The sequence below is a fragment of the Xyrauchen texanus genome, chromosome 14, assembly GCF_025860055.1.
Source record: "Xyrauchen texanus isolate HMW12.3.18 chromosome 14, RBS_HiC_50CHRs, whole genome shotgun sequence".
NCBI classification, from domain to species: Eukaryota; Metazoa; Chordata; class Actinopteri; order Cypriniformes; family Catostomidae; genus Xyrauchen; species Xyrauchen texanus.
In genome coordinates, this window is record NC_068289.1 from 19,708,957 (window position 1) to 19,781,045 (window position 72,089).

The window sequence follows — 72,089 nt, forward strand, 5'->3', positions numbered from 1 at the left end:
TATTTAATTGTAGATAAACTGATCCTGTGAGCATTTAAACTTAAAAACGCTACATATAGAAACCAAATAGTCTTAAAAGCTTCTGACATAGTTAAACTATTATGTATTATTATAAAGTCTTTTGTATTAAACAGAAATAAATGATATAATAACACTGACAATATATTTAATAATATTTACACTTAAAATGTGTATACATTTACATAAAAAAATAGTTAATTCTAAAATCAAACATACATTTATCTCAAAAATGTGTAGGTAAACATATCCTCTGAGGGTTTAAATGTATTTATACACTAAAAATGGAAATATTATAGTGTTTAGAGATTCTTTGATCTGCTATGTAAAATAAATATATTATTAAATAAATTAATTATAATTAAAACAATTACATTATAAAAAAATGTATTATAAAATAAAAAATACGATCCTTATTATATAATATTACAATAATATTTATACATAAAATATTTTATACATTCTGAAAATTAAATAAACTGTATTGATCTTACAAATATATAAACAGAACATGTAAGGGTTTAAAATATATACAGTATAATACAAAGATAATCATTTATTATACATGGAACGGTATACAGCGGCTTAGCATTACACAATAGTTTAATGTGTATTGGCTTCAATATTATAATTTTTTTAAACATTTCTGTAACCCCTCTTTCTTTTTCTAAATTTGTGTGTGCGTGGGAGTAATGCAAGGAGAAGCATGTAGATCTATCTGCATGTGCTGTGCCTGTCTGCATGTATTGATGTAGCACACGTGTTTGTGTGTGTGTGTGTGTGTGTGTGTGTGTGTGTGTGTGTGTGTGTGTGTGTGTGTGTGTGTGTGTGTGTGTGTGTGTGTGTGTGTGTGCGTGCATGTGGGGTGTTTCTGTCAGTGTGCTGAACGCCTCTCACAGCTTGTCAGAGGTGTTGACCAGAACCCACACAAGTCTTTTTCCTCTCTAACAACTACACAAAACAAACACACACATACACACACATTGCTCCATAGGTGCTCACTGACTTCTCTGACAGGATGTGCTGCTGGCACAAATTGTTATTCATAAAGGTTAAGGGGGTCAATGCCTTTTATCATCAGCCCGTGTGTGTGTGAGTGTGTGCCGTCTGATGAGGGCCGAATGCAAATACACCCACTCAAGATGTTCCACTCAATGAAGGGGGAAGGGAGGAGTAAAGAGACAGTGGAGCATGAGAATGAGCTGGAGGAGTGCTAAGAGGATCATAAAGAACTGAAAATAGAGACAAGAGAAGAAGAAAAAAGTGATAAAGAGGGTAAACAGAGGATAAACGTTATCTCACTGAGAGTGAAAGAGGGAGACGGACGGTGAATCAGACAATTAAACATCCATGTATTGTTCCCTGGTGAATAATCTGTTTGACGTCCTCATAAAGCACTTGTTCTTTGAATTTTGTGTCTTCATTTGTACAATAAATGAAATAATTACAAAATAAATACATGAAACATAATGAAAAGAAAATGAAAAGAAAAAACTGTTGATAATACTTTATGAATTTTCCTTTTGTTAGGGGTTTATAAAAGGGTTAATTAAGTCATTTACAAATACATTTTAAATCATCTATTTGCAGTTATAGCAACATACATAAAAAGACCTTTCATTCAATACTTGCCAAATATTGTGCATTGTAACTTGCATGCAGTAAATGCTTAATGAATATATTTATTCATTCTTATTTTAATCAAAACTTAAATCAAATCAAACTTAAAATGCCCCAACTCAGGTAGGGATTATGTCATTTTGTGCTTGAATTCATTACTGTAATGTCTTGATTCACTTATGTTATCACTTTCCTTGTCCCGTTGATGTTAAAAGAATGTTTTAAATGAAAGTTTTACCTAGTCCTACCTAAAGTCCTCTGCAAAAACACTCTCAGGTCTACATGATCATTTATGTAATAAAGCCTGATGACCATTAAACCATACTAAACTGTATGTATATCTATATAATGCTGGCAACTAATTAATACATTCTTCATATTTGTCCACTTTACATTAATTTACATTTTCATAGGTTACTAATGTTGAATAAGTCTTATTAAGCATTTATAACACGTAAGGTTAATTGCTCAATATTTGCCATTGTATGAAATTAACCCTTTTAATGCATGTTGTTATAAACACACATCAGTGATGAGAGGAACATCAATGTAAATAAATTGTCATTAAATAATTGAGCTATTTTGGGTGTGAAATACCAGCTTACTGCTTACTGAATGCTGTACAGTACATGTTTGTACAATACATTGTTGTATAGTAATATATACTACATTATACAGCCTACATGAAACAGTATTAAATGTATATGCAATGATAAATATATTTAAACAGTATACTATATTATCAAGTTTAATTCAGTGGGTGGCTTACAGATATCATCTCAGTACAAGTATGATTATTGTGCATTTTTAATGCAGTCTTATTTAAATATTATGTGAAATGATAGAGTTGAATGTTTGATATTTCTCTGGTTTACACTGACATTGGACAGTCAAGTCAAGCGGACTGCATTGTGGAATACAGTATTTTATAAAGTACATTTGGGCAAATATAGTTGGTCATCCTTTTATTCTGTAAATAAAACAATTAAAAATTAAAAAAAAGCATACTGTGCAAACATATACAGTATAAACAGCGGTATGCAGTTCCTTAGCCTTCACTTACTGGTGCGTTCACAAGGGAAACAGTGGACACTGGAGGCTCACTGACCCCCTCTGGTGGACAGGGGACACGGGGAGTGTCTTTAGGACTACCGTTCTCAAAGATAATTCTTCAGAGAGGAAAAAAAAGATAACATTCCAGCACTAATACAATAGCACTTTAATCAAATACATTAATGCTCTGCATCTAATACTGTGAAAATATATATAGGCTATTATATTTATACAACCACTTACCTGAAAAAACATTGTAAAATAGTGTTGTTGTTTTTTCATTGTAGCTTATTTTAGAGAGGGGGTAAAATATTTTTTCACATAGGTAATTTTACCTGCATACATAAAAGCAATTTTTTATATTTTATAGTTTTATCAACATGCAGAATATTTTTTTTTATGATTTTTTATGATGGTTGTGATTTTTTTAATAGGTAAAACATATTTATCATTAATTTGTCATAAAGAGTTTCATAATTTATAAAATATGAGTAAAACATATTTATCATTAATTTTTCATAAAAAGTTTCATAATTTATAAAATATGAATACATTGCAATGTTGCTTTTGAACATACCACATTTTTAAACCAACTTGATATAAAATACTGTATAGCATTTCATTGAACATAACAATGTTTTTAAATGTTTCAAAAATCACATTCAATATAAAATATATAAATGTTTAACAATACAAACTTTTCTAACATCTAAGAAGCTACACAAACATTAAAATACTGTAATTGTGTGTTGATGTGTGTGTATTACACTGCATACATTGCCTGCAAATATTGTTACTATGCATTAATAAGGGCCCTCGACAGTTACAATTCTGTGTGAGTGTGGTGAGATTGAGTGTCTCTCATCTGTGCTGAGACACCTGAGTGGATTACAGCAGTATTTCAGCTCATCAACACTCACTGCACTCATTATCTGAACCTCCACACACCCCACGGCAACTGTAAGCCATTCATCACCCTCAACTGGACAAATACTGCATCTAAAACTGTACAACTTTACCCAGATGCTTAGCGACAAGCCCTCCGAGAAAGCATCACTTACATCATACCTCTGAGACTGAGAACAGAGACAAAAGAGGGCGTAAAGGCAGAGGCAGAGGGATTTGTAATACAAAAGGCAAAGGTGCTTGCATGAACACATACATGTAGGTTTGGGCAGATTATAGAATTATTATCTTTATCAATTCCACAGCGATGCATATTCTGAATGATATTCTCTATGTCTTTAATAAAGGTCAATGAAATCGGATCAGTGTTACTTTAAGAGGTAGCTGACAGGAATCAAACAAAAACTAGAAAACGAGTAAAAAAAACTTCTGTTATTTCTGTTACACTTTGTTGCAGCTTTTATTGAAAAAAAAAAAAAACTTTGGTTTGTAAAACATTATAAGGTTATAACAATATACTCTATATTATTACAAATGTAAAAATGCAAATCTAAAAAACTAAATATATGTTTTTGCCTAAACAGCCAATAAATGCCCAACACAGATGGGAACTCCTTCAATACTGTTCAAAAAGCATCCCAGGGTGATACCTCAAGAAGTTGGCTGAGAAAATATCAAGAGTACATATATATATATATATATATATATATATATATATATATATATATATATATATATATATATATATATATATACATAATAAAGAATGAGTAAATGTTTCAAAACTTTTGACCGTGTGTGTGTGTGTGTGTGTGTGTGTGTGTGTGTGTGTGTGTGTGTGTGTGTGTGTGTGTGTGTGTGTGTGTGTGTGTGTGTATTGATATAGCTCTGAAAAAAATTAAGAGACCACTGAAAAATTGCATCCAGTTTCTCTGGATTTACTAGGTACAGTATGTGTTTGAGTAAAATCAAAAAATGTATGTTTTATTCTATAAACAATTGACAAAATTTCTCCCAAATTCCAAATAAAAATATTGTAATTTAGAGCATTTATTTGAAGAAAATGACAACTGATCAATATAAAAATTCAAAATATGCAGTGTTTTCAGTCAAAGAAAACAAGTTCAATATTAATTTCTAAACAACACAATACTAATATTTTAACTTAGGTAGAGTTCAGAAATCAATATTTGGTAGAATAACACTGATTTTCAATCACATTTTCAATCGTCTTGGCATGCTCACCACCAGTCATTCACATTACTGTTGGGTGATTTTATGCCACTCCTGGCGCAACAATTCAAGCAGCTTGGCTTTGTTTGATGGCTTGTGGCCATCCATCTTCCTCTTGATCACATTCCAGAGGTTTTCAATGGGGTTCAGGTGTGGAGAATGGGCTGGTCATGACAGGGTCTTGTTCTGCTGCTCCTCCATCAACACCTTGATTGACCTAGCTGTGTAGCATGGAGTATTGTCCAGCTGGAAAAACATGGAACAGTTTATGGAACATTGTCAGAGCAGAAGGAAGCAAGTTTTCTTCCAGGATAACCTTGTACGTGACTTGATTCATGTATCCTTCACAAAGAGGAATCTGCCCGATTCCAGCCTTGTTGAAACACCCCCAGATCATCACCGATCCTCCATCAAATTTCACAGTGGGTGCGAGACACTGTGTCTTGAAGGCCTCTCCAAAAAGGAGATGGAGGATCAGTGATGATCTGGAGGAGCTTCAGCAAAGCTTGAATCGGGCAGATTCATCTTTGTGAAGGACGCATGAAGCAGGACAATGTTCCATACCGCACAGACAGGTCAATCAAGGTGTTGATGGAACAAGACCCTATCATGGCCAGCCCATTCTCCAGACACCCTGATGAAAACCTCTGGAATGCGATCAAGAGGAAGATGGATGACCACAGGCCATCAAAGAAAGCTGAGTTGCTTGAATTGTTGCACCAGGGGTGGCATAAAATCACTCAACAGCAATGAGAAAGACTGGTAGAGAGCATACCAAGACGATTGAAAATGTGATTGAAAATCAGGGTTATTCCACCAAATATTGATTTCTGAACTCTTCCTAAATTAAAACATTAGTATTGTGTTGTTTAGAAATGAATAAGAACTTGTTTTCTTTGCATTATTCGAGGTCTGAAAACATATTTGCATATTTTATTTTTATTTTGACCAGTTGTCATTTTCTGCAAATAAATGCTCTAAATTACTATACATTTATTTGGAATTTGGGAGAAATTTTGTCAGTAGTTTATAGAATAAAACCAAAAAAAATATTTTTCTCAAACACATATCATATAAATAGTAAATCTAGAGATAATTAATTAAAATATTCAAGAGATAGAAACTGATAATTTTGCAGTGGTCTCTCTCTATATATACAGTATATATATATATGTCCTTTTGATGCATCTATTCATGTATGAAAATCACCACAAATAAAAAAGGAATGAAAACATTATTATCAAATTAGTCTTTAATATTTTTTTATTTTCGTAATGATCCTCCTTGTGAATTCTGTTGTTGGGATTAAAATAAATAAATAAAAATAATTTTTTAAAAGAAAAACTCAATATGGAAAGTTCTAAAATAATATCATAAAAATATTGTCTTTTTTATTTAAGTTCTTTTGATGTGTCTATTATCTTCATTCCTATATTCTCAAATATTACAGGAATGAGAAAATTTCAGAATATCAAATTGGTTTCAGATATTATTATTTTTTATATATATATTCTTAATGTAATATATATATATATATATATATATATATATATATATATATATATATATATATATATATATATATATATATATACAGTTATATTGAGTGTTCATTTATAACATTATTTGTGATACATTACCCTGGAATTAGTTTAAAATATTAATTATCACAGCTGTGAGGAGGTTTTTATAATACAGCTGCTGAGAGATTGACAGCAAATTTGGTATCTTCTCGAATCACACTATTGTAATACACCGCTCTATTTATTTATTTATTTTTCTTCTGGAAAGTCTCTTAAAAGCATTAGTGGATTTATTATTTTGGTCTTGGAGCAAATGGATAAGGGAAAATAATATTTGTTATTATCGAAGTTTACCCTGCAAACGTTCACTTTCGCGATCCTAAACCCATAGCGTGAAAAAGGTCTATTGTCTCTAAAGCGCTTTTGAATAAAGCTCGAACGAAGCGATATCGTTGACCTCACACTCACATCCGGGACTTTGCGGGGAGTCATTTGTGCGCAGGCGCAGTATCTCCGGTGGTTCGACCTCTGCTTTCGGTGAGTATAATATCGCTTACAGAATTCACTCTGAACACAAACATCTACATTCATCCGCTGTTTGTAACAACATAGAGCGGTGGCTGTGATGGGAATAGTGCTGTAAAGGGTTATTTCCGTCTGCGAGAGAGCCGTATTTTTTAAGATCTTCCTATAAATACTGTCTGACCTCACATTTTGTCTTTGCAGAAAGTCCCGGGCCCCTCAAAAGCACATAAAGCTCAAAATGTTCACCTGCGCAAAGTTCGTCTCCACACCCGCTCTGGTGAGTGACCGTATCTTCAATAAACTCTCATTTTACCGAACTGTCTTGTGTTTGTGAAAGCTGTTCTGTGTGGGCCTGCAGGTTGAACTTGACGTCAGTTATTCATTCATTTCTGGGAGGATTTCAGAGTTAACATAAAAAGACAGATGAAGATAAAGATTAACTTTGACCTGTTTCTTTAGTTTCAAAGTTGTGACTTTGGAAAACACTTTATACCTTCAGTGGTATGGAAATCTATGTAGGTGTTCATGCAGTTCATTTCAACAGTCATTGCATGCAGAATGTATTACTCCCTCCTAGACAGCGTTTTCTATTGCCATAAATACATGTTGCCATTTTTACATGACACTTTCACTAAAAGCAACTCACAGTAAACATGCGTTGAAATTCATGGATAGGCTATATGTTGACCTTGATAGTTTTGATCACATATACCATTATGGTGAAGAGTTTTACTGGAAAAATAGACCTAAGTACTTAAAAGAATGGTGTGCACATAATTTATCTTTGAGGTAAACCTTGAGCTATAACATTTTACCTACTTTTTTAACTTTCCCATTGCCTTTAAGTCAGAAGATATTTGATACTGTGCCGCCTCCCAAATTCAATACTTAGTTTTGGCAGATGTCCAGTTTATATTACTATGATTTAATCCATTGTGTTTTTGTGTGTATTTAGGTGCGTGCAAGCTCCCGTGCCCTATACAGACCAATTTCTGCTGCTATACTGTCCAGACCAGAGGTCAAACCAGAGGTGAGTGTCAGACCAGCTGTAAAGTGCCTTTTGGCTTTCAGTTTTATGTCTGTGCGCTATTCTGAAATGTTTAACACTGTTTGTATAAAAAGCCTTTTGGTTTAATCACATGCAGGATAAGAATTTATAAGCATTAATAATAAAATTTTAGCTAGTTAAAATGAGCTTTCAATCGATATATTGCCAAGGTGAATAAATCGACCAATAATGTGATATTTTTAATTATCGGCATCGGCCGATACATTTTCACGTTTAGATGATTTTTTTTTTTCTTTAGGGCGCTGAAAATCACCTGCTTGCATGTGAAGTGACTGAGACATGTAAATCACCAGTCATGCTTTTTTTTTTTTTTTTGTTACATGCCATCGAGTTGCTACAATAATAGACCGGTGTGCAACACAGTGTCATAAAAATGGTCTGCATATCATAGCCGCAGCAGACGCGTTTTATCTCAATGTTAAAGTGCTCGTCTGTTTCGTTTTCTCTCCTCAACAGTTCCCTGTAGCTTTAACTGTCTTTTCTAATTATGAAAAGGCAAATATCAATCAAACTTAATGTTGTCACAGTACCAAAATTTCAGTAGTTGGTACCAATACCAGAGAAATTTCACGGTTCTCGATACCACAGCAAAAATATGCTAATATTATATTGTGCTATTGAACACAACAGTTTAGTTATTTAAAATTATTTAATAATTATTTTAATGGGGGCCTTAGTATCTCAGCAAGTAAAGATGCTGACTATCACTCCTGGTAGGGCTGGAACGATTCAGAAATACAACCATTTGCATAACATGCATCGGTGAGTCGCAATGGAATAATTAAAATGGCAGCGCCCAGTTTAAGCATGGATTCCACTAAGAACAAACTGCAGTAAAAAACTTGCCCATGGTGATCTAAAGTGTGGGAGTATTTTAGCTGGAGACCCAACGATGTGGTGCTGTGTAAGATATGCAAATTGGAAATGGCTTATCACAGCCGTACAACCGGCATGAATGAACACTTGAAGCGAAAGCATCCCGCAGCGCTTGTCAAGACGGCAGCAACGTAAGTCCGGTTTACTTTTTGTCCCCACCCAAACATGATATAGTATTACAACACGTGTTTCTGTTAGTAGTAGTCACTTAAAATAGATTTTCTAAATGTTTCTTCATCGCCCCCATGTAAAAAGTAATTTCTGCACCGCTGCTAACGTAACTTTACACCATGCGTCATCTATTTTTGTTATTTGGCCGTTTTATATTTTCTGTTTACTTGAACGGCCGTGCAGCCCTCTACATTGCGAGTACATTTCGCACTATGCAACCAAAAACGTCTGTTATTAGCCACTGGCAAGTCAGTTTTAACATTTCACTTGCCAGTGAGTGTGGAGGAAAAAGCACGTGTCTCATTCACTTGAACTCCAAAAATCTCAGGGAACTGCACCACGAATGTCACAAGAGCAGCTCTCTTGAGAGTGTGTGTGTGAAGATAAACCACATCTCAAGTGCTCTGATGAGCATGCCGTCTACAGATGCATGCGCAAAACTATAAACGGATTTGTTTTGTAAACGCAAAGTGCTCCAGTTTCACTTTACGGCCATGTAATGTCAAATGTCCGTGGTCATTGTGGGTTTATTCAAGCAGTGTTAACACGCAGTGAGACAGAGGAGATGCTCTATTTCTGTGGAGATGATCAAATGCAAGAAACAGAAAAAGTCTACCTTCATGAGAAATAAGGGCTTGTGAGTTAATCAGAGAGCTTTAAAATAATGTGTGAAAGTGAAGAATTTAAGTCAGAAATATTTTACTATTGCTATTATTATATATATATATATATATATATATATATATATATATATATAATAGCTATACAGGTTAGCTGGGTTACAAAAGAAAGAAAACAAAACATTGAAAGTCCAATGGATCAAAAGTAAATCGGACAAAAAAAGAGAGATATATTTGAGTTATTTAGACATATTTTGATAATTAAAATATTATTTTATAATTTTATTTGACTGTCCTTCATATGTTTTTGAAGCCTGAAAAGGAAATCATATACCCTTATTTTATTATATGACCCAAGCTAAATTTGTATAAATGACTTTGTTGTGTGCATGAAGCACACATAGTGAGTTTGTATGGTAATTATTCATCATATTCGTGAAACACCTAAAACGGACAATTAATCATCATAGTCCTAAAACAGTAATCATAGTCATAATCACAATTATTTGTTTGACAATTAATTGTCAGCCAAATTTCACAATCGTGACCCCTAATTTTCATTATTGGGTTCCTACCTTGTGAATTGTTTTGTTACAAATGTTTATTTTACTGAGCGTTGATTAAGAATGCACAAGTTTGTTATTCCTGTTCGAAAAACATTTGTGTTACTAAAGTTGCACTAATTTTTCTGTAAAATAATTTTATGTTGGATTGCTAAACTTGAGATTGCACAATGTTTTGATATTTCTACTGAAAGTGACTTGAATTTTACATTTTGTTTAATTTATTTTATTGTTGGATTGCTAAATGTAGATTGCGCTTTCCTTTTACTCGAATTGAACAAGTTCCTAAAATCACTCCAAAATAAAATTAAAGTAATCTACATTTAGCTTAAATGTTGAAATGGCTTCAAAATATATTTTGAAGGGCATAGTGTGTGGATAAAGTTCATGTACAAGGCGTGGGAGCCAGAAGACAAAAATATAAACACAACTATGAGTAACAGGAAAGTCAATGTCAGTTTAATTAATTGGTGTAGAGTTCTTCAGGCCTATGCTGATTAAACTCCTTAAACTGTTCAGCATTGCAAGAATAAAGAATGTGTGGGTGAAATGTTTCTGTTCTTTTATAATATAATGTAAAGTACAGCACTTTGGTACCCAGTGCGGTTTTTGAAAGTGCTCTATGAATAAAGTTGAGTTGTGTAAAGGCTGGTCTGTTTGAAGTAGGTGGAGAGCAGGTGGCAGGCAGAACTTAAGTCAGTATTATTTTCTACTTTTAGGTCAGTGCTGCTGTCCTGCCTCAGTCACCCATCACTCAGTTGGCCCTCAGAAGCTTCCAGACCAGTGTTGTGAGCCGCGACATCGACACTGCTGCCAAGTTCATCGGTGCTGGAGCTGCCACCGTGGGAGTGGCTGGATCCGGTGCTGGAATCGGAACTGTGTTCGGTAGCCTCATCATCGGTTATGCCAGGTAACATGCACTTAAATGTCATACTCTTAGGATTTGGACATTTTTCACCCCTGACTAGACACTATAAATTCTATGGTGGAACGTTACAAAGATTTCCAAATAATCCTACAGATTTAATGTTGTCTAGATGTTTGCAAGTGTCTCTGCATGTAATTGACGTTTAAATGCATTTTTTAGGAAGGCACTGAGGTTTATGATGTTTATCTTGCAGGAACCCATCTCTAAAGCAGCAGCTCTTCTCTTATGCCATCCTGGGCTTCGCTCTGTCTGAAGCTATGGGGCTCTTCTGTTTGATGGTTGCTTTCTTGATCCTGTTCGCCATGTAAAAACCTGCTAGTTGTGTAAACTTATTTAGTACAGTTGTGACTACATATTTTTGCTGTTGCCACCAAAATGTCTGCTGTACGTCTCCACGGGAGAAAAAAATCAACAAGTATGATGTCCACTCTCTCAAAAGAAATCATGTAACAATTACATTTTGTTTAATTATTTAAACCTGAAGTGATGATCATGCCCGTTTAATGAAAAAGGCAACAAAAGGCATCATTGATCTAAAGAACTTGAAAGCACTTTCTGTACATCAGAATTGGGGAAAATGTAGTGCTTTTGTGTAGACTGTAAGGGTCCACTCTGAATGTGTGGTCGATTAGAATGACTACATTTATAGCAGTTAAAGCTAGTTAAAAAAACCTTAATTGCTTTTGTAAATTGCATTAAAAAACATTTAAGTCACAGTTTACCGTATCCGTGTGGTGTATTTTATTTTTCTTCACACAGCTACATTCACCAGTCGTGTGAAGTAGCATACCAGCATTCAAAGTTCTGTTTTGGAGTACGACAAGTGTGCTGTAAAAGTCGCCAAAGATAGCTCTATCCTTGGCCCTGTATTTCACTGTGTTGCCTTTTGGTAATACACACATCTTCTTAACTTTGCAAGCACATTATGCATGTAAGATGGCAATGAAATTGTTGATAATGAAAAGATCACTGAATGAACATCAAATTGCTTTTTCTAGGTCAAAATACAGCCTTGGCCAAAAGTACTGTCAGTGACATACATTTTGTGTTTTGCCAAGTTTGCTGCTTCAGTATTTATAGATTTTTTTTTTTCCCCCACATGTTTCTATGGTATACTGGAAAACAATGATAACCGTTTCATAAGTTTTAAAGGCTTTTATTGGCAAAAACACAATTTATGCAAAGAGTCAGTATTTACAGTGTTGACCCTTGTTCTTCATAACCTCTGCGATTCGCTCTGGCATGCTGGATATCAGCTTCTGGACCAAATCCTGACTGATGGCGAACCAAACTTGACTTATTAGTGCTCGGATTTGATCACAATTTGTGGGCTTCTGTCCACTCGCCTTTTGAGGATTGACCACAGGTTATCTATGGGATTAAGATCCAGTGAGTTGCCTGGCCACGGATCCAGATCTTCAATGTAATGATCTCTGAGCCTCTTCTTTATCGCTCTTGCCTTGTGACATGGTGCTCCATCATGCTGGAAAATGCACGGATCATCACCAAATTGCTCCTGGATCGTTGGGAGAAATTGCTCTAGCAGGACGCTTTGATACCATTCTTTACTCATATGCTGTGTTTTTGGGCAGAATTGTGAGAGGGCCCACTCTCTTGGATGAAAAGAAACGCCACACATGGATGGTCTCGGGATGCTTCACTGTTGGCACGACACAGGACTCATGGTAGCGTTCACATTTTCTCCGGACTATTGATTTTTCAGATGTCCCAAACAGTCGGAAGGGGTTTCATCAGAGTAAATATCTTCGTACCAGTCTTCTGCTGTCCAATCCTTGTACTTCCTGCAGAATCTCAGTCTGTCCTTGATGTTCTTCTTGGAGAAACGTGGCTTCTTTGCTGTCCTTCTCATCAAGCCATTGTCCAAAAGTCTTCGCCTCACTGTGCGTGCAGATACCTCACCAACCTGCTGCCAATACTGAGCAAGCTCTGCACTGGTGGTGACACGATTCCGTAGCCGCTGATTCAGGAGGAGACTGTCCTGGCGCTTGCTGGACACTCTGGGACGTCCTGAAGCCTTCTTCACTGCATTTGAACCTCTATCCTTGAAGTTCTTGATGATCCGGTAAATGGTTCTTTCAGGCGCAATATTCTTTGCAGCAATTTCCTTGCATGTGAGGCCATTTGGATGCAAAGCAATGTAGGCTGCACGTCTTTCTTTAGATGTAACCATTGCTAACAAGAACACAATGATTGGAAGCACTTCTTCCGTCCTTTTGTAGCAATCAGTCTGCTCTTATCCAATCATTATCATGATTTCACCTGACTAGTACTTGTTCACACCTTCCCAGGTGCTGCTGATATGATTAGTAAAATGATGTTGGCTGGTTATTTTGTGCCAGGACCAAAAAACTGAAAATTGTTTTTTGTGATAGTTATTTTTTTGCGGTGGCCAATAAAGTTTTTTGCAATTATTTAAAATACATCTGATCACTTTGCACAATAAACGAGAAACCATGTGAATCAACAACTGAAGCAGAAATATTTGCGAAACACAATTTGTGTCACTGTCAATACTTTTGCCCACCGCTGTGCATATTGTTGGTCATTATATAGTACCTTTTTCTGGCAAGATTCACTTTGTGGTGGTTGCAGGTTTTTGCTCTGAAGATCTGCCCCTAAGAAAATAAATTTTCAAAGATTGTTCAGCCATTATAAATACAATTAAAATTTTAGTGAGTAAGCTTTGTATTAAAACATTTAGAGGCATATTTATTATTTGTATTTTATGCAGAATTGATTAATTTTGTTTGTTGCCTTGAAGGAAGCTGTAATCAAGTGAAATGAATACAGCTCATGTTGTTTTTTATCATTTAGAATATTTTTGTATTATCCATTATTAAACCAACTTTAGTATTTAACATTTAATTGACATTTTGGTTAAGTTACTTAATAGACAATTGTATTCGATTAGATTGCAGATGGCATAAAGTACTGATATAAGTGTAATTCAACTTTTTAACTGCATTGTTCATTGCGGTTTTTGACTTTTAGTTGTAAAAAACAGGTTTCTTAAGAAATACTCAAAGTGAAAATGAGCTATATTTTTTTAGGTATGTTGCTTTGAGGCAACATTGTGCGACACTGTAAAGAAATGAATCAAAATGTTGCGTCGAAGCAACATACCTAAAAATATAGCAGCAAGCAGCAATGATCTGGGCCAAGCCCTAAAGCCATTCCTTAAGCACAATGCAAAGAGACAACAGTCACAACGTTTATGCCAGCTGAAGCTGTTCTCAAACTGGGGTTCACCCAGTCCTATAACCACTGCGCCACACAATCGACAAGTCTGACTGATGTCAGAGTCATTCTTGGTTGAGTATACAACTTTTTCTGAGAAAATGGTAACAGCTTTACAGTGCATCTGAAAAGTATTCACAGCGCTTCACTTTTTCCACATTTTGTTATGTTACAGCCTTATTCCAAATGGATTCAATTAATTATTTTCCTCAAAATTCTACAAACAATACCCCATAATGACAACGTGAAAGAACTTTGTTTGAAATCTTTGCAAATTTATAAAAAAAATGAAAAATAAAAAAATTACATGTACATAAGTATTCACAGCCTTTGCCTTGACACTCAAAATTGAGCTCAGGTGCATCCTGTTTCCACTGATCATCCTTGAGATGTTTTGTAATTGGAGTCCACTTGGAAAGACTCAGATAACAGTGCATGTCAGAGCACAAACCAAGCCATGAAGTTGAAGGAATTGTCTGTAGACCACCGAGACAGGATTGTATTGAGGCACATATCTGGGGAAGGGTACAAAAAAAAATTCTGCAGCATTAAAGGTCCCAATGAGCACAGTGGCCTCCATCATCTGTAAATGGAAAAAGTTTGGAACCACCAGGACTTTTCCTAGAGCTGGCCGCCTGGCCAAACTGAGCGATCGGGGGAGAAGGACCTTAGTCAGGGAGGTGTCCAAGAACCTGATGGTCACTCTGACAGAGCTCCAGTGTTTCTCTGTGGAGAGAGGAGAACCTTCCAGAAGAACAACCATCTCTGCAGCACTCAACCAATCAGGCCTGTATGGTAGAGTGGCCAGACAGAAGCCACTCCTCAGTAAAAAGCACATAACAGCCTGCCTGGAGTTTGCCAAAAGGCACCTGAAGGACTCTCAGACCATAAGAAACAAAATTCTCTGGTCTGATGAAACAAATATTGAACTCTTTGGCCTGAATGGCAAGCATCATGTCTGAAGGAAACCTCATCACCTGGCCAATACCATCCCTACAGTAAAGCATGGGGATGGCAGCATCATGCTGTGTGGATGTTTTTCAGCGGCAGGAACTGGGAGACTAGTCAGGATCAAGGGAAAGATGAAAGCAGCAATGTACAGAGACATCCTTGATGAGAACCTGCTCCAGAGCGCTCTGGACCTCAGACTGGGGTGAAGGTTCATCTTCCAACAGGGCAACGACCCTAAGCACACAGCCAAGATATCAAGGGAGTGGCTATGCGACAACTCTGTGAATGTCCTTGAGTGGCCCAGCTAGAGCCCACACAAAGACCTATATTCCAGTGTGGTAACCACTGGTCCATTCAGTTGACAGTTTAAAAGTGCCAAAGAGACCTTCCAAGCTGAGAGCAGCAGGTCTTAAATACAAAAATAGATGTATAATAAATGCATTTAGAAATGTATCTCTGCTAATTTCAGAAGGCCTAGAATATGGAAGCAAAGATACAATAAAAGTTTCGTTCAAATTGACTACGCATTTTGAACACTATGTAGCGATGTCTCCAAACTACTTAGGTACCCTCAGGACATGATGTTGAAGACCCCTTACAATTTGCATTCAAATTGGTCAAAGCGTTTTAAATATACCTTTCTTTTTCATAAAATTCTAAATGTTGGAGAGGTTATATGGCTGATGTTAGAAAAATTTATATTGTTGAAATCACCAAGTAATCCAAAGACACCTAACATAATTTTAGGTCAAAGGGTTAAAAAGTAACAGGTAAAAATAGCCATTTTTAAAATGTCTTTACCCATAGATTTGCATGCTACCTTGGATCATGGTTCTGATAAAGTATAGAACATTTTGTTTCGATTGGACAAAGCATTGCCGAGATACAGCCTCAAATACATTTTCACGTCAACCTTGTTAACTTCGTGTTGGCATATTTGTAATAGGGGCTTGGACCCTAAATATAAGACAAAATGAAGATGAAAGTTTTCTTAGCTGAAATGTGTTGGCAAGTATGTTTTAGATGTTGTAGCCCTTTTAAATAAAGACTTTTTAATTCATACTACGTGAGTGCATTGGAATTGAATTTTTTTCAAGAATTTTTGCTTATATTGAATTATTATTTTTCAGATTTTATTTTAGATTTAAATTATAAGGTTCATTTTATGCAAGTTTCTTCATAAGAACATTTTTAACAATGATTTAATAATGCATGCAAAAGAGGTTAAATGATTATTCTTATGCCAACAACTGCTTCAGGTCAATAGATAGTGAAAACCTGTATCTTATTTCTGAATGTGGCAATCATGTAAATATTGTTTTCCATGTTCAATGAAAGTAATAGCTAAAAAAACAACAAAAATTAACTAAATGGTTTGTATTTATCTAAGAGTGTGTTATTTCACCATAACATACTTTAACCATGAATATGGTCTTATTTGTCTTAAATATGGCTACACAATATATGGATTTATTTTGTTTTTGCTTTTTTATTGCATTTTTTATATACAATAAACATCTAAAATATAATACATTATTTTTGTAAACCAAAGTTGTCATTCTAAGGCTTTCTAATAAATGTATTAATTTAGAGGCATTCTTCATTCTCAATTAACATAAAAACAAATGTATTTAATTCAAAAATAATAATAATAAATACTGAAAACAGGTTGGATTTTCATAAATGTAGCTTTGTATAAAGAATTTAGCCATAATTATGCAATTTATAACATGCTCCTTGTCTTAGTTTCCCATGATAATCACAAACAGTATGTACTATATAGGAAAGGAGCAATCAGGCCGTTAAAGGGAACTGACAAAAAATAAAAGCTAAATGCCAGCTGATTAATAAATTCATGTCTGAGTACTCAATGACACACAGAAGCCATGGAAAAATGAAATAATTTTATATATCTTTCACAGTTTGAGCTAAGCAGTCATGAACAATGTGGCTGAACCTGGAGCTACCAAGAGACCATGTAAAAGTGCTTTCCTTAAAGTTTTTATAATGACTAAAAAGGATTCGTACTGAAATAAAATAATAATAAGCCGCTGCTTTCATTAAACATAAATTGTAAAGACGTCGCAAAATCTGTCAAATGCATTTCAGTACCAAATGAACAGCGACTGATCAAACAAAAACATCTACAGTATATAATTAGACTATAGGAAAAATTATTGACTGTTCCATGGATCAGACATAGTTGGCAAACGTTAACTGCTCTGAAGTTGATGCAATTAATTAATTTGTTTGACGCCTAGCAGAAGGAACATAAGTGACTCAAGTCAAGTCAAGTGGTTTTTATTGTCGTTTCAACCATATACAGTTAGTACAGTACACAGCAAAACGAGACAACGTTCCTCCAGGACCATGGTGCTACATAAAAACACGATTGGACTGACAGAATTTAGACATGTAAATAAATATTTCTGCCACAGACATTCTTTTGTACATGCAATAATTGTTTCATTTAATCATCGAAGGTACAAATACATTTCAAATAATCCATTCAAAATCCTCTTGGCTCCAAAATCTAAGGGGCCACGTGCATCCTCAGTATGAATTGGCATAATGCCTATGCTAACAATTGAAGTAAATGGGGCCTATTTGTAAACGTTAAAATAATCAGTGTTTCAAAAGTATATCCACAAGATGTAAAAAAATAAATGCATGTTAACATGATTTTAGTGTACCAACCTTTTCTGTGTGAAGTTATATAAAATGTTACAACTTTGTTGCTGTATTCAATAACTACAGCTCAACTAATACATGAGTTTTAACAGAATAATTAATGTAAGTGCTTTTATAAAATTATAAGCTTGACATTTCTGCCTTTAAACTTTCCAAAACTGGCCGCTTTCACTTCCATTGTAAGTGCCTCACTGGAAACTTGAATTTAGGAGGGATAAGTCAAAATGTTGTTGATTGAGTTTAACCTGTATTGATCCCGGGATATTCCTTTTAGAAGAGGACTTCAGTAAAACATGGAAATGCAGTTTTTTCAAACATGATCAGAATCTATGAATGATAGTGCCACGATTTTAAAAACATAAACAAGCACACTTGGAGTAAAATCCAAGGTGACATCTCGCGAGATTATGTTCTAATGGGCTTTCTGGGCACAACTGAGTTCCAAGTTCTCGCGAGAGCTGACATTATTGGGCTTTGGCTCCTGGGTTCAGTCTGGGGGTGAGTAAGCGCATCAATATACAGTATTTATAAACAAACGTTACTTTAAAAGTGAGCGTCCTATTGGCGAACGGAAGACTCGGCATATGAAACACAGTACAAACACAGATTTGCTACATATTTATTGCTTGTCTTTGTTACTGATATGGCGACGGGTAAATAGCTTGCCAACAGCTTGCTCAGATTCTTTTGAAATGAAGGGAGATGGAGCTAAAGGCTAACATTGATTAGCATGATGAGAGCGATTTAAACAAGCCGTTTAGTATTATTACAGTCTCGTTGTCACTAGAAATAGCCGTATAATCTAAAGGAATTCTGGTATGTGGTGAAAGACCCAGGTACTTTGGGATTATTTTAATGGGAATACAGATTTACTAGTAGTCTTATTTAGTAGGATTTAAGGAAGCAAGTGACAAGAGGCTGAGCAGTAGCCTGATCGTTAGACCACACTTCATTTATACGATTGATTGAGTGGTTTATAAACATACGGACACCTCTGTTATGTGTCTGAGATTCTGCTGCATATAGAAAGTGATAAATGCTGTATTTCATCCTACATTTGATCATATGAGCATCCTTAAAATCCACATCCATGTCCTGTCAAACATCCACCTGCTATGATAGCATGGTCTGACACAAAGCTAATCGTTAAAGATTAATATTCATTAGAGGTTGATTACTGCATGATGTTGTTATCATGCAGTAATCTTGTGTTTGTGTTTTGATGGAATTGAGTCAGTACATTGTTGTTAGATGATCAAAAAGTTGCAAGTTTGGTTTGACTTCTCTTTTCCCCATGTCAGGTGGCAGACTAGCTGTGAATATGAGTGATGATAAACCGTTTCTCTGCACTGCTCCTGGCTGCGGACAGGCATGTTATCACTTCTAAACACTTTTTAAGCAGTCATATACCTTCAAACTGAGATGCATGTATTTATGAAAATCATATGTTACAAGACTTTGCTAGCTTGTGCTCGACTTTTCACTGAATCCTCATCAATTTTGTAATTATACCCCACATTATTCAGATTGTTCCATGGTTCAGATCAGTTTACATAATGATTATTTGTCTCCAACAGCGATTCACAAATGAAGACCACCTGGCAGTGCATAAACACAAGCATGAGATGACCTTGAGGTTTGGGCCAGCACGCAATGACACTGCCATCATCGCTGGTAAGTTTAAAAAAATTAACTAGTGCACAATAAAAGACAAAACAAACATGGACTATTATTCATGAATTTATGACATTATGGGCTGCTTTTGCAGACCAGACACCGACACCGACCCGCTTCTTGAAGAACTGTGAAGAGGTCGGACTGTTTAACGAGCTCACCAGCTCGTTTGAGCATGACTTTAAAAAGGCCACTGAGGATGACATTAAAAAGGTACACATCTCAATTTATTCAGCCATGTGTACATTTTGCAAATACAGTAAGTGCAAATAGGTTTTATGGGCAGGGTTACACAAAGTTCTGTAAAGACAACATGAAATCAAAATTTACCCTATTTACTTTCTAAATGTGCATGAATCATCAATGGGTGTTATTCTAAAGAAAATATAATTTGTTTTCATAATCATCCATTAAAATGTAGAAACATTTTCACCTCTCTAAATAACTTTTCTTCTGCTGTCACCAAAGCAACACAGATGGGGAAAAGTAATGTTAACTATATATATATTCAGTTGATGTCAGAAGTCATTAAAACAATTTTTTTAACCACTCCACAGATTTCACATTATCAAACTTTAGTTTTGACAAGTCATTTAGGACATCTAATCCTAAACATAGCACAATAATATTTTTAATTTTTTATACCTATTTTAAAATAGTGGCTGAAATTTCAGTGCATCCCTACTTTTCTTTTTTACCTAATATTGACCTTAAGGCATGCCAGTCTATTGGATACTGTGACAACTCAAACACAAAGACAATGATAAGCTTCATTTAATTAACCAAATAGCTTTCAACTGTGCTTGATAAAATGGCTAGTGATTTTCTAGTACCAAATTAGCAATTTAGCATAATTACTCAAGGTGATGTCTAGATTTGATAAAAAATCAGTAATATACTGACTATACTTTGTGATCAGTTGAATGCCATTTTGGTGAATTAGAGTCCCAATTTCCTTCTGAAACAGCAAAACCTGTACATTATTCCAAACCTTTGGCTGCCAGTGTATGTCTAAATATCAAGGAAAATTTGATTCTCCATTTCATTACCCCTGTAACGAAAAAAGTGTGCATTATGGCGCCACCTTGGGTTGGATGAAAGTGTGTGTGTCCAACTGAGTAGTGGTAGGATTTAGGAACATCCTGCCAAATTTGGTGTCTCTAGGACTCTTTGAAATTGTAGTACAAGAGGGTTCCATCACCTTGGACTCTAAAAAGATCATTGCCTAACATTGAACTACCCAAACAAATCCAATTTGATAAAATCATGTCCCACCATACATCATTTTCCGCTAAATATTTTTTTTCACTTCGAAATATGTCACTTTGCAGAAGATTACTGTTTTGAATGTGTAATTTTTTTTTATGTTTGGGGTTATTGCAGTTGCCCCTGGACTTGTCTCCTCTTGCGACTCCTGTTGTTCGAAACAAAATAGAGGAGCACACATCCATGGAGTCTAACAGAAACAGTCCTCTACCCCACCCCGAGTCTACAACCACTGACGACAAGGTGAGACACAGTTCTTCTCCACAGGGCACTATGTAAGCACTGGCAGTAATGGGCAGGATTTATATCTGGGGCCTCACTGAGTGTTATTACTTAGTTAGTGCTTGTCATTTCCAAGACAGTTTTCATGCAAAGCAACTTGCAATATAGTAATTACAGGGAAAGATCACATTGGAGGATCCTATGCTGATATTATGCAGATTTGTGATGCCAGTAATTATTTAATTCCTGGGTTGCCGAAACCTGTAACCTTTGTGTTGGCAGCCTAGATTCTAGTGGCTGCTGCCTTCCCTATGAAAGGAGTTACATTGCTGCTCGATATAGACAATACTGGAGCCGTTGGGTTTGAAAATCTTTTAGATCAACACATGAAAATAGATTTCTTCAACAAAACAGTGTTTCAACTCCATCTCTCACAGTTTGTCAGAATTTGTGAGAAATATAGAACTACCAACCTCATAGGACACATGAGGATTCTGCAGTGAAGATTACGGAGCTAACGGTCACAGCTATAATGAAAAATATCTACATTTTAAACACTTTTTGGCATATAGTGTCATGTTTTACTCTTTGCTTCTAACGTACTGTTGCAAACTCTTAATATAAGGAGATGATGTCTTCATAAAACCACTGTAGATGGCAGTAGTTATATATTTTCTGTGCAGTAATTGAATATTTCTTAAAAGCTACAGCACAGCTAAAATAGCACACAATAAATATAATCAGAAATTGAATACAGCTAACTTTAACTTTGTTCCAAAACTAGAGTTATCTTGCTGTCTACATAGGCAGCTACCTTCTAAGGCATACTAGAATGGAAATAAAATGGAACATTATAAATGATTGTCATGGTTTCGAATATGTCTAGGATGCCAAAAAAAAATTAACTAAGTGGGGAGCTTGGTTTTGAAACAAAGCATATGTCAGGAATTGTTTAAAGTTGTTATCCAAATTGCAGTCTCACAATTCATAGGTCAGTAATGGACAGTCAGAGGTGTAGTTTTGTGTGAGCAGTTGATGCAGCTTGGCTCTCGTGTGGTGTTTTCAGGAGGTTTCTTTGCAGCCGACCTCTCTGCCTTCATCCACTATAGTCCGTCCTGCCTCACTTCAAGTCCCCAATGTACTTCTGGCCAGCTCTGATGCTGGTGTTGTTATTCAGCAAGCTCCTCTCCCATCACCAACATCTAGCTCTGTTATAACCCAGGTCCCATCCTCTAGTAGACCGATAGTGTAAGTAACTTCTAAACGTTAATTATTCTGCTTCTATCTCAGTTTGCCATAATTTTCTGAAACACCCCTCATTCAGTTTTCATTTTTGTTACTCATTTAATTGGAGAATTTATTTATATTTCATTTTAACTGCTTGTGATCATGTGCCTTTACTTTCACATTGTACAAGTGCTCGACCACCAGATAATTCACAAGTTTTGTTTGAGCTTTTTGTTTTGTTTTATACACCAAACAATTGAAGAACAATATTTTTGCCCTTAATTATTTTTATGTTGAATACTTGTCACTTAAAGTCAACATGAAATTAAAATGGACCCTTTTTACTTCCTTAAAACATAATACATTTTTGCACTCTGTCTTCACAGTCTTTTATAAAATATGTAATAATTTTCTCCAATTCTAAATTGACTTCTTGGGGGGGCAGAGCATGACCACTGTGTCTATTTTACATTTCCCTTTTTTGTAACTAGTAGCACCTAATAAACAGGCAAAATAATAATAATCTAGAGCGTTTTCCTAAAAATGAATGGCAAAATATGACATTTTTAAATAATATCAAGCTATAGATAGTCAGATAATTTTTTTTTTATTTGTTTACGTTTCTAGGAGTGTTGGTAATTCATTATACATTAGTGTACATTGTGTTTAGCAGTGTGGCATTTTGCGATAAATCACTCAAATTTGAATAATGGCATAGATGAAACTAGAGACTCTGATCTTTTGATTCAGACAGATTTCAATGTTAAAACTTTATTAGATTTCTTACCTGATGCAGTTTTTGTAGTGTTTCTCCTATAGACAAACTCTGCTGTGGTTGGCGCCATGTTGTTTTGTCACATGATTTGCATCGAAAGTTTAACCCTTTACTGACAGCACAGAGTCTCCTGAACTGAGATAATTCGGCAAAAATGTATTTAAATTAAGTCAAATTAAAACGTCCGTGTATATGTAGGCGGGGTTTCATGAGGTTAAACATGCTAACGTGTGTTAAACTGAGGTTAGACAACACTATTTGGAAACTAAAAGTAACAATTACATTTTGTCCGAGGGTGTCACATTACTGTCTGTTTTACGGTAATGTCGCTCTTTAAATCGGAGGTATGAGAAACTTGCTGATTCAGAATGGTGGAGGGGTGATGGACATAATGACTTCCCCTGACTCTCTCTCTCTGATTCAAACAGCAAGATTCAAACTCTCTCTCTGATTCGAACTCTGATGGAACTCGCGGAAAAAACAGGAGTTCCGTGTGAACTTGAGGTCTGCCATAGAACGCAAATGTCCATATATGCAGCTTTCTGTGAGTAAAGGATTTATGATCAACAAAAACAGACTGTTCTGCCTTTCTGATTTTATTGTTGGAGAACCATAGTAAAACACTTTGTGACAGAATCACTATGGATTACAATCGTCGTTTGCAGCTGTGAGCGATCGCTGATTACAACGTTCGGATCAGCATAATGTCTTGTCAGTTCTTCAGTAAAAGATGCTCATGGTTCATTTGACAATAACGCATCAGCCAGGCTCAGCAACAGAAGGATATTTTCTAACAAGTTTAAACTGCTTTTCCAGTTCTCAGAGGCAGTAACTCAACAGGGAGTCCAGATGGTCAAAGGATTAACGACCTCTCGCTGGCAGACGCTAATCCAAGCTCCGTCTCACCTAATGACAGGCGATTATGTAAATGAAGGTTAAGCCTGAAAATCACTGGAAAAATCAGATAGTTTGATGCCGTTTTAATCAGATTAGTATAAACAAAATATTTAATTAATGAACATGCAAAGGGTATATGGAGCTAGAAAATGATTAAAGTATTTGTATTTGGAATTTAGCTTGAGCTCTAAACATGATTTTTAATAAAATTAAGTTTTCTGCTGTGTATTTCTTTAATTTGTATTATAATTTTTTTTTGGGGTGGAATAAACTGGGAAAATTCTCATGATAGAATTACAGTTAAAATGGTCAGATTAGGAAGAAATTAAAAACTCCAAATGCAAATCTCTTACATTCAGATCTCAGAAACTCAGATTGTGAACAAACTAAAGGGTCAAGGAAAGTTGGGTTATTTACTTGTGCAACCGAGTGGTCAGCACAGTGCTTACCAAATGCGATACGAGCCAAATTTACATTGATGGAAAAACATGCTATCCATTACAGCAAATCAAATATTGCCACTACATTGAAGCTAAAGGGTTTTTCCTGCTAAATATATAACATTTTCAGACAGGATGAAGTCATTCATTTTCCTTTGTTTATTATGTTTCTATTTACTTCTCGTCATTGCAGACTTTATATTCCTAAAATATGTGGTATTCTTTACAATAAGTTTGTAAATGTTAACTTTATTTAACATGAAATAAAGTGTACAAAGCTTTTACAGCATTTATTTATCTTGGCAAGTGTTACTTTCTCAATATAAATGCTGAGCACTGGGTGATGTAAGTAAATAACCCAGCTTTTCCACCTAGTTTGTTTACATTCTGAATTTCTTTGACTTGATTGTAAGAGATTTGAATTTGGAGTTCTGAATTGCATCTTAAGGCACGGTCACAGTTACATTCACACGGCGAAATACCACAGGCAAAATACAGTCATCAATGGGATCATGAATTTCGTGAGACGGACTTCCGGTGGCAAAGAATTTCCCCTTGCAGATTCAAGTTTTATTAACTTTGACTGGCGAATTTGCAGTGTTGACCAATATGAAGTTGCTTGGTTTGCTAGTGATATCTGTGTGGGTGGTACTCCATACACCGCTGCACTGAATATTTATAATGGACAAGGATAGAATTTTAACGGCAAGGTTTTTTAACTTCACACTCCCAGATTTTAAAGCATTAAAAATAAGCTGATTTCATTTTTTGCTGGTTTTCCACGTGCTCAACATCTGCCCAAGCCTACTTGACCTGCGGAATTTCACTGTGCAAAGGTAAACGTGACCGCATCTTATGGTAAATGTGACTGTACCTTAAATCTGAACATTTGATCCTAGAATTCTATAGTTTATAGTAGTTCTATAGTTCTACAGCTTATTCTGCCCCTAAAATAAATAAATAAAATCTTCTGTTTAAAAATATTTTTTGTTAAATGCTACATGTCTAGAATTCAAACGAACAAATTTAAGATCATTTAAAGATTTAAGTCATTGTTCTACCTCCTTTGCGATGTGGGATTTATAGATCCTTATTAATGACTGGAGTTTTCTGCATAGTTCTGCGTGCACAGATTCTGTGTGGGCTTGGCTATTGTTACTTTTATACAGTTGCCAATAGCTACAGAATAGCTCTAGAATGTGATTGTAGCTCAGCTTTGTCCTTCGTCCAGCATGTATACATGTTAATAGGACCACAACTGGCCTCTACATTTTACGTGTGCTTCGAAAGACAGAGGTGACGTGCTTTGTGTAACGAACAGTTCTTCAACTGATGTCATTCCTTCAAATTTTCAATTACGCATTGTGTCATGAATACTTTGACAGACAGAAGACTATAGCTCGACTAAACAAATTCCCACCATATCTTGATTGTGGATGTCAACATGCTTATTATTTTAGGCTCCTATTGTAATTAATGTAGCCTTTCTATAATCTTGCCAATGGGTAATGCTGTAATTGACTGCAGCAACATTAATGTAAAAAAGTTTTAGGCAGTGATAGAAAATTACAAATAGGTAGCAAAAACAATTGATTTGCTATTGAGTAAACATTTTGATACGTCAGGATACTCTCAAGTGTCAAATTGACCTTCAGCCTCCATGTACTGGTCTAAAAGCCTCCTCACAAATAGGTATCACCAGTTGTGTTTTCAGGAGGGGAGTACTGTTGTCCTCCACAATCCACTGCAAACTCCCTTTATATCTGCCTCCATTCTGATATGGAACACCAACTTTATTTACAATACATTTCATTCTTGATGGTTAAGGTTTTCTGTTTTGCTCTAAAATATGGAAGTATAATGAGTTGAGAATGACATTTCATGTTGACTTTAAAGCATGATTCTGTGTAGTTTGTTTTTTTGTCCTTAGCTGAGTTATATGTTGAATTGCTTTGTTGATAAAATCCATGTTGCTATATTGCAATAAATATTATATGATACATTTTGTATGAATATTGTTTCTCTGTTTTCCCCTCTCGCTCTCTCTGTCTTCAGTCCAGTGTCAGGCACATTTCCGGTTCTTCTGCAGCTGCCTAATGGTCAGACCATGCCAGTAGCCATCCCAGCCACCATCGCCAGCTCAAGTGTACACATACCCACTGCCATTCCTGTGAGAGAGACAAACACACACACTATTTAGTATGTGTTCATAAAACCTGTTTATCTATTGTGTCTCTATTGTTAGTGGTAGGTACTGTAAAGGCCTTTCCACACCAAATACGAATGTTCGGCACGATTTCTCATTGCGATCAACATTTTGAATTGAAACAATAGATTCCTAACAAGCCATTCTCACCTGGAGCAAGCATTTGCTCCGAATCTCGCAGCGACAATGCAAACCTTTTTTCTAAGCTGAGTGTGTTGATTTTGTGTTCATCTGATGAACAAATGCCAGTCTTTCCTATTAATTGACTAGACTCTGGTGGCCTGCCACAGTCTAATTTGCCCTGCCACGGTCTCATAATGAACCAAATGTTTTTTTACACTTCTCATCTAAAATATTTTTTCACTTCTGAGTCTCATAATAACTTAGTTTAGAGATTAGTTAGCACCACAGACTCTAGCTCTGAGCAAAAAGTGTGGATCGGGTAGCGTCAATCCAGCTAATTTTAGCCAATCGCTTCTGGCAAGACAGGCCTTGGCTCTGTTTGTGAACAGCTGTCAATTAAACCCTGGCTGGGGTTGAAGAGCATAATGTATGGGGAAGAATTGAGGGCGCTGTTTCTCAAAATTCTATTTATTTCAAAGTTGCCTACTAGAACTTTTAATAGCACAAAACTGTTTACAACTGTTCACAACACTAGCCTCTGAATTTTGCTCTAAAAGTGTAGTTCACCCAAAAAGTAAAAAGTACTTTAAAAAGGATAACATTTTCCTAGAGGGGTGCATGCCCCATGACCCCTCCTAGAGGGTCAGAGGGCATTCACCCCCTGAATGCCCTGACCAATTATAGAAGCTTTAGATCATGTGCCAGAAGCCATTGTGGTTACCAGAACCAGCGCAACAGGTGGCACAAAATGCATTTTGACCACCAACGTTTAACTGTGACGATACTTGAGAAAAAAACCTTCAAACCCTCCCGCAGTGAAGATGTTTATTTTATCTGCATCAAATGACTTAAAAACTGGAAGAAAAAAAATTCTCATATGGGTTTATTGCTGCAATTATTATATCTTTCGCATATTTGCCTCTGAATAAATTTTTTAATAAACAACATATTCTTCCCCAAATAATAATACTATTGGTGTAACTTTGAATAGCAGAAACACAATCGTTATTGCTGTGCTATTTTTAATAGTTGTTGTCTGTTGTAGCTGTATTAAAAGTATCTAATAATGGGTCAGGCTGAAGATGGGGTTTTGTTGGGTGAGATCGCCAGCTTGCTCATTGGGGTCTAAATACAATTATTATTTACTTATTTTTCTAAGGCACAATTTTAAATATTTTTTTTTTAAATCGCACAACTCTGACTCTCAGACATTACAGATATTATAGCTTTTTCTTTTAAAGCATCAGCATCATTTTCTGTAAAGCTGCTTTGAAATGATGTGTTGTGAAAAGCGCTACACAAATAAAAATGATTTGGCATATTGCTTGCACTCTTGGAGCATTTAAATTTCATCACTTTTAATTAGTAACATGCAGGGTTTTGAGAAAATATAACACATGTACATGGCAATACGATACAGTCAAACGTTTATTTTAAACATTTGTATGAACAGTCATTATGAGCATTACACAGTGTTTTTAAACAAATGCACTTAACAGTAGCATATAATTAATATTGTTCCAAATGATAACATGTTTTAACCATTTTTACTCTTGATTCTTTCTAATCACCCCTCAGACTGTGTCTACATGATAATACTGTCAGTCAACTTGTCCAGCAGGTGAACCGAAATAGTTCAGTTCACTGAAATACAGGTGAAACTCGAAAAATTAGAATATCGTGCAAAAGTTCATTAATTTCAGTAATTCAACTTAAAAGGTGAAACTAATATATTATATAGACTCATTACAAGCAAAGTAAGATATTTCAAGCCTTTATTTGATATAATTTTGATGATTATGGCTTACAGCTTATGAAAACCCCAAATTCAGAATCTCAGAAAATTAGAATATTACATGAAATCAATAAAAAAAAAGGATTTTAAATACAGAAATGTCGGCCCTCTGAAAAGTATAATCATGCATATGTACTCAGTACTTGGTTTGGGCCCCTTTTGCATTAATTACTGCCTCAATGCGGCGTGGCATGGATGCTATCAGCCTGTGGCACTGCTGAGGTGTTGTGGAAGACCAAGATGCTTCAATAGCGGCCTTCAGCTCTTCTGCATTGTTTGGTCTCATGTCTCTCATCTTTCTCTTGGCAATGCCCCATAGATTCTCTATGGGGTTCAGGTCAGGTGAGTTTGCTGGCCAATCAGGCACAGTAATACCATGGTCATTGAACCAGGTTTTGGTACTTTTGACAGTGTGGGCAGGTGCCAAGTCCTGCTGGAAAATGAAGTCAGCATCTCCATAAAGCTTGTCTGCTGAAGGAAGCATGAAGTGCTCTAAAATGTCCCGGTAGACGGCTGCGTTGACTCTGGACTTAATAAAGCACAGTGGACCAACACCAGCAGATGACATGGCTCCCCAAACCAACACAGACTGTGGAAGTTTCACACTGGACTTCAAGCATCTTGGATTGTGTGCCTCTCCATTCTTCCTCCAGACTCTGGGACTTGGTTTCCAAATGAGATGCAAAATTTGCTCTCATCAGAAAAGAGGACTTTGGACCACTGAGCAACAGACCAGTTCTTGTTTCTTTAGCCCAGGTAAGACGTTTGACATTTGAAGCCCATGTCCAGGACCCGTCTGTGTGTGGTGGCTCTTGATGCAGTAACTCCAACCTCAGTCCACTCCTTGTGAAGCTCCCCCACACATTTGAATGGCCTTTTCCTGGCAATCCTCTCCAGGCTACGGTCATCCCTGCTGCTTGTGCACCTTTTTCTTCCACACTTTTCCCTTCCACTTAACTTTCTATTAATGTGCTTTGATACAGCACTTTGAGAACATCCAACTTCTTTTGCAGTTACCTTTTGAGGCTTTCCCTCCTTGTGGAGGGTGTCAATGATAGTTTTCTGCACAACTGTCAGGTCAGCAGTCTTCCCCATGATTGTGAATTCAACTGAACCAGACTGAGAGACCATTTAAAGGCTCAGGAACCCTTTGCAGGTGTTTAGCTGATTAGAGTGTGACACTTTGAGCCTACAATACTGAACCTTTTCACAATATTCTAATTTTCTGAGATTCTGAATTTGGGGTTTTCATAAGCTGTAAGCCATAATCATCAAAATTATATCAAATAAAGGCTTGAAATATCTTACTTTGCTTGTAATGAGTCTATATAATATATTAGTTTCACCTTTTAAGTTGAATTACTGAAATTAATGAACTTTTGCACGATATTCAAATTTTTCGAGTTTCACCTGTAGTATGAAGAGTCAACAACACACTCTAATCTACGCTGCTTCAGCTGGTAGAAAGATGCGTTGTATTTTTGCAATCTGCTCGCTAGAGAATCGTTTGCTTTTCTTGTTTGTTTTGCAAAATTGTCAAGTGGTATGTTCTTATCACCCGGTGATGGGCGGAGAGCCGACCAGCTCAAAGGTGCGTTTAGCCATCTACCGTACTGGTAAAAATGAAAACTCTCATCATTTACTCACCCTCATGCCATCCCAGATGTGTATGACTTTTTTTCTTCTGCTGAACACAAACAAAGTTTTTAGAAGAATGCTCTGTAGGTCCATACAATACAAGTTAATGGTGATTAGAAGCTCCGAAATGACCATAAAGGCAGCGTAAAAGTAATCCATACAACTCCGGTGGTTTATTTAATGTGTTCTGAAGTTATCCAATCCATTTTGTGTAAGAACAGACCAAAATATAACTTCTTTTTCACTGTTCATCTTGACATTAGCAGTCTCCTTGGCGATAATTATTTCAAGCTTGATTACACTTCCTAGCGCCATCTACTGCTCTGCGCTTGTGTCAAGCACTAGGAGGTGTAATCAAGCTTGAAATCAAGATGTACAGTGAAAAAGGATTTATATTTTGGCCTCCTCTTACCAAAAACCAACTGGATCTCTTCAGAAGAAATTGATTAAACCACTGAAGTCGTATGGATTACTTTTACGCTGCCTTTATGGTCATTTCGGAGCTTCTGATCACCATTAACTTGTATTGTATGGACCTACAGAGATGAAATGTTCTTCTAAAAATCTTTTTTTATATTCAGCAGAAGAAAGTCATACACATCTGGGATGGCATGAGGGTGAGTAAATAATGAGAGAATTTCCATTTTTGGGTGAACTGTCCATTTAAGGGAGATTCCAATCCAAGGGAGCATACATGTTCAGTTGGAAGGGCACTCCAAACAGTATAGGGAATAAGAGGACATCGATACATCACTTCACAGGAAGTGGAAAGGGAAATTACCCACCAGTCATTGCAAACCATCTGAGTACTGACAAAGTTTGGCTAAAATAAAGTTAACAAATGGTGTTTGAGACTCTACGACTGTTACATTCATTCATTCATTCATTCATTCATTCATTCATTATCATGGCTCATAAAACAGTTAGCAAGATAAATGTATAATAAAATAACCAAATAACATTTTATTTTTTATATTAAGCAACAACAGTCATTTAACTTGGGGGGGTTAAGAGTCTGAAGAAATAATATTAGTTTAAATATTTAAAAATATGTATTATATAAGAATACACTTGGATGTATTGTAGAAATGTTTGTTTTATAAAGTAATTTATATTCCATTTTATAATGAGAATATTACCAGTATGTCAACTTATTTGAAACCTATATTCAATAATACTGAAGCTTTGTCTGTTAGATGATGTTGTAGGGTATTCCAAATGAGTGAATTTTGTCATTTAAATGCTCAGTGAGTATGGTGCAGTGAACCTCTTGCTAGTGGTCCTCCAGAAATAGATAGAGAAATACTGTTCCAAACCATAGTAATGCCATTGTATTCTTTGAAGTACTCAGAGTACCATGTCAATATCATGAAAGATTAAACAAGCCACCATGCATTTTTACTTTTTATCTCTATTTTATTTTTTTAATTGTTCTCTCAATGTGGTTTCATTTTCATAATTTTTTTAAAAATATTTTTTTAGTTTTTGTTGAAATATTTTAGGGCTGCCTGTTAATGTGTTAACCGATATCATTTTTATCTGATAAATTAATTATGATGATGATATCAAATATGTTTAATGCAGGTACTTTTCTCAGTGACATCTAGCGTCATCACCATTTAGTAAAAATTTATGTTAAGTGGACTTCACTTGGTTGATACACATTTTAAAATGTACTGTGTATCAAAAAAATTACTTTGAAGTAATTTTATTTTATTTTAGGTAGATTTAGTGTCTTGTAAATGTATTTTAGTTTAATTTTTATGTTTACTTCAGTTAACAAAAAAGTTTTTGCTTTGGTTTTTGTTAATGATAATAGCACTGACATGAATGTGGTATATTTCAAGGTACCCTGGTATTGCCATCTGATACCATCACTATACCATGGTACTGCCACAGTACTTTATTGAGGTATTTTTGTAAATCCTCACCCAACCAGAGATTTGAACGCTGATTTTGAATGCTGCATTCTTCCAGTGTATGAGTGTGATGATGAGGTTGATTTAGGGTCTCTTGTTGTGTTTCTTCTTTTTTTGTTGTTTTTCTTTCCTAGAGACCGATCACCCACATTATCTTTACGTGTGTGTGTGTGTGTGTGTGTGTGTGTGTGTGTGTGTGTGTGTGTGTGTGTGTGTGTGTGTTGTGTTTCAGCTGGTCAGACCGTTCACCGTAGTGCCTAGTGTCCCTGGGATCCCTGGCCCCTCCTCTCCTCAGCCTGTCCAATCAGAAGCTAAGATGGTAATTTCCTCCTCTCTCATTTGCATATGGAGCCATCCACATGTGCCTTATTAGCAAGTGTGTTTCAGTGTAAGCAGATTTTCCTTTGGCCCAGAGGGACTGAAGGATGTATAGTCCACAACATTGGCACAACACTGAGCTTTGCAAACCTGCAAACTGTAGTTCATGTTTAGGATCACTAGAGGGCAACAGTATGGAGCTTATGCGTGTGTGTCTGTTTATGCCTGTGCTCTTTTTAAACAACCAGACCACCAGGGGTTGTTTAATTAGTATAACGTCAGGTAGGAGTTAGACAGGTCGTTGGCATGAACTTATAAATTCATGTTAGACCATGCTTGCATATATATTTAATGTTCATTACATGTTCTAAAATTTTTCACAAAATGTGTTGAATTCATCAAGTTCAGTCATTCAACCCTATCACCAGAGTTATTGTATGAAATCTAAACGAGCTATAAAAAAATTATATCTTTAGTTCTGCAGCGAAAGTCTAAGTGGGAGTTTGATTATTGAACGAACAAGTCTCCACATTGTATTTTCATTGCAATGGACATTAAATCTTTTAAACTCTCTTCCCCCACAATCTGCCGGTAGACGGTGGCTATCTGCAATCGTGAAGCTGCATTCATTATTCGCATCAGGGCATCAATGCCAGTGGCTCTTTGAACTCCACATGGAGAGCACTTGCAATCAAAAAAAATTCTCATTCTGCATTTTATTGATAGTTAAGACGTGCCGTGCTTCTGTGGTAATTAAAAATGCACGTATAGCGTGAAAAATACTTGATTTCTATCACAAGTCCCATCTGGGCTTGTTTTGTACATTTTCTCCATTTTATCATGGAAGTGCTGTTGTGTATGTTTGTGCAGAGATTCTTTTATTTACAGAGATAACCACTGTGGTTCTATCGTTGAACAGAGCAAAATGTCAACTAGCGTGTTAAGAAACCGCCCATAGATTGTCTAGACTCTATGGGACCACTGTATTATGCTGTAATTAACTTAATTGATAGTCTGTAACAGTAATCTGATTAAAGGAATTTAAAATTACTCTTCTTTTTGTACTAAAATTTAATTAGAGTACAGTAATGACTTTGTAATCACACCAAACATTATATTTAAACAAAACGAGACATACACCTACCCCATGGCCAAACATGCACACCGCGCGCACACACACACACAGCAAATGAACATACACACATAAAACTTGTTCACACAGTCATACACAACTCCCATATTTCATAACCATAGAACATATGCACCCTCCTTATAACCTCCATCTACAAAAACATGGACAAATCCTCAACTCATCAGAAAACGTCTAATGAGCCCTCGTCAACCAAACACACCCACCATCTCTCCTTTTTTCTCTTTGCTTGTTCCCCAGCCACACACGGCACTTTACAAGGACTGATGATGCTGCAAAGACCACAATAATGATAATTAACTTGCTGAATTTAGGAGATTATGCTGTTAATTAGTTGAAAAATAAAGATAAGTAATAAAGGAGCAGATGGTTGAGTAAAACCCTGGAGATGGAGGGCTACTGCTCTGATGGGCTCCGATGGCAGATATGAAATATGAATCTGACTAGCCCCGCACACATCGTTCACATATTGCCTCTGTCTTTCTCTCGGCCCCTGTATGTCTTGTTCCACGTGAATAATTTCTTTCTAGGCATGAAACGTGGAGTTCAGGAAGGGTATTGCTCTATAAACTAATTTGCTAGATAGATTGGTCTGGCGAGGATAGCTGTTAAAATAATGTTCTTTTCATGTTTCTCCATGAAAATTAATGTGTTCTCCATCCGTGTGGCCATGGTTACACACCTCACCTGCTGTGGGTGCGTTTGTTAACTCGTGTGGTTGACTGCTTTCTGGCCACATCATGGTTTTCTCCAAAACCTTTCAGAGTAAAATGGGAAAAATGATCTATGAAGATATATAGTTTTTCTGCATCTGGGCCTCTGAAGACTGTCATTCCTTGGTGTGTGTATGTATGTGTGTGTATGTATATGTATATATTTATAAATATATGGGTGAATATCTACAATATATTCAATATTTTCTTGCTGGTAATATAAAATTAACCAATATTGTGAATGCAAAAGACAGAAATATTTTAAATGTATATCTGATTTAATCCCAATTACAATGCTGATAGTTCATTTTTGCATTTTTGATTTCTTCAAATTCAATTCAATTCCACAAATCCCTAGTTTTATGCTGATTGAATTTGCTGTTAGTTTGCCTCATCACTCAACAATGTTCACATTTTACATGCCTATTTAAAGAATTGCAGTATTGTATTGTAGAGAGCACCTTTGAGGACAGGAAGTGAATTTATTTTCTGAAATAGTTTTGCATTCCTTCGCAATAGTTTACATTTCCTCGCAATAAGTTTTGCGTTCCCTCGTAAATGTTTTTTTTTGGGGGGTCCCTCGCAATACATTTATCCATCCTATATGAAAATAACCATGGTTTTACCAGTTAACAAAGTTCATTTTGTCATGGTATTACAACTGTTACTATAGTTCAGCTATGGTATTTGTAGTAAAACTTCAACTTAAAAATGTACAATGTTTGTACTACAATAACCATATTTTACCATGATATTTATGGTAAACACCTTATAAATGTACAGGGAGACCAAAACTATGGTAATAAAAATCATAATCATTCTGCCAAAAAAAAAAAACATGGTTAGCTTTACTATAGTAAACCATGGTTAATTTATGATATGTTTGTATGTGCTATGGTTTTAAAACCATGGTTATTGCCACAAACTAACCCTACAGTACATAGGATAAGCAGGCAAATGGATGGATGGATGGCGTTGCCATCTCCAATTATGATATATTGTGTTTGTATTGCCTTATATCTCCATAAAATGCGTTATTTCTCTATAAATAGTTTAACCACTAATAGAACACAACCTCAATAAATGTGCTTTATATAGGGAATAGGAAGCATTTTCAGACTGTTCTGAAGGGACTTAATCAGTTAAAAGTTAAATGCCTGATGATTAAAGTTTGACCTTTGATTAGTCAGTGAAATGTGACAGCCGTAAAAAAATGAAACATTCTCGTGAATGTGCTTGACAGGCGGAGCCACCTCCATTATGCCGCCTCTCCAATTAAAAATGAATAGGGAACTTGCAGGTAGAACATACCGTGTAGAGCCGCCTTTATACATTACTAAAAGTAGAATTAGATTTAATTCTATGACACTACTTATCTGTCTGCACATAACTTATTTCTTTTGTAATAATCGGTTCAGTAAATGTTTATGTTACGTAATATGGAAATCTATAATGCTTATTCCACAGTTTAGATACCATCTGTTTTTCTGTGTGTTTGCATTGTCATTGTTGCATTGAAATCCTTTATTCATATCAGATCGATTATGCAGTTACATTAGGATTATTGTTCTGTTTATATATGCAGCCACACATACAGTCAAACTTCCTTGGTTCTAAATGCATCTGTGAGTCTAGTGCTCAAGTCTGGTGCATGTCTGTGCTGTCTAAATTAAGAAAGTAATTTTTTCTGCATATTTCTGAAAATAAATATGAATCGTTCTAAAATAATTATATCGGATTGAATGGAATCATGTTGATTTTATGATGCATTGTAATCGTTAGGTAATGAATATCAAATCGCTGTCAGTGCAAATATTTACACCCCTAAAAACCATGGTTATTTTTTGTAGTCTTTATAAATAAAAATGTATCTTTTTGCATTAAACAATGTTTGAAATGTTTGTTCCTCTGATCACACTTTTAAGCCATTTCAGAGCAAATACATAGATGTAGATCAAATCAAGTAAAAAAAGACTGCCAAATTTTAAGATATAATCTTTAGCTATAAAGACCTGCCCAAGAGTTGTCATTATTGGGGGTTGCTTAAAGTGAAGAGAACAGTTCTTAGCGCTGAGGTCTCTGTGCTGCACATGCCTGAGTACGCTAGGGAAAGGCAGATTTCTCTGACAAGAGAAAATCACAGGCATCTCCAGGGAATAGGAAATTAGCTACGACAGCTCTTACTCCTGTGCAAGAGCTCTGAGGGAAGCATCTGTTTAAAGCTGTGATGAATATGTTGTTTTAATCCTTGCCTCTGGTTTTCTGCGGAAGTTAATTATTCTAATCTTTAGTTCTCGCCTTTCTCTAATGTAGTTTAGCCTCCTGATCCCTGAGAGAGAGAGAGCGATCGTGAACTGTTTTTTTCTCATTTCAGTGCAGTTATTCTAGAAGTATACAAAAATGAAAAGGCTGAGATTTAATTTAGAAACGCTGTGCTCATGTAGTCTCGCGCAAGCAGACTTTTCAATGTTGAAGCTTATTTCTGCTCAAGAACTGCCCTCTTAGAACGAAAATGTCAGACTGGCATACAAACCACAGTTTTTTTGTTTTAAGAGACATGTAGGGGTGGGTAAGTCTGAAATTGAATACAAACCTGTGAACAAAGTCTTGAGCAAACTTCAGTATATTTTGTCTTCAGTATATTTTGAAGATTCGATGCCTTGAACTTAAGAAACTTTGGCAAGTCTAGAGACTTCCTTGGAAGTAACCACCTAGTACTTTTTATACAAGATCGTATTTCTGGCAGACAGATAAAAACCTGTTAACCCTGACCCCTGGAAACCAGCCAATCAAAATGGAATGTATTTCAGCCGCCTCTTGCCATTTTTGTGTGCAATAGCCTCAGTTATGCCCATGGGCCGTTCATGAATAGTGTGAGACTAGTGGTACTATTCTAGTGGAGACCAGACTGGTACATGGGACTAGTGCTCAATAACTAAAATAATCATAGTGTCTGTTAGATTTTTCTTTCAAAAATGTCAAAAGTGTTGATATTTGGCCTCTGAATTTTATTCCTCTGTAGAATCTCAAGGCGGCCCTCAGTCAACAGCTCCCTCAGGTAACCAACGGCAATGCAGGTGACTTCCAGAGCAGCGCTGCTGGCCAGACCCCGCCCCCAGCCCAACCTCCAAATGAGAAGCCATGCCCAAAATCACTACAGCAACCAGCTACATCCACTACAGAAACTCCTGTATGTACTGTCTCCTTTGGGGATGATTGTTAAACAGTGCCAAGCATTAACTGTCTGGCAAATAATGAAAACTGGGCCCAAATGAACACTTGTATACCACCAAATGCAAGTCAAATTTGGCTCTGGATTTACTGGACAATTTGCTAATGAACAGTTGGACATTTACTTTATTATTCAATGTGATAGCCTGATCCTACTGTTATAAGTGACATCAGCCAATTCAAATCAAAGCGATACAGACTGGCTGTGCACTAAATAAAAGATCAGTAAGTGTTGCACATCTTCAAACAGGTTTACCATTTGAAGTTTAGCTAGGAGCCCAAAGTTTTTTTTTTTTTACTTTAATGAATGTTTGGGGTTCAATACAAATTAATTTCAATCGACAGCATCAGTGGCATAATATTGTTTACAACAAATAATAATTTCAACGTGTGCCTTGTTTTTTGTTTTTTTTTTTTAACAGCAGTGTCCATAAACACTAAAATACACAATTTCAAAAGTATACTGTAGCCAGAAGAAGTAAACATTATATGTGTTAACATGATTTTAATGTGATGAAATTGCTTACTAACCTTATCTATGTAATGTTATATCCAAAAATGTATCGCTTTGTTGTCATGGCAACATAACACTGATTAACCCTTTAAATCTGGTAAAGGACATAACGCATTTAATCAATGATTCTATAAAACTAAAATTATTTTGATAATTTTCAAAATATTTTTTCTGGTAATCAACATTATGCCACAAATACTGTCAATTGAGCTTAACTTGTATTGAACCCTGGATATTTCTTTAATTGTCGTAAGTGCAGAACTCCATGGGGCAACACATTATTTTCGTTAAGACACCAAAACAAAAATATGGGAAACAAAATTACAATGGGCCAATTTGTTTTTTGTCCCAAACCGACTAACAGGAAAAATGGCTAAATGTGTCCCTTTGTCAAATGGATGTAAAATAAATCAATTAAATTGTATTAAATAAAAAAAAAAAAATTATAGAATGAATTAATAGCAATTATAGCCCGACCGATATGGGATTTTTGAGGCGATGCCAATTTTTAAGGGGAAAAATGTACTAATTACCGATATGCTGATCAATATAGTTAATTTTTTAGCTGAAATTAAAACACGCCTTTTCTATGTGGATTGTTCACCGATTTTGCACCTATGCAAAGGTACTCAGAATGCTACTTTCTTAAACAAATATTTTCATCAAATAATATTTGACATTATTATCATACATTGTCAACCAATTCTAGAAATAAACACTGAGAAAATAAAGAATACATAAAAATACAATTAATAGCTAAATAAACATCAGTACTGTATAGTATCAGTCAAATGCTGACCTCTTATAGTGCTTCTTTGTGTTAGCAACGGCTCAAAATGTAAGTGTTGCCACCTTGTGGAGTCAGACACACTAATTTGTGCAGAAAAATCGGGCTGCACGCATTCAGTGCTTGTACACTGGTGATGATGAATTTTGCATCACGTGTCCTGTACGAGTCAAAATAATTTTTCTGGTAATCAACATTATGCCACATACTGTTCAGTGTATTTGACATTATTATCATACATTGTCAACCAATTCTAGAAATAAACACTGAGAAAATAAAGAACAAATAAAAATACAATTAATAGCTAAATAAACATCAGTACTGTTTGTATCAGTCAAATGCTGACCATTAAAATACTGCCAATCAATTAGGAGCAGGTTGAAAAACAAGAAGCATTTACACCTGCCGAGTCGAGATAAATGGCAGCTGCGGTGTTGTACCGTATTCTGCTATACAAGTTCAGTGGAAAATTTCAAAGGTGGAAACCAGACTTTTAAATATTACATTTTGTAAATGCATCGACTGGAATTGTTCGGTCGAAGGGGGAATCTTGATCAAAACAGTTTGGTGAATACATGTTTACACATTCCAATCAGCAAACAATCTATGAAAGTAGCTTGTTGGTTAGCTAGTTAGCTATTAGCTCATTGTCACGGAGAGTAAAAGATGGACTTTATTTACTTTCCAGCATTGCATCTCAGCAACTAGGTAACAACATAGCGTGAAATTAACACTCAACAGACACAATCCACCACCGCACTGCTGCCTGTTGAGCTGCAATAAGATGCTCTAATGCTTCCCTTTCAATCTGCTATATTACTGACTGCACTGACAAACTATAGCTGGCTAACTTAAACAGATATTATAAACGTGAGTAACATGGTTGTCAGAGACAGGGTTAATGTTATATTAGTTATATTGAAAAGGGAAAATGATGGGGTCATTGTTTAATATCTTTCCAGTATGTATTTCACAAACAAGTTAACTACTTACCATGAAGACACCGCTTAACTCTGCACTGCTTAACTCCACACTGTCTGCAGAACCACCGTCAGTGTAAACAATGGAGTCGGAGCATGCTCTTCTGGACAAACAACATTATGACACCAATTATAAACCATTGTTTTCTGCATTATATGTTCTTAAAAAAAAGTTTTCATATCTGCGCATATCGGAAAGCATATACGGCATATATATCTGTGAAAGGATAATATCGGCCGACAGTTAAATTCGGTCAACACTAGAAGCAATATAGTTTCATTGGCAGAAATAAATGTTTTATGACCTACAAATTTAGTCAATTCAGCAGCCATTGGCAGGTGGACCTAAATGATGGATGCCCGAAAGAAAATACTATTAAAGAAAGTAGTATTTGTAACTAAGAAGTTGTAATCATTCATGTTTCTCATACTATGTTTTTCATATTTTATCTTTGATAAAAAAAAAATGATCTTTTAAACGTATTTGGATTAGGGTGTTTTTTCTTCTAATGTGTCTATTTTTGTGTATTTTTGTTGACCTATCTAGGTGTCTCCAGTCCAGCACACGACCAGCACAGGTGGGCGGCGGCGGAGAATGACTAGCGACGACCCAGATGAGAAAAGACGAAAGTTTCTGGAAAGAAACAGAGCTGCTGCATCCCGCTGCAGGCAAAAGAGGAAAGTCTGGGTGCAAGGTCTGGAGAAAAAAGCTGAAGACTTGAGCACCATGAACGGACAGCTACAGGTACACACACACTGACAGAGTTACCTACATGGGCAGGTTTGAGTGTATTCAACATGAGTGTTTTTTGAGCAAGACAAAGATAGTGATGAAGTCATTAATAAAAATGAAGAAGTGTGTTTAAATGACAGCCACGGCGTGATTGTTCAAGTCTCCTGCATTGATATGGCCCTGTCAATAAAGACATTTCTTCCAGATGTCATCGGCACACAAGCGTGTCGTCTCTTCTGTCGGAGTGTTTGCGAGCTGCCCTGGAACTCTCTCAGGGAAAGCCGTCTCTTTCTCAACCCCCGTTTTTTAGCAGGCAATTAGGATCTGCCACTGACAAGTTCGAAACAGTTCACGTAACCGTTGTCTCTGCTGATAACTGAGAGTGCGGCTCGGTGCCGGCACGTTCCAGACAATTTAATGAGATGTGCCACTGTTTATTTGCACGCTGTCTTTTTTATTTGTCCATTTAAACAAAGCGCAATGGTTTAGCGAAGGGGTGGGGGAAGGTAGATTAATTTGTGGGGTATATCAATGAATAAACTAACATAAAACAGATGGAGCACTGTAGAAGTCTGTTGGGTGAATAACAGAATGTTTGAGACTCTTAAATCTAGCATGGCTGTATGTTTCATCGGAGAGAAGGTATTTAATACGAGTGCATTTATCAGCGCTGATGCGCTCATGTAATTGTTCCTCTCTGCCCCGTTGGCCCAGCTGATCAGACCTTAGAGCTCTAATGATGCTCAGTTATGTTAACATCATCCTTAACTGGCTTTTTAACGAGGTGTCAGGGTTTGCCGACCAGCACACGGAAACACTCGAGCCAAACATCCCCCTGTGCTGTCTTTATGGATGCAGCCAATCTGTGATAACATTAAACACTTTAATGATCTGAACAGGCCTGCTCTGCCATCTCTCTGAAAACTGGATATGGTAAAATTGAGATTCATCAGATTTTATTCATGCCATTTGGTCTTTTTTTGTTGTTGAAAGGCAGGGTGGGAGGACCAAATGTGGAGCAATGGGTTCCTAAATTCAAGATAGGAAATTCACTGGTCAGAAATCTTGGTTAAATCTTGACTTTATCGACTTCTGTTTCTAACTTGAATCATGATATATACATAGTAAATTGTTGGAGGAATACCTTGTAACAATTATTTTCCACCTACAAAGTAGCTCTTTAATGTGAACATGGTTTCCCTTTCTTTGTCTACAAGATGTCTGAGCTAATGAAAATGATAAATCACCCAGCCCAATTAAAAGATACCTGCCTTTGAGTAAATATTTGTGTGAAATAAATGTTCATTTAATGTCAACAATTTTATGTAAGGAAAAATGTACAGTCAGTTGGGGTCCTGATCATGCTATCAGGGTTTATTTTGCAATAATGACCAACTATACATTATCCTGCTTATTACACAGCTTCTTGCTATATAAATAAAAATTTGGGCATGAAGTATTGATTTTGATATAAACTTAATTTAGGGTATTTATCAGTGTTTTCTCCGAGCCTTATGATTAATTTTCATGAAGTTAGTAATTTGCAGCAATTTTGGGGAATCTACTTTGAAACTGTGGCTTCCCAGTTCCCAGTGGCTACAAGCTACTCATAACTTAACCCTTTGGCCCGCCGAGAAAAAATGTAAATATTAATAACTACATAATTTTAAAGCTTAGAAGCTGTACTTTACAATGCATGTAATCATTATGACTAAAACCGTACAAGTGCTTTAAAATTTGCAAATCAGAAGTGTTCCGTTTTTAAAATGTATTCATTATTTTGCTTTCCTAATATTTTTGTAATCTGAAAAATCAAGCTGATCATATAGCCATGTGTCATATGTTTTTGGAAAGCTCTCAAAGACTATAATACAATTTGTTTAACACATAGACAAAAATATAGCGAGTAATAGCTAAATAAACAGGTGTTGTATATATGCCATGTTTTGCTTAACTTCACAAGATAAATAAAACTGAACATAAAATATCACATACCATTACTTAGAAGCAATTATCATTTAAACAACCCCACACATAACGTAATCGAATGCATTCATCATTAGATAATCCACACGAGGCACAATGTGCACACAGTACATAATGTGCTATCTAGCTAAAAACACGTTAGCTTTCCTGGATCAGATAATGGAAATTATGTAGTACTTTGTCTAGCGGCATGGAACGCTAAACCAATCATATTACTCAGGTCAATGCAGGGCTCCAGACAAACTTCTTTTACTTGGAGCACTGTTGTCCCTAACTGAAAATTTAAAGGGCACAGGTTGAAAAGTTTGGGGCACACACCTTAAATCGACCTGCAACACTATTATTCACATTTTCCCCATTTTAACTGTATTAATGATTAATGCTTTGGTAATAAATATAGAAACTACAATGTGCTGTTTTATTTTAGTTCACAGTCACATTTTAACTGAATGGTGGTTAACAAATGCACATTCAGAAATGTAAACAAATTATTTTTACATTACAGTGCAAAAAACAAAACAAATACATAAAATGTAAACATGAGGTAAGTGGTCAGTGGTATTACTGTCATTACAGCATCAGAATAAGTAAACAACTAGTGCCTCTCCTTACTCTCCCTTAAAGCACATCCCCCTGTGGGACACTGCATCTACATGCACCCTCTGACATCAGATGTAATCCTCTTCTGTGCTGAAAATCCCCTTTCACATAGACTGGAAGGACCAGCATTATGTGCACAAGATGTATGATGTTCTACAAAGAACAGAACATTAGTTTAGCTTTCAGGTCATCATTTACAAATAAAAGTTAATGAGGACTTTTACCTTGTAATCAGAGCAGAATGACAACTTTGTTTGCATCATCTCCCATAGGGCCAGATAGGTTTTGTCCATGTAGTTTCTGGAGATTAACATCTTCATGGACTGATACTCCTCTCTAGCCAAATTGCTGTCACAGCTAACATTGATAAAATTGCTTACCTGATATTTGTAGACTCAGGGGGAGTCTCACCATCCTCCTCCTGCCTTCGTTTCTGAACCCGAAGGTCTGCCTGTAGCTCTGCTAGCCTACCACCTGGCTTAAATCTGACTGCCATGGCTTCAGCAGTCACAATGAGATTTTCAATCCCACTGACAGCCTGTAAAACATTTTCCATAACATTTTCTACATTAAGGGGAAAAAAACTAAACATAATCAGATTAGAATTAATCGTACTCTGATTTAATTTAGCTTAAACAATATATTGTCACTTCAGCCTTACCTGAGGCAAGATGATATAATTCCTTTGAAGGAAAAGGCTGAACAGAGAGAGAAATAAAAAAAACTTACTCTCCGGTTCTCCGATACGCCATAGCTTGGTCCCCGGCCACTCCTCCACCCTCTAACGGATGACAGCCGCAACTCCCCGGGTGGATCGGAGGCAGTCCTCCAACCCCTGGCGGATGGAACTCCCCGTCGCGTTCTCTGGGAACAGAAGAGGTCTTCCTGCCCATGGCAGCGGTTCTTCCGCTCCAGGTGGTTGGCCCCGAGAACCGGCTTGACAATATAAATAATATTTTTAATAAAGAACTAAAACCAAAAGACACTCCGCCCTGTCACAATCAGTAATGTTTATAGATCCAAAATATGAATTGATTTTTAGAATTAAATACAGTCCTTTCTTGCTCTGCCAGCAATATCTGCATTCCTTGATGATTAAGTCAATTGTTCCATGTGGAAGTAGACTGCTGTGAACTTCCCTGGGTTCTGTAGGTTCTGGTCCTTTCCTCCAGGTCTCAGTAATGTTTGCAGGGCCCGGGTTACATGTGGAAGCCAACGTTTCCCACTAACACAACCTGGGACACTGACATGCACACCCAGCTCCTCTCCCAGGGCTCTGAGCTCTCTCATAGATTTGCTGCTGTAGTGGTACTTCTTTCATACCATGTTAAGGAGATTGTAGACTTGGTCAACCATGGATATTTTCTTTTAGACGGACAGCATTGCCAGCTCTAATTTATAATTAAAATGAATTCAACTTGAATATATACATTGTTTACTACCCCCAACTTTAGCCTAATTGTCCACATAACCTGCCTATGTGGCAAGCAATGGAACGGGACAATAAAAGCTCCCACTTAAACTTGGAGGAGGGATATCACACCGCCCTTATGCCCAAGATTGACTGCAGCACCATCGGCTCGCATGGCAACTGTCTTCTCTAACCACCTTGTCTCTGTCTCTTAGATGGCGAAAGGCCTCTTTGGTGGCATCATAGACCAAATTACAGTTTATCTATAACTGTGTACAGTTAAATGTTGATCTGGAACAGTATTCACTGTACACCAAAACCACCAGCAGACAGGAACTGTTTTTTTCCCCTGTCATCACACTGAACAGTTCGATCATTGTGGTACCTACAAATTATATATATATTAATTTTAGGCAAAAAAAAAAAAAAAAAAAACAGCACAGTTTCATTATAGTAGTAATTTCTGGCATATATTTATATAAGTGACTGTAGTGTTATTCTGAGTAAGCACTAAACTGGAGTCAAATTATTTGGTTTATCAGCTACTGTAGTTAACATACCTTGAGCATGTGCATGCTGGACTTCCATGTGGCCAATCTAAATATTCGTTGGTTTCCCCTGTTGCAGGATCCTTGCGTATACTATTTCACATTAGTTAAAATCTTCTCATCGATCTTCTGTTTTAGTGAATCTGCAATTGCGCCAATGATTTGCGCACATGCTGTATTGTTACTGTATGTAGGATTAACTTTACGCTGTTCTTTTTCAACAATTCAATGAGACTTTTGAATTTGGTGAATGGTAGTTCCTGCTTAGCTATGAAATAGGCCATATTGAATTTCACTACCATTTCAGCCTCATCAGATGACTGAATGGTAGCTTCCTGCCTTTGAAATGCTACTGGAAATGGCAATGCCATTTCATTTGTGTATCTGTCTCTGCATATTTTATGTTTTAAGCTGCTATTGTGCTTCATTAAGGTGTCGTGTTTAAACTGTGCGGTGCCAGTTGCCTCGGCAAACTTTTTGTTTTCTGCATGTTGTGGACCACTTCTAGTGCAGTATATACAGTTCATGGTGTTGGGGTTTTTGCTAAATCTACGTCATGTAATCTCCCTCAGCCATTCCTGTCGGAAACAGTGTGTTCTTGCATTTTTCGCAATGGCCTCTTCTTCCTCTTATTCATCGACTTATACAATTTGCTGCTCTGAAGGGCCTGGCTCTGGTACAGGAGGAGCCGTAGATGGAAAAAATGCGTCAATGGTTTGTTTTACCATGGTTTACTTTTATGCACGATGAGTGTGACGCCATGAAAGTGAGTGTAGATGACGTTACCCACGCAGTTGACTAATCACTGATGGACCCAACTCTTGCAGACTCACTCCCTGCTTGTTTTTCAACATGAAATTAAAAAAAAAATGCTGTCAAATTTGCAGGTCGCACGTGTGCGAGTAGTTGAAAAATATACTCTCACAGTCTCAAAAAAAGGTTGCAGTCTGGAGCCCTGCGCTGCAAACAGATGTGGAAGTCAAAAATGGGCAGAAAGTATCATTTACTAATTACATATGGCCACCAGAAGATGGCGCCAAGTATGTGACACAGATTCAATGATGTCTCAAATGACACAGAATGGAAAATGAATGAGATTGTGTTACTCATGCTTGCATGCTTTGGAGAGAGCGCATACATGTAATCATTGATGTGTTTTTATGTAAAATTATTATGCTTTTTTGTTTAGAGACATTTTTGGACACTAGGATAAATAATTAAAAAGTAGTTAGCTACACTACAAGCTACTAAAGAAGAAAATATTTTTAGATATATAACAGTAAGATGACATTTATTTAATACAATATCACCTAAAAGGTTTACGAAAATTAACCATGGTTTTACTATAATGACCATAGTTTTTGGTATTTGCAGAAAAACTATCTAACCAGAAATTGTATCATGGTTACTGAAATAGTACAGTATAACCATGGTGGCTATGTGGATACAACATTATTTTTGTAGTAAAACCATGGTTAATAGTATCAAATCCATGGTTACTATAGTCATGGTGACTATTACTACAGTAAAACCATGGTTAATTTTCATAAGGGTTACCCATATAGGGTGACACTATAAACATAACTTTATACTTACTATACTCTAATAAATGAGACAACACCCTATTTTATATAATTGAATTGATATATAGTGATAAACAGCAGCAATACTCTACATTTTTCGCTTCAGAAAAGAAAGCCCTTTAAGGCTGAATCAGTGAATCGTTTATGTGAACTTGTTCATTTACATGAATCGTACAAAAGGACTGAATCACTAAAATTAATTTTCCCAACTCTAAATATAAGGGAAATGTTTGTTTTAACTGGCTCATTTACATGAACTGTCCAAAAGCTTTCCCAGTGCTACACTAGAAGACTGTTTGTTTGATTACGCCCTTGGCTCCATTGTGACAATTTTAGCCTTTTGTCATACTACAGTGCTACTTGCTTGAAAATGTTGCTCGTTATTAGAAATGCTACACTATTTTGAAAATAGCTACTGTCACACTAGTGATAAATTAAATTAAGTTAGTAGCATCACTACTTTTATCTAAATGCTGCCAAACACTGATTAGCTGAGTTTCAGACACACATACTAACTGACCGAATACTTGAATCTGAAGGACCCAGTGTATTTTAATGTGATGTGGAATAACTGAGAACCAGAAAAGACCTAGTAAGAGGGAGAAAGGCCACTTTTGTGTTTGTAATGGAAGATGGCAAAGTGTAGTATATATTTTGTCGACACAGACTTGCTGTGTTGGAGCAGCTGTGTTGAAACCTGCTTCTCTGCTGCCCACCGTGCCAAAGCTGCCAAGATAAAACAGATGGAATTAAATAAACTGGCACGCTTTTAGACTGCTAGATTAAATGTGGGCTGTGTTTCTGAGGAATGGTTTAAATCTGCGGCTGAGTGTCGTGTCCTTCTCTCGCATCAGTTCAGCTCTCTGTAAATCCTGATAAAGTCACCTTGACTGTTAAACAGTCTGTCTTTAGTGCATGCAGAACAGCATGGCCCCATGGGAGCTCTAACGGCAGCCAAGAGTAAATCTCACTAGAATGGGTGACAATGTTTCGCTGACGGAGGGGAGCTCTCTCTCTGTTTCTCTCTCCTGGGACTCTGTCATTAAGCAGCTATAATTGTGTCCCAGAAAAGCACAAATGAAGAAGGGTAGACAATCTTTTTGATGTTTCACTAATCTGGCCATCTTGTCAGTTAAAATGATCGTTTCTTTCTCTCTTTTGTCTTTGTGTGCAGAATGAGGTGACTATTCTGCGTAGTGAGGTTGCCCAACTGAAACAGCTTTTACTGGCTCATAAGGACTGTCCTGTAACGCTGCTGCAGAAGAAATCGGGATACCACCGTGAGTACTTTACCATCAGACCAGAGCAGATTCAATTTTACCAGCCAAAACGGCAACAGACATAATATAACACATCAGACCGTTGCGCTCAATACTATTATCAGACCTCATTGTATGCACATTTGGGTGCACATGTGGAAAGGCCTAAAAATAATTTTATAAAAGGGAACATGAAATTAAAATTGGGACACTCTAATTGATCAAACTTAGTGTATTTTCCACCTCTCAAAAATTTTATGTTGATGTTACAAAGGCCGCATACTGTAGGTGGGGAAAAAATAATACTAACCAAATCGATTTTTAGTGGTAATGTTGGGTGGTTGTCAGGATGCTGCTATGCAGTTGCTGGGATGTTTTAGATTGTGACTGGGTACTAGATTGTTTGGTGGTTGCATAAAAATATCAATATCAAACCAAAATCAAATCGAGAGCTTGTGAATCGGAATTGAATCAGGAAATCTGTACCAATACCCAGCCCTACACCCATATAATGCCTAGATATGGCTCAAGTTTCTCCTTCAATGTAAGAATGCAGATTTTATTTTTTTACCCTTTTATCATCTGCCAGGTGAAAATGTTAAGTTTGATTGCTTGGAAACACTTAAATTGCTTGTTGTGTCATTTGTGTCTGTAGCATCTAAAAACTTAAATATGAGCAATAGTAATAGTTGCTTTTGCAAGCACAACTCATAACCTATATACCTCACCCTTCATTATTTCCTAGTGAATATTATTTATTTATGGGTTAGCATTGTGGATGTCATTTAATGCTGTCTATGAAGTAATCTTTACCTTGAGATTTAATTGACAAGTCCAGAGTGGCAGTAGGCAGAATTCTTTATATTCATATTTCGTTAAATTTAACTCAGATTTCGAGACCATATTCATATCTTGTTTTACAGACTGTCTCTATTTCTGTGAAAATTAGAGAAATTCTCTGGACTGCCAGGCCTGCTTAATGGGTTGTAAGCTTTTCTTTTTTTTTTTTTTTCTCATTTCTTTTTCCTACTATAACAGATGAGTGTTGATACTAATGAGTGTTCTGTGGGACATTTGATGAAATGTGAAGAGTGGAATATGAACCAGCACTGAGTGTGAAATAACACAGATTCATCTCGTCCCATTATTACCGAAGAACAACCAAGGGCTCATTTATTTGCACAACAGTGATGTTAGATACCAAAATGATCCCTGCTGTATGTTACGCTGTCCTCCTTTAAGATGAGTGATAAAGAGGCATTCAGAAGCCGAGGGCTGTTTCTGTTTCAAGCACATCTTTGGCCGTTATGCTTTAATGACACCTTGTGAAATCTGCAGCTCGTCTGCCATATGTAGCCACTTCATATCAATTAGCTGTTGTCACTGGGCCGGAGAAACGGTTGTGGGAGTGATTGCGTCTATATGCTTCTGCCGGCAGCACTTCCACAGGCTTCAGCAGACACTAAAACTTAATGGCTGCCAATGCCGCTCTGCTAGTGTGTAAGCACTTTTTGCAGATAACTTTCAACTCTTTGATTTCACAACATAGACTGTGTGTGTGTTTGCATTTGGCTCACTCCGTAACCCAGCGTTGACTTGTATTGACAATGATTGCCTCCAAAATTAGTGTATTATAGCCACAAGCCTGACAGAAGTGCAGTTTCGCAACTCAGATGCGCTGAGTCATGCAGTTCATTATACGACCACATTGTTTAGCAGCATGACTGACGGGTCTCGTGCATATTATGGTGGGATGGATGCCGGGTGAGATTGGGTTGTCAGGGAGCGGGTTCATTTGCTGGCATCTAGTTGGTCTTTGTGAGAAAGAGAAGAGTATGGAAATGATCCATTCCTCAATGCTGTTTATGCTGCCAGTGTCACTGAGGACCGTGAGGGGGTCATATATTAGTCAACTGTGCAAATGAGACTCAAAGAAGAGCAGTGTTCCATCTTTGCAGGATTTGTAAACAACACCGGTTTGTGCCACATTCATCGCAGGCTGGTGCGCAGCAGATGGTTATCACCTGTCAGAGAATGGTCTTAATATGGTGAAGAAGTGCAGTCTGAGTGGATGGGTCAGTGCTTCCATTCGGTCATCTGAACGCCACAGTCTTGTTTCCTCAGGTCCAGATTGTGCTGTTGGCTGGATCCTACACGCAATGCTATGTCATGCAACCAAAAGTTGCGAATAGTACTGGGCAAAAATATCTATTTTCAGATGCATCACAATCTTCCTTAAAAACAAACTTGGTATCGATTCTTAAATCCCAAGAACAATCTTTTACTCTGTGATAACCCTCTACACACTTACATATGCGAAAAAATGTTGCGCTATGTGGCAAAAAAAATTTGGGAAAGTTTCAGATTTCACTTGCCAGTGATTTATTAGTATAGTGGTGAAGAAGTTCAACACATAGATCCTTTCACAGTATGTTGAGAGTAAAGGTTTGGTTCCATTATTCAGTGTAAAGACGAAATCCACACAATCCATTTGTCATTGAATATTGTCTCTTTTAATATCCTTTCTGTTCTTTACAGGCAGTAGTCGATCAAAAATAACAAAAAAGAAATATATGATTCTAATCACACACAACAAAGAAGTAATTTAATTCTGCTCGCTCTTTAATATAGGGTCAACCAAAACTCGCTCTTAACTGAACTACCAGCTTTGTTTCATGCGTTGTTGTGTTCCAAAATGTCTTGGACCACTATTCACAACGGAATTCACAATGCAAGAATGCATTGTATTCTCAAAGTTGCTGTGGGGTGTGCTATAGTCGACATTAGTGTGAACTGTCCACTTCCGAGTCAACTATTGTCATGGCACAGCAACAGTTTAAAGAGAATGTAGCTGAGCAAGTAAGGTAAAATCAATATATGTATAGCAACCTACCTGAATAATAACACATCCGGTTAAATGGCACAGATTTTTAAATGTAACTCTTTCGCTCCCTTGAGTACTAAGGTTTGTTACCGCCACAGTAAGGCAAGAACGCATGTTAAGCATGTTTGTCCGAAACATGCCGCGTTGGCAATGTTAAGTGTGTTTCTTACCCTACAGTCGACATGTTTATAGCTATCCAGTAACATATCCAGTTTAATGGCGAGACTTCTGAAGAGAACTCTATCGCCCCCTTGAGTACTCAGGTTTGTTACCGCCACAGTAACACAAGAACGAATGTTAAATTTGTTTAACAGGACAGCTCGTTCACAATGCGGTGGCCCTGTGCTGACATTGGCTTAAATTAAGTATGTTTCTGGGCTTAGTCGACATGTTTATAGTTAGCAAACTGAACAATAACATATCTAGTTTACTGGCACAGACTTTTAGAAGTAACTCTATCACCCCCTTGAGTACTGAGGTTTGTTACCACCACAGTGCAAGAACAAACCTTCGACCGGACAGCATTGGCCAAGCCCTCACGTCAGCCTAAGTAGTTGTGTTAGATATGTTTCTTGTCTTTCAGTCAACATGTTTAAAGCTAGCTACTGTACCTGAACAATAATGCATGCAGTTTAATGCACAGACTTCTGAAGGTAACTCTATTGCCCCAATGAGAACTGAGGTTTGGTACCTTCACAGTAAGGCAAGAACAAACGTTCAACCGGGCCGTGATGGCCAAGCTACTTTATCAGCCTAGTTACGAATCAGCCTACACATACTTGTGTTAAGTATGTTTCTTGTCTTTCAGTCGACGTGTTTTATAGTTGGCTAATAACACAGCAAGTTTAATGGCACAGACTTCTGAAGGTAAATCTGTCGCCCCTTGAGTAATAAGGTTTGTTACTGCCAGAGCATCACTAATGCATGCAAAGTAACAGGACTGCACTTCCAATGCGATGGTCAAGTATTCTCGTCTGCGGACTTGTGTAAAGTATGTTTCTGTTTCTGGCTTTAATCTCTCGGGCAGCGCTATCCTGGTAGCAGGTGGGGGAAAATTACCCAGGCTGCCCTACAAAGAGGGCGGGCCATGCCTCCGTTTGGCATTGCACAAGCCCCATCTGCTCGCAACAGAGATGATCCGAAAGGAGGTGAGTGGAGAGACTTGGGAGCATGCAACGCTGTGTATGATAATATATCACCCTCTTTCCTGCTTAATACCATTAGGAGTAATTACAGACACCTGAATACAGAGTCGAGAGAAGAGAAAACCCGGCTCTGATTTATGCCGAGATCAAACTTACGTGCGCACATCCGGCGAGGGTATTTACAACCCCATGGCATACACGTGTAGCAAATCACCCGATCAGAGCCCAGTCAATTCAGATGTTACACATCGGATCAGAACCAGCACACAATCAAATACCAATGCATTAATTACCAAGTGCCATTTCAACAGTGCTTGCTTCATTAGCTATATTAATTATCATGGTAGTCTGCATTTCTGTTCAAGTCAGAGCGAGAGCAGGGCTTTTTCGTTCCCTTCCTCATCAGGAACCAATTAATTCAATGCAACTGCAGAACAGCTGGTGGCATTTGGACCGCGCATCTCTGCCGCTCTCCTGTGTGTGTATCATTAAAATCAGGTGCAGTAATTATCTGTCGCTGCAGTAGTTGGCAGGAATGGAAGGGGATGGTAGGGAGGGGTGCGAGAGTCTGGCAGCACACTACAGCTTCTAATACACCCTGATAATGTTGGTTTAAAATGATATTGTAACTTTAATTAAAGGTTACAAAGCAGGCACAGGGATTAATAAAAGACAAAGCATTAGACTGGGAAACTCTTTAAACGCTATCACAGCATAAATTTAGCCACCGCAAAAAAGTTTAAATGTTTGCAGGGTAAGAGCCACACATTCTCTGAAGGCCCTTGAATATGACACGGTCAGTGTTCCCCAACTCTGTCAAGCTGCTACCCAGGTGTTGGACAAAGTTTAAGTGTTGTAACATGACGATCTGATACTGCGTATGTTCTATAGCTATGCAGGTGAGTAGTTTGAACACGTTCCCCAACATTCTTCGTATGGGAACATGGGCATTGTCCCATGTGACTAATATAAAGGTAAATGCGAAAATAATTTTCTCTGCTTTTGTTAAATAAGTACAATTTAACCATTGTTTATAAGTTCTGAGGATTACTACTCATTTGACATACTGATTGTGGCGTGCTTTATAGTAGAGAAGGATGCATATTTGTTCAGATTATTTCAACTTTGACCCTGTTTGCTGCTTGCCAAAGTGCCCCCAATGATTAAGGCAATTCACCTGACGCAACAATATGTGGGCAGTAGGGTAAATTAATCGACTTTTCAAAACAATTACTGATTCATCTAAATTGTTTAGCTACATTGTCAGGGCAAGTGTTTGACAAGTTAATGTGGTTCAGTGCCAAATTCTGTATAAAGAATCCACAAAAAAAGATATATTACTATTGTGTCTCCTACCCACCAATATACCTTATTCGCTGCAGCGCCATCTTTGATTTTTTGATGGGAATGACAATGAGGCTGTGAAGGATTAAAGTACTTTCTCTTCAATGGGCTGTACTGCAGTTTAAAGTGTTTTTGGAATGTTCCATGGACGAAACTTTTTAAAAACATCTTTCCAAGAACATTCAGTAGACAAAAAACTCCAGACGACGAGAGTTGTGGAAAATCAAATGGGATTTATGAGCTTTATACAGCTTTATACCGTGCTTGCCATTGAAGAGACGACCTCACATTCTTGTTTTCATTCCAGTTAAAAATGGTGCTACTGTGAATAAGGTTTATAGAATAGAAAAAGTGTGTATTAACTTTTGTTTTCTTTGGCAAACTTTCTCTTTTTTTGTATATAATTCCTGCGTTATTGCTACCTAGCAATCTCATACAATCGCCTTTCTGTGGCACTGTAACACTTTTTGTCTGAAAGTCTAAGCAGCACATGACCTTTTTATGGAGAGGTGCATTGAAGCCCTCAAGCGAGTCAGGTGTTTGCACTCCAATGCTTGAGAGGCTTGTAATCATTTCAGACTTCTGTTTATGCTCTATGTTCCACTGTACTAAGAATCTAGAAGGCCTGTATGTACATACCAGAGCTCATCTCTGAAGTGAAGGAGTAATTAGACAGCAGGAAATTTCCACTGTGTTATAAATGAGGCTACTGATGGTGATCAGTAACAGCAGCACGTTGAGGAGGAGGAAACATTCCTCAGATTACATGATATTGGCTACGTTTGCATGTACACCAATACACTTATTGCAATAATCCGAGTATAAGGAATAATTAGATTAAGATGTTTACATGATTTGGGCAAACCTCTTCAGTCCTGTTTACACCTGTGCTTGAGTGTAACATTTTGAGTGTAACATCTGCGTCAGTGATTTGTATCACTGACGCAGGTATAATTAGGTCAGACTGGAAGAAATGCTATTAAAGCAATTACCTGCCAGTATAAAGCGATTAATATAGAAGTACTCCACATATCTTACTGCAATTATCATTACTCTGATTATTAATCACAATATCATAATTGCAATATTCGGTTTACATGAGCAACAGTTTAATCACAGTATTGCCTCATTGTAATCACATTATGAGTTTGCATGTAAACGTATCCATAGTTAGTAACCTATAATTCATCTTAAACACTAAATATAAAGACGGTCTTTATGCTATCATACTGCATATTTTTTTGTACTTTTATTTTCTTTTTTAATTATGCCAGTGGCACTATAGCTTTAAAACGTATCTTGATGTTCTTTGTTCCATTCCTTTGTGCATATATTTATTTAATAAATAATAACGTAATTCTGAATAGACCCATCAGGGCTGTGCATTTCGACAGTTTTGCTTGCATTTGCGATTAAAAATTACAATAACAGATGACATATTTGAACGCATCAGCATGTATGTGATAAGTGTCATTTCCAACTTTGAGAAGCATTTCAATAAAGAACATATATAATGAGTCTATCTGCTTTGCTATTGCCAAATTTGAGCACTTAAACTTTAGTGAGTTGCCGTTGATGCGCCATCACAGTCGCTTTGTTGTTCCTTCTGTTCTGCGCACTGATCGTGCGGCTGCACTCAATAGTTACAGAAACCAGCAGAAACTAATGTGATCAATGAAAGCTAGATATTATTCTGTTTGCCCTCTGTGATCTAGTTGCTCGAATTTCAGATGACATGATTAAACAGTGTTGCCTTTTACTAAGAAACACTCAATTCAGCATGTTTCTGAGATTCAGAGAAATGCCACAGTTGGGATGTGTTTCTCTAATAGGCTATTCAGATTAGTGTTTGATGGGTATTGGTTTTTCAGTGGTCTTTTATTAAAGCATTACAATTCATATGTTAATATAATTGATTAAAATCAAATAATTATATTTTAATTTTAATGGTAGGAAATAAGGACCTTCAGATTCTGTGATGGTGGTGGGGGAAAATGTCCAGTCAAGGAAATTACAATGGTGTTGCAACACCATGATTTATCTTGCGATGTATATTTATAGTAATAAAATATTACAGTATATCAAATAAGTAAATATAATTTTTATTTAATTGTAGTTGTAAATAGTAAGATAATAAAAAAAAAATCTAACTGTTTCGCCAATACTCTTTTGTGTGGTAATAAATGTGAATTTGTGCTAATTAGGGCTGTCAAATTATTACAATTTTAATTTTTTTATAAAATGAATGACATGGTTTGCTGATTAATTAATCACAATTAATTGCATATATAAATATTTGCAGAGAAAGGCCCACCAAATAAAATTATTCCATATATGATTATATTTTAATTGGGCTGTCAATCAATTAAAAACTTTAAAAGTTTTAATTACATGGTATGCTGAATAATTAATAGAATTAATTGCAATACATATTTGCTGAAAAAGCCTCTAAATTTGCAATAATTAATTATATGATTAAATAATTATAAATAGTTATATTTTAATAATTGTAAAAAAAAAAAAAGAAATAATAATAATACAGATAATTAAAACATAATAAATTATTTTGGCACACGAGTAAATCATTAAAAAAGACAAGAACACGTTACAATAAGTTTCCTTATGTTAACATTAATTAACAACATTAGCTAAAATGAACTGTCAATGAGCATACTTTACAGTGTTTTTAAATCTTAGTTTGTTAATTTTAACATATATTAATACATTTTTTAAATCAAAAGTTATATTAGTTAACATTAGTTAATGCACTATGAACTAACAATGAACATTCTATTTTGAATAAATAGCATAAACAAAGATTAATAAATGCTATACAAATATAATATTAACCTTATTGTAAAGTGTTATCAAAAAGTCAATACAAAAAGTGGCTTTAGAATGCAATATATTGTTTATTTCCATATTGAACATAAGCCAATCATTAACCTACAGTTCACAGCAATCCCTTTTGCAATTGAATTCGTCAATCTGTCCGAAATAGATTTATTAGAAGGACTCGACAATGTACACCTGCGTCAGACGGTTGCTTTTGGAGCGTCTCTGATGCGTGGGGTCATAAACATACCGTTTTTAGGTCACTTTGTCAAGTTTTATGTAGTTTGAAACTTAAAACATGTCTTGAGATCCCGCCATTCGGAATTGTGCTCCATCAAGCTGTTTAAATGTAAGAACGCGTCCGTACTCGTGTTGTGCGGTCTGTTGTCGGTCTATGTGGTTTGTTCTCTGTTTAAGCTGCGCAATGACTATACAGCTGGATTTTCGATTACTGCCCCTGGAGAAAACAGGTGGTACTTTAAGCTTGAATTATGGTCCGGGAACATGATTGTGTACATTTTTTTTAGGTGTTATTTTTTATATAATTAATCGCATTGAATTAACCCCACTAAATCGACAGCCCTAATTTAAATTAATATAATTGTAGTTATTCCGATAATTTAAATACATTACATTATTGTGGCAGACGAGTAAAGCATTGATTTGACAATACAAAAAGGCAATATTTCCTTTGTTTATTTCCATATAATTGAACATTCATCTATCATAGGCCAAATATATGTAATTATAATATATTATATATAAATATAATATATTAAATATAAAGTTGTGTCACGTGTGATGCTTTTGGAACGTCTCACGTTGGTTGTGTTGCATAATAAACAGTGTTCAAGTTAAACATAGTTTGAAACTTTGAACATAGGAACGTGTCGTCATCTTGTGCTGTCTGCTGTCGGGTAAGTGCAGTGTATTAACTTTACAGATGGAGTTGCGTTTACTGCCCTCTGCTGTCTGAGACTTGTACAAACATGAAGGTGGTACTTCAAGCTTGAATTTCTCTGATGGTAGGAAAATAGCTTATAACGTTCTGGGGACATTATTAAGTGTGTTAATTTTTTACGCTTTATGATATAATTAATCGCACTGAATTAACACGTTTTAGAATTAACGCAGTCTTAGTGCTAATAATTGTTTTCTTCACAGGCACCAGTGCCAAGCATACAGCCCTTTGTTTTCTGAGTATTAGACAGCACAACTTAAAATACAAAGTGATTTTTAAAAACTGTTTTAAGCCTGCAACTGTGTGAAAGGTTAGTGATGGTGTCTGTGTCTTCATATTTCAGAGTTAGAGAAGGAGGACAGCTGTGGAGATATGTCTGTTCCCAGCAGCCCACAGAATGAGGCCATCCAGCACAGCTCTATCAGCACATCCAATGGCGTCAGCTCATCCACAGCAATCACAGCGGCTCTCACATCCGGGCCCAAAACAAACCAGGGCACTGAAGAGGATTCACAAATGTGCGGGACTTCTCCCACTCACGCCCAGTCTTCAGGAAGCTGATCAGACCTCTTAATGGTCACTTTGATTTCTGGCAGACATGTTGAAATGAGGGGGAGAGGAAATGCTCCATGGAGAATATTCCTGTCTGTTTCCCCCTCTGATTTCATTTGAGTTATTTTCAATCCAATGCATTTTAACTAAGAGTACAGTAGATGAGGAAGGCACTTGGGGATCATGCAAAAACTGTACTGATTGATTGTTTTTTTTCAATATGTGGTGTATTTATTGAGTTGATATGAAGTGCAAAGTGCTGTGTATGAAGGATCAAGAACCATTGAATCACATGAATCCCAACAGCCAAAATGGATTCATAGAGATAGGAAGAGGATTGTCAGAGGCTTAAAGATGAAAGACATGGCCACTTTAATTTCTTTGCCTTTTATATTTTGCACATGAGGAAAGGGTGTTTTTTATTTGTAATAATAATTATTTTGAAGTGCTTGTTGATGAGCGGTTTCAGCTGCTTTTAGCAGTTGCTTTAAAACTATCTTGTTACAAATCTTATACTGATCATCTTTTTGAACTTTTTGAAATAGTGATGTGCTGGTGTGTGAATGTTTTATATGATTCTTGACCTGTTAAAAGAAGTCTTTGGGAAAGTCATTACATCAAAAATATCTTGAGTGGAGCGATTGGTCCTTTGGCATTGATTGTGCATTGTTCACCATACAGACTTTCAAATGCTCTCTCTATATGCCATTATTTGATTAGTTTCAATTACAGTTTCATTTTAGCTGAAATCAGTAAAATAGATCCTGATCTTGAAGGTTTTCATTAACATAATTATTTTGATAAAAGAGCTTTATGCCTTTTAAAATAAGTGATTTTATTTTCTGCTCGAGTACAAAGTGACTGACTTTGTATTTGTGGTGTATGATTCTTAGAAAAAACTCTTTAGTTCATTCACTGGTTGTGTTTCTAATTACAGTGTATTTAAGGAAGCATTGTAAATGCCATTACTGATGAAATCATTGAATGTGATCTCTACTGGTACTATGTGTTTGTCTTAGGATCAAAAGGACAACTATTTTAAAATAAGTAAAAATAATAATCACCTAAACAAGCCTTTGGGGCTTTCTCTGCCTGACCTTTGGAAGCAATTCTGTATTTGAATACAATTCTTACAAATTAAAACTTTAACTGGAGCTGCTCTTTAAAACAAATAAAAAAAATAAAACACATTGAGACTTTAGGATGTTTTTAAGTTAAACTATTAACTTAGGCTATATTTAGTGACAGTTACCTAGTACAAATCAGTCTTAAATTATCACTTTGCATTATTTTCTCTTTCAAATATATTTGCTAACTACTGTGTAGTGCAACAAGACTTTGCTGCATTTTTCCTGATTTAATGATCAGCTGTTTAAAACTAGATTTTTGCTCTGAGATGTAATCTGTATGAGAGTTGTTATGCGCTTATTTGCTTGACTGAATTCTGAGAAACTGAGAATTTGACCAATGTTTCAACCATGTCTGTTTTGGGTTATTGCAAATGAAAATCTTTTGGGTTTCTCAGCCAGGAAATGGCAACTTTTTAAATGGGATTTTTTTCTTACTACCTTTGGGTCTACTTCGAAAAAGGATGTGATTATTGTTGTGTTGGCAGTCAACTTGTAACATGTGAAAGTTATGTATAAAGTAAAATAAATTCAAATGTTGTAATAAATCTTTTAATAGCTTTTTAAGTCCTCAAAATCATCCTGTGGATTTTGCCATGTAATGAATTTCAATGTTTTTTCTTTCCTTGTCTATAAGTGTTTTTAAAGCATGACCTTTTACTGTGTAGACTCTGCCATCTTGTGGAGATGCACAAGAAAAATTAAACTCCACAGTTTTATTGTTACATTAATGCCTGTGCCTTCAATAGACAATATATTTTAGCCATAAATAACCTAAGCGTAGTTATCCTGTAATAATTGGAGCTTTAAAGGTTTTAGTCAAATTTGTATCTGTTGTTTATGTATTTCCCACTAGGTTTTTAATGTTTTGTGCCAACATGTCACCTGCCTTGCTCTAACTGAGACAAGTGAGTCAAAGTTCTGATTAGTGGAGAGATTTTCTGAGTCAAGTGAGTCAATGTTCTAATTAGTCGAGTGATATACTGAGTCGAGTCAGTCAGTGCTCTGCTTAGTTGAGTGATATACTTAGTTGATTGAGTCAAAGTGTTGCTTAGTTGAGAGATTTACTGAGCTGAGTGAGTCAAAATTCTGCTTGGTTGAATGATTTACTTAGTCGATTGAGTCAAAGTTCTGAGCAAGTGAGTCAGAGTTCTACTTAGTCGAGTGATTTACTGAGTCAAAGTTCTACTTAGTTGAGTGATTTACTGAGTCGAGTCAGTCAGTGTTCTGCTTTGTTGACTGATTTACTGAGATGTGTGAGTCAGAGTTCTGCTTAGTCAAGTGATTTACAGAGTCGAGTGAGTCAAAGTTCTACTTAGTCGAGTGATTTACTGAGTCAAAATTCTGCTTAGTTGAGTGATTTACTTAGTCGATTGAGTCAAAGTTCTGTTTAGTTTAGTGATTTACTGCATCAACGTTCCGCTTAGCCGAGTGATTTACTGAGTCAAAGTTCTGCTTAGTTGAGTAAATCCTTAGTAATTTTTGTCAAAGTACCACTTACTCAAGAGATAAAGTGAGTCAATTGAGTCAAAGTTCTGCTTACTCTAGTGATTTACTGAGTAAATTGAGTTACTGAGTTGATTGAGTCAAATTTCAACTTAGTTGAGTGATTTGCTGAGTGGTAGATCACTTGGTGATTACTGAGTACCATGATCCAGGATGAAGTTTGAAGGCTTGAGGATGAAAGGAGAAGAGCTAAATCCATAGAGCTCAGAACTCAAGGCACCTGGACAAGGTAGGAAATTCTAAGTGATCCCTAAGTGATCCATCACATGGCTGGCTTTGTATTTGTGGTGTTTGAGTCTTAGAAACAAAGAAAAAACTATTTTGTTCATTCCCACAGCTATGGAGGCTTGAGCCAACTCACATTGCCTTCTTGCTCAGAGCAGTGTATGACACCCTAATAACACTAGTCAACATGTACAAGTGAGGGGTGAGGGAGGACCCTCTCTGCAAGCTATGTGGAGGTAAAGGAACCAAACATCCTAGAGCAGGAAAGGATAAAGAGGCATCAATCCAAAACAAAACCACTGAGGAACACCATCACCTTTATCAAAGAGTGGCAGAGACAAGTCATTCAGGGTGAAGCCAAACAAAACCTTTTGCAGTCAACCCAGGGGTGGGAGATGAGGATCGACCTGGGTAAAAAACTCTAGTTCCAGAGCAGAGACCAGATGTCATTATTTGGTCTCCTCGAGGAAAGAAAATTATCATAGTGGAACCAAGGGCGAAAATTTCATCAAAATGTTGGGGGGGACAATAAACATAAAAATTCTGAAGAGCAATTTTTGAAGGGGACACCAAGGTTTTTTTTTGTTGTTGCCCCATTTGCATTTGTATTATTTTATTTCTTAAACAATTATTTTCAGAATATATCATTATATTATTTACAATACACATATTTTAATGATATTTTACGGGGGACAACCCTCAGATGGGGGGTGGTCCTGACCGCCTATGAGCGGAACTGACAGTTCCATGGGAGGAGGGCTGTGAAGAAGCGGCAGAGAGAAAGAAGACAAAATACCAACAACTGGTCCTGGATTGCTGGAAAAAAGGGTGGACAACATGGCTGTTAACAGTGGAGGTGGGATGTCATGGATTACCAGCTCAATCTCTATGGAATTTGCTGAAAAACGTAGGAGTGAGGGGCCACAAGAGAAACAGCTGCCCGAAGGTTGAGGGAAGTGGTGAAAAAGCCTCCTGTTGGCTCTGACATAAAAGGGAGAACATTAGCTGGAAGCCTGGAGGAGAGGGGCAGTGACTTGGCCACCACTGCCGACCCGCCAACTGGGGAGAGTTGTGGATAATGGCCGAAACACTGTGAAGTCTGGGTGCCACCTGAAAACCTCTACTCCTGGCCAAGGCTACATCCATTTAAAATGGTTGTAACATGGCATCTTTGATGCAGTTGAATCCAGTCTAATAAGTAAAAGTTATGCTGAGTTGAGTGATTTTCGGACACCTTGAGTTTTGGTTTGACCTAAACAATAAAAAGAATCAGTTGAAAAGAACTATTCCTTTGAGAATTGTGCATCACTACTCAGGAGTTGTTCTGCTCCCTCTGCTGGTTTATCCAGGTATTGTTTTTTCAACAATCTCAGAAATGTTCTTGGCTTTATTATTGGCCACTCAGTTTCTTGTTTGGTCAAGCATGAGCCATCATTCTAATTAGACTGAGAGGAATTTAGCAGGTTTATGGATCACTGCTCTTCTGATAGTGTGAAAGTACTGACCTTTCAGTGTTTCTGGAAGAGAGCAGTTTGATGAGGCTGTTAGCATTTCAGTCACAAGGTTATGAGTCATGTTTTTGGAGTTCTTAACACCTGTAGCCTATATACATTAATGCATATTAGACTCAGAATTATTTAAGTAGTTTAAACTATTTAAGTCATGTTTTTGTTTTATTTTTTAGGTCTAACTCTTTTTTTGTTGTTGTTTCAACAGCAATGAGATATATTTTCATGACTTTTAGGATGTGATTTCTATCTATTCATTGCGCTTGGTGATTAGATAGATCATCATTCAGTAACGAGTAAATGACAGGAGCTCGAGATGCACAACATCTAAACAAGCAGTTTCTAAGATACAGTTTTATTCAGAAGTTTACATACTCTTAGGTTGAAGTCATTAAAACTGCACAGATTTCATATTAGCAAACTATAGTTTTGGCAAGTTGTTAAGGACATCTACTTTGTGCACGACATGAGTAATTTCTCCAACAATTGTTAACAGACCGATTGTTTCACTTTTAACTATATCACAATTCCAGTGGGTCAGAAGTTTACATACACTAAGTTAACTTTAAGCAGCTTGGAAATTTCCAGAAAATGATGTCAAGCCTTTAGACAATTATCCAATTAGCTTCTGATAGGAGGTGTACTGAATTGGAAATGTACCTGTGGATGTATTTTAAGGCCTACTTTCAAACTCTGTGTCTTTGCTTGACATTATGGGAAAATCAAAAGAAATCAGCCAATACACTAGAAAAAACAATTGTCGACCTCCACAAGCCTGTTTCATCATTGGGAGCAATTTTCAAACGGCTGAAGGTCACTTTTGTCTTCCACTGACAAATTGCCCTCAGAATTTCTTAAGAATCCCTCAACAGTGCAAATGAATGAACAACTAAAGTCAGATTGATTTATTTGTTCTTGGTGGGTGTGATCTTTAGGATATGTCCCGGTCAAGGCCTTCTAGCTGGCCTTGAGTGACACAATCATGCTTTAAGCGATATATGTATTTCAAGAACGAAAAGTGTAAGATCAAGCTGTCTGACGAGTCGGCCATCATCAATGCTGGTATTGCCATTGAGAAAGAGATCTCTATGGATTTAAAAACACAAGATGTTCTGCATGACCGTGTAATTGCTTAATTTATGAAACAGGAAAGGAGGACTGATTTTCACTTCAAGTAAATTGGTAAGTGCTTTTTGCCAATAACAATTGTTATAGCAACATCAGGAATTTTCTAAGTGTGAATTAGGCTACTTGAGCATTCAGTGTCGAATCAAGTTTTGAAAAGTAGTTCTGCATTCCTTTCAACTCGGAAAGTCGTATTTTACAACTTCCTACTAGGAAAAGTTCAATGGAAGGCATCTTGAAGTCAGAAGTACAACTTGTAGGCTTGTGCAGAAATTCTCAACTCTGCAGGGGCATGATGTCACACAAACATGTGGACACTTCATATACAAAGTGATAAACATTCACTTTATTATGTAATATCGATAAATGAGTTCATTTCCACATTACATGATATTAAAGCTTGTTTAACTAACACCTGCAGAAAACATGGTAAATTATAACATATTTTGATAATCGTACACCTGAAGCACATGCTAGCACTGCAGCATTGTTTATCAGTTGGGTTTCTAGAAGATAACCCCTGCTAAGCTAACAGGAGCATTGCAGTTTTGTTTCCTTAAACGTTATCTTCCAAATATCGGGGAATGGAATGTATGTATGGTCGGAGATATCAAGTAGGAATATCCCACATTCAACTTGAATGGAACGCAGCATAACTTTGTACCCTGGCGAATCTACATTTACTGCAAGCAACATTTAAATCGCAAATAATATTAGATTCGTTTTTTCCAAATATTATAAACCTCCTTGGTAGATTCATATGAAAAATTATGATTTTTGAATGTCTGTTCGGGAGACGTTCATTTCACAAAACTGTCATGCTGCAGTTAAAATTATGCTTGCTTGAGCATTAAGTGTCGTTTCAAGTTCTGGCTTTCGTGCGTGGATGTGTTTTTAAAATGTCAATTGATATTACTAGTTAGCTGCGACATGATGCATGATGCCATAGGGTTTCTTATTCATTGTGGAACTGTGTTTTCTTAATGGCATGAATCACACTGAAGGCCTAGACTGTAAATGCACAGCCCGCCACTGCATAAACAACATGGGACCATGCAGCCATCATACCGCTCAGGAAAGAGACTCATTCTGTCTCTTAGAGATTAACATAGTTTTGTGCGAAAAATGCAATACAATCCTAGAACAACCGCAGAGGACCTTGTGAAGATGCTGGAGGAAACGAGTAGACAAGTATCTATATCCAATGTAAAACGTGTCCTATATCAACATATCATAAAAGGCTGCTCAGCAATGAAAAAGCCACTGCTCCAAAACCGGCATATACAAGCCAGACTACAGTTTGCAAGTGCACATGGGGACAAAGATCCTTTGGTCTGATGAAACTAAATTTTACTGTTTGGCCATAATGACCATCATTAAAAGGGTGAGGCTTGCAAGTCAAAGAACACCATCCCAACTGTGAAGCATGGGGGTGGCAGCATCATGTTGTGGGGATGCTTTACAAAATAGATGGCATCATGAGGAAGGAAAATTATGTGTATATATTGAAGCAACATCTCAAGACATCAGCCTGGAAGTTAAAGCTTGGTTGCAAATGGGTCTTCCAAATAGACAATGACTCCAAGCATAACTCCAAAGTTGTGGCAAAATGGCTTAAGGACAACAAAGTCAAGGTATTGGAGTGGCTATCACAAAGCCCTGACCTCAATTCGAAATTTGTGTGCAGACTTGAAAAAGCATGTGTGAGCAAGGAGGCCTACAAACCTGTCTCAGTTACAGCAGTCTGGAGAAATGTGCCAAAATTCCATCAACTTATTGTGAGAAGCTTGTGGAAGGCAACACTGTATTTTTTTTATTTATTTTAATGGTTAAAGACTGTAAAATTGATACAGCAATAAAAAAAATTTTTTTAATTGATTAATGAGTATTAACGGCAAAATATAAAGTAAAAATATTTGATATATTTTAAAAGACAATACAGTAGTTTTTACAATAAAATGTTGTAAAAATATATTTTTTAGCTGTAAAAAAGTATGATTTTTGTTTAACAAGAGAGGACATGCTCTTTTTACAGTAAATTATTGTTCAAATTACAGTAAAAGGGCCTGGGAAGCTCAGAGAGTAAAGTCGTGGACTACCACACCTGGAGTCATGAGTTTGACTCCAGCCAGGTCTCCTAAGCAACCAAATTAGCCCAGTTGCTAGGGAGGGTAGAGTCACATGGGGTAACCTCCTCGTGGTCGCTATAATGTGGTTCGCTCTCAGTGGGGCGCATGTGCATGTGGAATAGCGTGAAGCCTCCACATGCACTATGTCTCTGCGGTAACATGCTTAACCAGCCACGTGAGAAGATGCTACAGTCACAGATGCGGAGGCAACTGAAAAAAGCTGATTTTTACAGGTTAATATCAAGTTTATGTACTTTTACTGTAACTTTAACATACTTTAAATTTAACACATTTTAACAGATTTTGTTTTACAGTGTACAAAAACATTTGACCCACATTAAACAATTTAAAGGAAATGCTACCAAATATTAACAAATTGTATGTAAACATCTGATCCACTGAGAATGTGATGAAAGAAATAAAACCTGAAATAAATAATTCTCTCTACTATTATTCTGACATTTCACATTCTTAAAATAATGTAGTGATCCCAACTGACCTAAGACAGGAAAGTTTTCCATGATTAAATATCAGTAATTGTGGAAAAACTTGTATTTGGCAAAGGTATATGTAAACTTCTGACTTCAACTGTAAGTTCAGTTTAAAATAACTCGGAAGAAGATGTGTAGTGACAAGAAAAAGATTCAGTGTTATCATTGTTTTAAAATAACTTTTCAGCTAATCCACATGACACACCTTTTACCTCTTTCCAGTCTTATCATCTTCAACAGATTCTGTAGTATATTTACTTTTATTCAAATGCAGGAAATGAGGGCTGAACAATGTGGTGTCAGGCTCCTGTCCTCAGAGCATTATTGTCTTAAATTCCTGTTAGAGTGTGTTCTCACTAACAATTCTGTCAGGCCAGGATGATGCAAACAATCTGGGGAACATATTGGGAAGTTGGTTTGACTGAAACCAATATTATGATGTACTACAATATAAAGAAAAGGTAGAAAACACATTCTGATTAAGGCTTTTCAAAATATAAATATATTTCTTCCATTCTAAGTTCCATGGATGTGTTTTTTTTCCAGTAGAATATAATCAGGGAGATACTACTCCATATAAACTGTTTTCTACCCAATACATTTGTGATGAGAAATTTGATATTTTGATATAGGTAACATTTGTTTTAATGCTTCCTTTGTTTATTAAGGAGTTAATTAATGATTTTTGAGTAATTTACAAATGCATTATACATTTTAATATGCTCTTATAACAAAATGCATAAAAAGGGTAACTTGAACTTTTACCTCACATTATAAATGCTTAATAACGAGTATTCAACAATAGTACCCTATAAATATTGTATTTAATGTCAAGTAGACACATATCAAGCATTTATTAAGGAGTAGCCAAATCTATGTGTACATAAAGTTCCGTATGGTTTAATGGTCATTAGGATTTATTACATGATATATGCTGTGAATGAACCAACACATGAAAAGTGTTTTTGCAGAGGACTTTAGGTAACTAGGATTAGTTAAAAACATTATTTTGACATCAATTGGATAAGGAAAGTGACAACACAAGTGAGTTAAGACATTAGGGCATTTTATTATTTTGCTACTTCACGTAATGCTGCGTTTTTACCCTTTTGCACTATAATATCTGGGTAGTATCTTGCTGTAAAAAAAAGTAAACTGCCCATCTACCTCAATATCCACATAAAGCCCATGTCTACATTTATTGTTACTATTTTTTGGTTAATCTGTAAACTTGCATGTATCTCCTGACATGGTGTAAGTGTTTGTCTTGTAAATGTTTGTTGGTTTTGGAGACACTGGATTCAATTTCATCAAACAAGCAGGAGAAAAATAACAATATGTGAATATACACTTTGTTTGGAAATGTTTTAAGTGCGTTTCATATACCGTATATGATGAAGTGAAAACAAAGTCATTTGATTTAAGACAAATAAAAATCAGCAGCTAATGACAACAAAAACCATGAATTATTGAACATAGATGCAATATATGTATGGTAAAAATTTATTCAAAGTCATTGCATCTGCTCATGTTATTTCTTCCTGCATTGCATGTCACATGTTTACAATAGCCTCCTCCGTCAGCAGTGAGGGATTCACATGTGATAAATATAAGGAATTAGTCAGGCTGACGGAGAAGGTTAATGAGTTAGAGACACGTATCCGAACGGTAGTAGAGGTCAGTGAGACAGTGAAGCATGTAGATACTGTTTTGGATGTGAGTAGAACAGAGAGCAACACACACACTTTGGTTCCGGCTGTAGAGCCCCCACAGCAGGGCATTTGGATGACGTCTCTGCAGCACACTCGCTCAGCAAAGAGACACCACTCTCCTGTTCCTGTTAGGGTTTCCAATACTATCATTATTGAACCAAATCATACTATGAACCAAATTACTAGAGATGAGAGTGGCACCTACCCTGGAGGGATGGAGTCCGATTCTCCCCACTCAGTGATGCACCCACTGAGAATCATGTTGAAAGAGCCCTTGGTATTGGTGATTCTATTGTAAGGAACATGGAAATAGAGACTCCAGCCACTATTGTTAATTGCATTTCGGGTGCCAGCGCATCTGACATCAAATCAAATTTACAAGTGCTGGCTAATGCTAAACGTAGATTTTCTAAAATTGTTATTCATGTCGGCACTAATGATGTCTGGCTTTGCCAGTCGGAGATCACTAAAGATAATGTTAAAGAGTTGTGTGAATTTGCAAAAACTATGTCAGACACTGTAAAATGCTCTGGTCCCCTCACTGCTCGTCGTGGTGACGAGGTTTATAGTAGATTAGTGTAACTGAATGGCTGGATGTCTGAATGGTGTTTGAAGAATAAAATAGGATTTATAGACAATTGGAAGAATTTTTGGGTAGACCTGACCTGCTACCTGGACTCCATCCCTCCAGGGTAGGTGCCACTCTCATCTCTAGTAATTTGGTTCATAGTATGATTTGGTTCAATAATGATAGTATATGACTAACTGGGGCCCAGATCAGGAAGCAGACAAACTGGTTAATCCAAACGTTTGCTAGCTGCCTTGAGACGTCACACAGGTCACATAAACTACAACACCTAGATATCATATAGAGACTGTGTCTGTTCCCCGAACTACCAACCACAAAATCCTCACTAAATCATTTAGAAAAAATCTGATTAAGGTCAAACTTGAACAAATCAAACAAATTAAAGATAAACATCATATAAAAAATAAGGCTACTAAACATTAGACCTCTCTCTACCAAAGCACTAATTGTTAATGAAATGATTAAAGATCATAGATTGGATGCGCTCTGTTTGACTGAAACCTGGTTTAAACTGGATGAATATATTAGTTTAAATTAATCTACTCCCTGGGTTATTGTTAGAAAAATCATGGCATGGTTGTTGGTGCCAGACGGGCCGGTCTGAGTATTTCACAATCTGCTCAGTTACTGGGATTTTCACGCACAACCATTTCTAGGGTTTACAAAGAATGGTGTGCAAGGGGAAAAACATCCAGTATGCGGCAGTCCTGTGGGCGAAAATGCCTTGTTGATGCTAGAGGTCAGAGGAGAATGGGCCGACTGATTCAAGCTGATAGAAGAGCAACTTTGCCTGAAATAACCTCTCGTTACAACCGAGGTATGCAGCAAAGCATTTGTGAAGCCACAACACGCACAACCTTGAGGTGGATGGGCTACAACAGCAGAAGACCTCACCGGGTACCACTCATCTCCACTACAAATAGGAAAAAGAGGCTACAATTTGCAAGAGCTCACCAAAATGGACATTTGAAGACTGGAAAAATGTTGCCTGGTCTGATGAGTCTCGATTTCTGTTGAGACATTCAGATGGAAGAGTCAGAATTTGGCGTAAACAGAATGAGAACATGGATCCATCATGCCTTGTTACCACTGTGCAGGCTGGTGGTGGTGGTGTACTGTGGGGGATGTTTTATTGGCACACTTTAGGCCCCTTAGTGCCAATTGGGCATCGTTTAAATGCCACGGCCTACCTGAGCATTGTTTCTGACCATGTCCATCCCTTTATGACCACCATGTACCATCCTCTGATGGCTACTTCCAGCAGGATAATGCACCATGTCACAAAGCTCGAATCATTTCAAATTGGTTTCTTGAACATGACAATGAGTTCACTGTACTAAAATGGCCCCCACAGTCACCAGATCTCAACCCAATAGAGCATCTTTGGGATGTGGTGGAATGGGAGCTTCGTGCCCTGGATGTGCATCCCACAAATCTCCATCGACTGCAAGATGCTATCCTATCAATATGGGCCAACATTTCTAAAGAATGCTTTCAGCACCTTGTTGAATCAATGCCACGTAGAATTAAGGCAGTTCTGAAGGTGAAAGGGGTCAAACACAGTATTAGTACGGTGTTCCTAATAATACTTTAGGTGAGTGTATATACGTAACTTCACACAATAAATCTGGAAAGGTTTATTTAACAATTTCTTTAGATTGCCATGGGCTTAAACATAATTTTTATTTTTTATAATGGATTTCATAGTTTAGGCAAAAATTGTAAACCTGGGTCTGGGATGAGGCTAAAACAGTTAAATCTGAAAAAAATAAATAAATAAATAAATAAAAGGGAAAGTAGGCCCTACTAAAAATAAATAATGAAGCCCTTCATTAGTGACGATCATAACAAATAGAAAAACGAAAAAATAAGAAAGAGAAAACCCTGCTAGACCTGTTAACATGTAAAGCATCACCACCTCACCGTGGTGACGCGCCATGAGGAGGCTGAGCGCGCGTGCGTGCGTGCGTGCGTGCGTGCGTGTGTGGATCGGATCATGTGGTCTCACAAGATGGCGACTTCAGTGTTTGGTGTAAGGAGTGAATCAGAGCTCAAACAGAGTGTTCACTACATTTGACCGTCAGGATCTGTTGGTGCGCTCACACTCGACTCATCTGTGATCACACGTGAATCGTCCTGTGGTCGGTGTTGAGTTGTTGTCACTGGACTCTGTAGAGGTCAAAGTTTAGCTCGGCAACAGCTTATTATATTCAACAGCTCATCGCTTATGCAGGATTGTTGCAGTTGATATACACCAAAACATTTTTGTCATATTATCGGCGAATCAGACATGGAATAATCGTGGAGATCAGGATAAAAGGCCGATTGTGTCTGTAGTTGAAAGCTTTGTCCATCAGGATCTTTGCAAGCAATGGCCATCCTTGTGTTTGGTGAGTCGATGCCATTTCATTGTGTTTATTTTGAGTTTTTAATGAACAGCAGCGTTTAATTGCAGCGCGAGTGTTTAAACGAATGCAGAATATAATCAATAGTCATCATGCAGCCACAATAACTTTTACTTCATCCTGATGTCTAAAATTATTCTGCTATTGGAAACGCATTGAAAGGGTGATGTCAGAGTATTCTTCTAATTTTTAACCCCTTATCTTCAGTATTTTTTTAAAGTGAGCTCACCAGCGAGATGGTCCCCACCAGTTAGACTGTAACAGAAGGACCATGGCAAAAGATAAATTATTTTTGAATTTTTGGAACAAGTCGAATGGTCAAATAAATGAGCAGTTAAGATATAAGACTATTTTAAACAGCGTAGAATACCTAGAATATTTCTATGTAGTTTCTATGCTTTGAAAAATGTATGCCACACCCATTTCATTTTACATTTATTGTACAGGACCAATCCCAGACTTTACAAACAAGTGGTTGAGACTTTGTGGTTTATAGTGTCCAAGACCAGATAAATGTTCAGTCACAGATCTATGTTGATAGATCACTGATTCTTGAGAGAAGGGACAATGTCCTACATACAAAAGTCCTATTTATGTTAACAAATCAAGAAATTAATAATTATATAAATACTGAAAATTTCAACTTAAAGGAAGTGTGCATAGGACAAATTCACTTGTGAAATGGATTGCTGTGAACTGTATGCCAATGATTGGCTTATGTTCAATAATATGGTAATAAACAATACATTGTATTCTAAAGCCACTTTTTGTATTGTCTTATTAATGAGGAACTCTTCTGCCACAAGAATGTATAGCACTTTAATTATCTGAATATATGTATGTATGTGTGTGTGTGTGTGTGTGTGTGTGTGTGTATATATATATATATATATATATATATTCAGATCATTAAAGTGCATTACATTCTTGTGGCAGAAGAGTACTTCTTCTGTTAGCACGTGTATTATTTAAGCTGTGAAATTACAGTTGCTTTAGAGTTTGTGTTATGGCAACAACATTGTAAAATTGGAAATAACTTTACACTGAAAAGGTTAGTAAGGGATTTATCACTTTAATTTATGTTAACACACATGTTGTTTAAATCTTGAAACAGTGAAAATGTTACAGATTGGCCCCATTCACCTCTATTGTAAGTGCCTCACTTTTTTTAAACAAGGTGGGAAATGTCAAAACTATTTGTAATAAATATTATGCCACATATGCTGTTGTTTGAATTTAACTTGTATTGAACCCGAATATTCCTTTAAAAGTAGGCTAACTGATAAACCATGGACATTATTATAGTACATAAATATACATTTTTCTAGTTCTGCTGTGCTTTTAAAATATGTCTTCCCCTAAATGTTGCTCTTGGATAGAGCTTGTGCAAAGTAAAAACCCATAGTATTGTCTTATTAGTGAGCGATTCCTTCTTTGAAGTCGGTTCTTTGCATTATTTTGATGAAATGGTTCACAAAATGATTAATTCATGAATCAGAATCAAAATGTTTTGTAAAATAGGCCTATTGGTTTCCTGAAATAAATGAATGG

At 36.6% G+C, this 72,089-nt stretch overlaps 3 protein-coding genes across 4 annotated transcripts in view; all 3 read left to right on the forward strand.

Annotated features, from left to right (window-relative positions):
• The first annotated feature begins 6,813 nt into the window (after positions 1-6,813).
• On the forward strand, positions 6,814-11,824 carry atp5mc3a (ATP synthase membrane subunit c locus 3a). The gene is made up of 5 exons (XM_052142363.1): positions 6,814-6,890; positions 7,080-7,155; positions 7,834-7,908; positions 10,897-11,087; positions 11,299-11,824. Exons 2-5 carry the CDS (start codon positions 7,117-7,119, stop codon positions 11,411-11,413), a joined length of 420 nt encoding a protein of 139 aa, XP_051998323.1. The 5' UTR covers positions 6,814-6,890; positions 7,080-7,116; the 3' UTR covers positions 11,414-11,824.
• A 6,650-nt stretch (positions 11,825-18,474) lies between these two features.
• atf2 (activating transcription factor 2) lies at positions 18,475-59,552 on the forward strand. 2 transcript variants are annotated; one of them, XM_052142341.1, is made up of 12 exons: positions 18,475-18,503; positions 19,307-19,374; positions 19,583-19,679; positions 19,774-19,892; positions 21,063-21,188; positions 22,234-22,415; positions 26,562-26,676; positions 32,420-32,506; positions 37,391-37,558; positions 40,428-40,625; positions 47,916-48,021; positions 57,513-59,552. In XM_052142341.1, the coding sequence occupies exons 2-12, from the start codon at positions 19,327-19,329 to the stop codon at positions 57,728-57,730; spliced, it is 1,464 nt and encodes a 487-aa protein (XP_051998301.1). In that variant the 5' UTR covers positions 18,475-18,503; positions 19,307-19,326; the 3' UTR covers positions 57,731-59,552. The 2 variants fall into 2 exon arrangements, with proteins under 2 accessions (XP_051998301.1, XP_051998299.1); XM_052142339.1 differs by lacking the exon at positions 18,475-18,503 and adding an exon at positions 18,549-18,658.
• A 10,574-nt stretch (positions 59,553-70,126) lies between these two features.
• chn1 (chimerin 1) overlaps positions 70,127-72,089 on the forward strand; it is a 90,242-nt gene continuing 88,279 nt past the window's right edge. The window contains exon 1 of the mRNA XM_052142343.1: positions 70,127-70,523. Within this exon, the coding sequence (XP_051998303.1) occupies positions 70,505-70,523 (19 nt within the window). The 5' untranslated portion in view covers positions 70,127-70,504. The remainder of the gene's footprint in view (positions 70,524-72,089) is intronic.

Excerpts from the sequence above, each read along its gene's own strand:
- atf2 (XM_052142339.1), top strand. Across the intron at positions 19,375-19,582 it reads CTGCTCCTGGCTGCGGACAG|CGATTCACAAATGAAGACCA; the intron begins GCATGTTATCAC and ends TGTCTCCAACAG. Across the intron at positions 48,022-57,512 it reads GAAGAAATCGGGATACCACC|AGTTAGAGAAGGAGGACAGC; the intron begins GTGAGTACTTTA and ends TTCATATTTCAG.
- atp5mc3a (XM_052142363.1), top strand. The coding sequence starts at position 7,117 with ATGTTCACCTGCGCAAAGTTCGTCTCCACACCCGCTCTG. Across the intron at positions 7,156-7,833 it reads TCGTCTCCACACCCGCTCTG|GTGCGTGCAAGCTCCCGTGC; the intron begins GTGAGTGACCGT and ends GTGTGTATTTAG. Across the intron at positions 7,909-10,896 it reads GACCAGAGGTCAAACCAGAG|GTCAGTGCTGCTGTCCTGCC; the intron begins GTGAGTGTCAGA and ends TTCTACTTTTAG.